A 71,513-nucleotide genomic window follows, 5' to 3' on the forward strand; every position below is an offset into this window, starting at 1 on the left:
TGTTGATGTTTTTAAAAAGAGGTTCAAGACTCATCTTTTTAATCAGGCTTTTAACTGATCTCTTTATTTATCTATTTTAAATTCCTCTTATAACCGATTTATCCATCTATTATCTATTTTTTTATTTATTTTTTATATTCTTACCCTTCCTCTTTTTACGTTCTTATCTCTTTTGTTATTTTAGTTAGCCTATAGGTTTTAGTTTTGATGCATTTTATGTCTCTGTTTTAGATCATTCTTACCTAGCTACTAACTCAATTTTGTGAGCTAAATAGCTTTTTGTTGGGTGGGAGGGTTGGGTTTTCTCTTTTCTTTTTGTTTTCTGTTTGGATCTTTGTTGTTTTTAACCTCTGTGACGCACTTTGTGTTACTGTTGTATGAAAAGTGCCATATAAATAAAGTTGATTTGATTTGATTTAATAATAATAATAATAATAATGATAAACTTAATTTGTATAGGAAGTGTTTTATGAGACAAATAAAACAGTATACACTATCAAGATAAAAACAGCAATTAAAACATTGAACATAAGCTAAGACCAGATAAATCAGAGTCTGTGATTAAAATAAATAAAGTAAAAGTATGTTTTGAGGAGTGTTTTAAATGAAGACACTGAGTTTGCACAGGCAAGGAGCTCCACAGCTGTGGGGCTGTGACAGAAAATGGCCGCTTTATTTATGTAATGAGGCAGGCTGTAGGAACAGTTAGGAGGGTCCCACCTGAGGAGAGCAGGCAGCTGCTACAATACATGTTGGAGCAATACCATGTAGAGTTTTAAGAGTAAAAATAATAATAAAAGTTTAAAATAATTCCCATACTTAACAGGTAGCCAGTGTAGCATTGCAAGGGTGGGATTTATATGGTCTTGTCTCTTGGGATTAGTTAAAAGTCTGGCAGCTGAGTCATAGCTGTTTTCTGCTATAACAATGCTCTGAATATTGTATACTGCTCCTTTAGGATTCCACACACAAAACATACTGGATTGTGAGTTAAGCTTCTCAATAAAGTAGGTAAACCTGGTTTTACCTACAACATTACAAGGCTGATTATATCAAACATTATTATAATAAGCCAGTAATAAAGTATATAATGATGTTACACTCAGGAAGGGACCATTCTACATAAAGAGTACTTTTATTTTTTTAAACTTAAAGTAGGCTAGATGTTGCTGGTAATAGTTTCTGTATTTTTCTGAGTTACAATCTGTCATGCATGACCTTTATTTAACCCTTTATATTTAAGCAAATTGGCTTGGTTTGTTTCAAACACATGTGAAGAAGGCAATGAGTAACAAAAGAAGAAATGACTCAAAAAAATAGCAAGAAATTGGTAAAAAGAGAAAATTAAAACAGGAAAATTGTTGTTTTTGTTTTTGTTTTTTTTTTTAAAAGAAAACCTGGACCTGGAAAACAATCTTAAAAACTATAAAATATATAATAGGCTAATGCTAATTATAACTATAGCTTTTCTCTAGCTTTTTAAAAATACTTTTACCAATTCAATTTTTTTTTTTTTGCAATTTATGGAACATTTCTTACCTCATTGCATTTTCCCCATGTTTTAGAAGAAGGTGCACAAGCAGTATTTTACACTTGTATTTTTACTACTTGTACCTTTTTCCCTCTGTTTTGTTTTTTTTCCTCTCTCAGAATACTAATGACCGCTTTTCACAGGCGACCCTGAACTTTCCAGTCAGCCTGACACACTTTTTTCTGTCCATTACGGTAAAAATGGCAGCATGGCTTGTGCTCTCTGCTCTGGAAATACACAGAAATGGGGGTGTAACGGGGAACTGCAGAAACTCTAAGCAACCGTGGGGCTGGCTTATCATTTTCAAAACCAAAAAGTGGCGACTACGGAAGTGATTTCGGGGCTTGCAAAGCCATAAACCCGCATTACACGCACACAGAGTGCGGGGATAATACGAGACTCTGATGTTAAGCACCTTTTTTACAGCAGTGGTGAAATCCACGGAATGTTCCACACGGGAACAGCTGACCGTAGGATGCCGCACTTAGCCTAACGAGATGTGAACATAACAAGGGAAATATCACTGATCAGATGTTTGCATATTAACAATCAGGTAACTACACTGCTCCTCTTGTTGTCGCTTTGTCTCGGTTGAATTTTGGGGATTATCGGCGCGTGTTTACGGGAGATGGTTAGACGGGTTATTAGGGCTGTCATCCTGCTCAACCTCCAGCCCCTCCTTGTTTTGCTGCTACCGAGTGCGATGTTGTAATGTTTACATTTAGTCTATGTTGCATACCGCTGCTACTCTCCTCACCCAGCTCTTTATTAGGTGCACACTTCTGAATGCATTCAGAAGATCATACAGGCTCAAATGCTTTGCAGTGGAGCATTCAGAACAGACGGAGACATTATTTATTAACTCTTATTGGACAAAGTGGGCCTGATAGGTAGCTTATAAGGCCTAATAAAGCTTGGTAACCCTCAAGTGCATCATCTTTTGCAGCTCCATTCGCTGACCTACAAAACTGTAGCTGGGAAATTTGGTACAGAGCTGATGAAGGGTGTTTCTCACTCGATCATGGAAGTGCAATATTACATAACCGCCTGGGTAGTGTACAGTAGGACACCGTGGCCTCCAGTGAGTCAAAACAGACTGTGGGCCACAGTAGAGTTTGAGACCTAAAGGCACTGTATTCTACAAAGGAAACACTTGCTATCAGTGGGCTACAGCTAGTAAATTAAAATGAGATTTTCCTTATGATCAAAACTGACACACCGATCTGTTATGTTTAGTACTTGAAGTGTCACAAGAGTCCTCATTTGAAACAGTTCTACCTGTGGAAACCTTTTCTGATTATTCTGTAGGCCTACATAAAGTGACTGTCAGTGGTGGAACAAGTATTAGATCATTAAATAGCTTACTACATTATAAAAAAAAACACATTATAATACACAAGTCAGTGTCCTGCTTTCAGAGTTTTATTCAAGCCTTCATTCATGACTTTGGTGGGAGCTAAAGTCACCTATTAGAATATGACTTGAGTAAAAATATTTACTGTTCAAAAGTAGTTTTATGATATGAAATGAAGTATTGAAAGTAACTGTACAAGTAAATGCTGATAATTGAAAAAGCAAGTGGTCAGAATTCTGATGATTTTGACGTGTATGTCTTCATAACATGTCTTAAAAATGAAACGTAGGTTACACTTGAAAAAAAAAAAAACAAGATCTTCTTCACACCAGGGGAATGTATTAGAGTAAAAGTATACATTTTATTTAGGAAATTTAGTGGAGCAAAAGTAAAAAATGCCAGAAATATATAAACTCAAATAAAGTGCAGATACTCCCAAAAAATACTTAAGTACAGCAACTAAATATTATGACTTCTTTAGTTTACAACACTGATTAAAAGTACTCATTATGCAGAGTGAATGTCACTACTAATGCATTCATATGTAAGCAGTACTTTAATGTATATAGGTCGAGCTGGAGCCACAGTATTAATTGCTTTAAATACTGCAGGATAGTTTAATCTATAACATGCATCAAATGGAAATAAAGTACAAGTGAGTCAAGTACAATGCTTGAGTCATCGGTGACAATAATTCCAGAAAGCAGTGTGTAGCAGTGGCTGTGCTTTAGGTGGAAAGATGCAGTAAGGAAGGAGAAAAGAAAGGAGGTCACAGTATTTATCCGGTCAGTCATTAGGCTCAATGTTAGGGTCAGGGATATGTGTTAAATAATCTTTAGGTGACCCTGCAGCCTCTCATGGTGCTTTGTGTTTGTTTGCATCCAGCAACAACAGGAACTGCTTGTTTTGATACATTGTAGCAAAGACTGTCTGGATGTCTGCTGTCTGTATTTGCTGCGCGCTGATTGGTCACTCCGAACAGGAGGCGTGGTTTCGTCATAACAATGCATTTCAAGGAACGTACACGCGCCAAGGAATGTTTCCTGTCGCTGGGCAGCTAACGTTGTCTTTTCGAACGTTTAACGGTTTTATTCCCTGCTTCGGTAAACGTTGCCGTTAACGGACAGGCCGGTGTTCACGGTTTCTGGAGTAAACGGGTTCCCTATGCAGCAGTTGGAAGCGTGTGTTAGCCGACAAGCGTTAGCAAGCTAACAGCAGCTCCGTCCGACATTGTCAAAAAAATCTGTCGGAGGAAACAACAGTCGATTGATAGTCAGGTAACGTTAGTTTATGTCGGGTGGTAGTTGTCGGTTAGAGGCGGTTACACGCAAGGAGAACTTGATGGGACACAACATTTCGGAGGCTGAGACACCTGCCATCTCCCCTTCTCACCGAGCAAGCAAACTAGCTAAGAAAGTAAGATGTGGTCTGTGTTGTTGGCCAACTCGCATAGCTAATGCCTGTCCATACAATGCTGGGCTCAGTCTGGGGTGTCACATGTAACACGAGTGGAATAAGCAGTAATAATTTAACAGATGTGCTTAACATGCATGAGTGTGCTAGCTAAAAAAGCTTGCAAACGGCGGTTATGTGCAACTGCTGAGCTCTGCTAGGCTGGGACAAAGCGTTAGCCTAGCTTTGCTAAAGTTAGCTGCTCTCCTTCAACAGGGGACGTCGAATTTGCCCTGACAATGAGGAACCAACGGCTGCCACAGTGATAATGTTAGTCATTTTAGCTGTGGTGTGTGCTGGGCTCTGCATAATACTCGTGAGAAACGGTGTAACGGTGCACTGGCCTCCGAAATTGTACGGTAGCGAGCGGTCCCGCTTGCCTTCCACATCTTTTGTTGTTGCTTTGTCTTTTGAGCACATGGCTTTCCATGTTTTTGTTCAGGCAGGCTATAGCGACCCCTATTTATTATGCCCCCGAATATACCGCGTTAATTACACTGCCACTTTAACACTAATTTATTAAGTATATTTAAGCATTTTGCTCAAACCCAACACATACAAAATCTTTGTAAAATCCTTAGATTAAAAACGAAACTATGGACTGTGTATAACTGAAGTGGCTTCCTTTCTTTATTAGGAATAACATGAATGTGGTTACAAATGACCTAGATCTTGATCAGTCTAATTAGGCACCTGTAGAGGACATTATACTGGTATTTGTCATATAATTTTGAATACCTCTGTCTATGTGCCTTAAACATGTATTAGATTTTTCAGGTGTATTGTTCATTATTAAAATAGCATTTGAAAGTGATACTTGGATATTGAAGCAAGTGAATATGAATTTTAGTATTAAAAAGTGTCAGTTCCCTAACATGCCCGTTTGCGTCACATCATGTGCTTGGGTAAAATAGAAAGTCACAAACATTTCCTGAAATCATTCCTACTTATTACCCAATTAATTTTGGGGATACAGTGTAGTTAACTTTGAATAGGTTTGTTTGAGATTTAGCTTGTTGTAACCAACATCTGGTCTGGGCACTGTGAGTGGTCCTCAGTAGGGATGCACCGAAATGAAAATTTGTGGCCGAAGCCGAATAATATTAAGCGCTTGGCCAAATACTGAATATTGTTGTTTAGTTTTTCATTAGTTTTTGCAGATGAACCCCCTCCAGATTAGTGTTGTCACAGTACCAAAATTGGGACCCACTGTACGATACCAGTGAAAATATCATGGTTCTGAGTAGTATCACGATACCACAGTGAAAATGAAGCAGATGTGCCTTTTGTCATTTATAAAAAGATAAATCACTTTTCTATAATACATCACTGATATTTCAATGGAATAAATTACTTATTGACTTGTTCATACTTCAAAAACAGCATCAATAAGTGATTAACATAGGGGGGATCAAAATTTAAAAATTAATAAAATAAGAATCAACCAGCCACCCTCCTCCCATGACAAGTCCCTTCATAAGTAAAGAACAGTCCTTAAAGTGCGGTGAGGTTTGTGGACCGTGAACGGCTCGTTTCTCCTCTGACACATTACGTACGGTCTGTGTTCGGCTGGCTCGGCTGTTCAGGTACTTCTGGGCAGTCCACACGCCAAGAAGAGGAAATTATTGGAGCCGACTTCTCCGTCGCCGGTAAGCCGACGGCTGCTGTAATTGACAGGAATACATTACTGTCTGTGTCTGTGACCCCCGTTCAACCCGCAACCGGTGGGATTCGCCTTTCGTTTCTGCTGGTGGTTGAAATCTGTAGGCTGCTCGCACAGCTTGCTGAATGATTTAAGCCTATTTTGCTCGCTCAAAACTATTTTTAGTCGCAAGTGCGGTGACGGACGGATCGCCACAGTTCCAACATTTTACTCCACCCGTCACGGCACGCTGTTTGTTTGCGTTATCAAAACACGCCGCTATTATTTGGCCTTGCTTTTAACTTATTCCACCGAATACCGAATGTGTGTTTTTTTTGCAATATTCGGCCGAATGTATTCGGTTACCGAATATTCGGTGCATCCCTAGTCCTCAGAGATATTATTTGAACCCCTATTTTTATTACCATATAGTCATATAATTCCATTTTACAGCGTAATATCTAATCCCACAGGGGTGTGTGGGTTAACAGATGATATAGGGTGTTACTTGTTACATTTTACTTGATAGCCGGTATATACCTGTTAAAGCGACTGAAACTAGCTCTCATTATTATGTTTTTTATCTAATGGCTTTCTGTAATGGCCGGAGTGTGTGCTCAGTTGATAGATTAAGGATATGAATTTGAAGCAGGGTTGTGATTTTGTCATTTGGTGTGTTTTTGCAGGGTTAAGACAATCAGAGGCAACATACAAGTGCCTCCACTGTACAGTTTCCTTTCCCAGAGCGTGACTCGTCTGCACGACGTCACCAATGCGACCATGGGAAATAGCAGTAAATAGGCTGCCACCAACAGCCCCCTTAAACCCGAGGAGGTTCCTTGGAGAGCCCTGCAACGCCCCAGTGCATCTCAGGAGAAGGTACAAAACTGCCTTATCTTTCCTCAAGACATATTTCTTATAAAGACACGTTTATTTTGTTGTATCTAATATCAAAGTATTCAAAATTAGAGTGGGATTGTTTCAACATCAACCAAATGTCAGCTTTGTGTGTGACTCATGTTGCCGCACCCTCAGGCAAATAAAAAAACAAACTTAATTGCACCTTTTTCTTTTTCTTGAATGTAAATAAACAGTAAATAAACAATATATTGTTACATGCAACATGTTTTCCACCCTCTATCCAGTGAAACCACTCACAGACTCATTAAAGTAAAAGTGATTTTCAAGCACCGTAAGCCCACATACGTACATTAAACAAAATTTTGAAAGCATGGCGTACTTGTTTTACCGCAAGATATTTAAGATTTCAAAGGACAAACAAAACTGCTACATTGTGAGAAAAAAAGTGTGTTAGTATTTGATGACGTGTACCAATTACTATTATGCCAAAATTATAAGAAACATGCCACCTTTTTTTTTATTAGATCATACATACATGTAATATAAATATCTATAATTAGCACATCTTGTAGGAGGATTTTTATTATGGCCGGGAAATATATCGATACCGTGAAATGAGACTAGGTATTGTCTCAAATTTTGGATATTGTAATGCTGTGAGCGTTGTCTTTTCCTGGTTTTAAACGCTGCATTATAACAAGGTGATGTAATTTTCCAAATTTACCAGACTGTTTAAGGTATTTATATTATTTACCTTTACCCACTCAGTTAATAGGGCTGCAACAAATGATTATTTTCATTGTCGATTAATCTGTTGATTGTTTTCTCAATGGATGAATTGTTTGGTCTATAAAAAGACAATAAATGGTGAAAAATGTCGAAGTGTTTCCCAAATCCAAGGATGATGTCCTCAAATGTCTTGTTTTGTCCATATTCAGTTTACTGTCATAGAGGAGTAAAGAAAATATTCAGATTTAAGAAGCTGGAATCAGAGTTTTTTTCCTCCTAAAATATTACTCAGACTGATTAATCAAGTATCAATATAGAAGGCAATTATTTTAATGGTTGACAGTATATAGATTTATTATTTCACCTCTATATCATCATCATATCCAGATTACAGATGGTTCTTTATCAAAATAATGTTGTAGTATTTGATTTTCATCATATCACTCAGCCCTAATTTTTATTGATACATTTTAATAACACCTAGCAGTTGTGCACATAGACAAATGCAACTGAGAGCTAATTTTAAGGAAATAGCATGTGATCCAACTACCCGACAGAGTTATGTTTATTTGGATAGTGTATTTAACTATCTGTGACAATCATTTTTCTGTGTGATGTTACAGCCCACCAGTGAGACGACAGTGGGGGAGACGAGACAGACCTGTACTGCACACTTCTCTGGTCCAGGATGAGAACTTCCATCACCTGCTTTTCTCCCAACATCACCAACAGGTTCCTTTAGATGAGTCCAGACAATACAGCCACACCAGCACACCACCACGCATGCTTCACCCTGCTGCTCACCTGCCCCAGCAGAGCCCCATCATGGTGGATCTACATGACCAGGTAACCGAACAACAATGACCTGAAGGGTAAATAAGTTACATTTATTCTATGTGACTCGCTGTCTCGTCTCACCAAACATATTCCTCAGTAGTGTGCAGCTTTAATATGAAACATGCAGGGTGTTTTGTATTGGTGTAATGAGAAGTCACTCCATGTCTCTTCTCTACAAGATGCACCAGGGATCCGTTCCAATATCATACACTGTTACGACGGTGACGACCCATGGATTTCCCATCCACACCGGGCAGCCCCTTCCAGGGTGCAACACTCAGCAGCTCCCAGCATGCTCGGTAATGTTCAGCGGACAGCTCTCTCTGCTCTGCTGCCTTCCTCCTCCTGTGAGTTTGAAAAGGAAGAGCCCAAATGTCAGTGGCATCCATGTAGCACACCACACCAGCCATGCAATCTGTCACTGTTCATGACTAACAAATGAGCTGCTGCTGTTACTGTGCAGGATTTGTGGCTTCGTCTTAATGTTAGGGCAATTATTAGAAACAGTTAAGCCACATGAAATATGATTCTGTTGTTAATTTGGTTTATTTGTAGAACCAAACCGACCTCAGTGTGATAAATAGCGTGGTGCCAGTACTGTCATTGCTGTGGTTTTATGTAACACATCGCTTCTGTTCACTACACGCTTACAACATGCTTTCATTGTAACTGCCTCACTGTCATTATAAGAAGCACATTTACTTTGGTTAGGCAGAGGCTGCTTCACAGTGTTGAGTTTGATTGTTGAAATGATTACATGGAAAAAAAGATAAGTAACATATAAATTAATGTCCACTCTTATGTGTATTATTTCCTCTCTGCAGCTCATACAGGCATGTACCATGCAGCATATGCCAGTGTCTTATCAAGCCTTTCCACCGCTGATCTCCAGCGAACATTTTGTATTGCACCCAACCCCATCTGTACCCCCCCACCAGCCGCCGCACCTTACTCCCTTGAGCCAGTTTGTCCCTTTACAGCCGCAGCATCCACGCATGGTGAGTAGTCCTCAGCATACACATGTTCTCATAGTAGAATGTAATCATTGGTTTGTTGATTGAAATAAATATGTCTGACTGCAACCCTTGTCTGTACATCTCTCTCTTCTCAGCCTCTACAGAGGGTAGACAATGAAGTTGACCTAAGAGGGGACCAGCACCCATTAGGGACCTTCTCCTACCCTCCCTCTCATCACCCACCAGCGCTGCCTCCTTCTCTGCCCCTACAGTATCTTCCTCAAGAGCCTCTGCATCAGGAGCTTCCCTTTGGAGTGGTAAGAAAGTCTCAGAGACATGTTCAGACCCTTATTTTCCAGGGAGATTGACAGTGCACTTATGACTTATTTTTAGCATGACCTGCTTCTTACCTTTTCAGACTGACACATTCACAGCGGGAGGTTGTCCAGCACATAGGGCATCTGCAGGTCTTTGAAAATCTTCAATAGCACTGAACTTTATTTCCTTAAAAATGGTATTAAAGGGTTTAAAATTTGGTTGCTAAAAGTCTAATTATTTTTTCTTTCCTCCCTTAAATGGTAATGTTAGTTAAAAATGTTTTTGAGTCTGTTTGCGGGAGATATTTACAAAGTGAAAATGGGATTGTTTGGACAGTGGATTCTGCATGCGCTTTACAAGAGACTGTTTAGTTTTTGTCAGCATCATCACACCTGTAGCGAAGCTCATCGTCTCATAATGGGCAAGTGTTGTTTTAACAAAGACCAACTTCGTCAGTTTGAATCTGTTAATCTGTTCTTCTATTTTATGCTACTTATCCCGGTCTAAGTCACATTAATTTAACTGAGCATATCATAAGGAATCATTATAAGAAACTGCCGGAAAGTACTGAAAGACAAGTGATGTAATAATAATTCTAGCTTTCCGGTATTCCATCATTGAATCCTGTCATCGTTGAGACGACAGAGGAGCTCCACTGCAGCAGTCTGCCCCTGTCTATCTAGCTCAAAGACACAAAGATGATAGCTGGGGGACAAGAGTGTTATTTTAACCCATAGGGTGCTTATAAGCAGAGGGTAATAGTATGAGTAACACTAAACTTAATAGACCATTTTCACAGGTCTAATAACATTAATTCCTGTATTATATTACATTAATTGTTTAACTGATCATGGTGTAGTTCCTCCTGCCATGTTAGGTTGAAATGTCTCTTTAAAAGGTGTATGAAGTTAATTTTGAACAGTAAAGAAACAGGTACTGTTACATATGTAAGAGTTAGAGTATAGTGTGGTAGAGTATCAAATGGACAAACCTTTTACGGTGAAGAAAAGAAAAGCTGGTGATACTCACAAATGCATCAGTTCAGTCCAAAATATGAAGAAGCTTATCTTGCCTTCAAGTTCACTTAAAGAATTGCATAGCATAGTAATAACAATAAAATGGGTCTTGTGTTTAGACAGTCTGATACTTTCGGCAAAGTCTAATGTTTACATCAGTAAAAAGTCAACATAGCTATTTTTTGTTTCTGGCTAATAAAAACTTCTGTCAAATGTGAGGAAAAAAAAGTTTGGGATCTACTGTCTTAACTAGCCAAGGCATGTTACACGCTTTTGTTATTTCTTTTTGAAGAAGTAATCATAAAATTACTTTACTTAATAGTATTAGTAATTACTGTCAGAGGTGCCTTCCGACAGCTCTAAAGCCACCACATGTTGCATGTTCTGTATTCCAAAAGAAGTGTGTCACATTACTGTAAAACTTTTGTTGCTGTTTATAGGTGTATAGGTGTTGTATTTATTATTTTTATTTATTTCTTACTTGCTTTGCTCAACAAGAATTTTCAGTTTGTCCTCGTGGCCCTCACAATGTCCCTCCAATGCAGTTAGACTTTTCTTTAACTAGCTGTCATTATAAAGTAATTATCATTATATATAATTATAATGAATTATATTAATATTATTGTTATTGTTATTATTATTAAGCTCACTCTACACTCACTGTTACGTAATTCTCTAAATCTCTGTATTTCTCCCCAGCCATATCCCCACATGCTGCCCCGGCGAGTGAGTGGACAGAGATACCGGTTGCAGCAACCTCTCCCACCTCCTCCTCCCCCTCCATCTTACTACCCAGGCTTCCTCCCTTACTTCCTGTGAGTACCTGCAGCACAGTTACCCTGTTTATGAAGTATAGCAGTCATGATCATATATTTATTTACTTAAATGTAAAATTTTAATTGATTTAGTTAATAATCCACTGTATTCTGGCTTTTGTATCAGTGTTTCTCAAAAAAAAATTAATGGAATGAAGAAGCAGGCCAGAAAGGATGACTAGCTGTAGTTAGGACTTAGTGCTGGTGTTTGCAGAGCAGGTGCTGCTCACAATCAAAGTTAAGTTGCAGGGACTATGTTAATGTTTGCTCAAAAAGTTCTGTTCTCTCCCTACTCAGGTCAATGCTTCCTGTGCCTCCAACAGCAGTGGGCCCAGCCATCAGCCTAGACCTGGATGTGGATGATGTGGAGATGGAGAACTATGAGGTTAGTGTGGTGGTTCATGGAAGAACAAATTTGTCCACTTGCAGTCTCTTTTCACACATTGAATAGACAATATACACTAATGGGATTGAGCTCTTATTGTTTCCATTGGTTTCAACGTAAGTGTTCAGTCCATTGTAAGTCACTGTAAATGATAATATATTTCACATAAAGCATTGTCCTCCCCATCTCTCTGTCTGTGTAGGCATTACTGAATCTGGCGGAGAGGTTGGGTGAAGCGAAACCACGTGGACTCACTAAAGCAGATATAGAGCAACTTCCGTCCTACAGATTCAACTCAGAGAATCATCTATCTGAACAAACGCTGTAAGCCTTTTCCTTACCTTTTCTTTTATAGAAGAAACCACTTATATATATGGATCTATATTTATCTATATTCCTTTCCTCCCCTCAGGTGTGTTGTGTGCTTTAGTGACTTTGAGTGTAGGCAGCTACTTCGGGTATTACCTTGTAACCATGAATTCCACGCGAAGTGTGTGGATAAATGGTTAAAGGTAAGTTGATGCCAGTTTCAAGAATTAAACCATTTCACAGTATCCTCATAGTTTAATTGGAGTATGTTGCTATGCTGTGCTTAACAACGTAATGATTCATTTTCCCGCTTAATTTTCAGACCAATCGCACTTGTCCTATCTGCCGAGCTGATGCCTCGGACGTACACCGGGAGGTGGAGTGAGAACTGTCTCTGAGTGCTGAACTGGAAAGCTGCACACACCAGAGTCTGTCCCAAAACTGGGGACACCTGCCACCTAACCTGCGTCCTCCAGTAAATATAGCTTACCAACCCACCACTCCTGCCCCTCCCTAAATAATAAGCAATCCAGGATTTGTTTCTGGAGCCTGTTGTACCTCTGCTGTGCTTCACTGTCCAAGTCTCATGAAACCCACTGCCTATCGCAGCCTATAGCCAGAGTTCTGGGATCGCCAGCCAGTTCTTTCTCTGCCCCCTCGTTGCAGATTCCAAAGATTTCCCCTACAATGCATTATTTGCTGCTTTTGTTTACAGGGTTTCATTTTTATTTAGTGGATTTGGTTGTGGTGTTCATGAATAGTGGGAGTCCTGCATTGGAAGAGGTGAGTCTGGAGCCTGGAGGATGATGGGCTGGACACCTTGTGCAATTAGCAGAGAAATAATAGGAATGCTTCAACATGGGTATCTGTGTTTGGAGGCGACGCCTGACCATCATAGATGCATGTTTGTGTAGGTGTTGGGCAAAGTGACTTGTTAATAATGTATGTTCTGCAATAACGTATTGATCATTTCAACAGTTTTACCCCTTATTTGTTTTTAGATTTGCCAATACTATCGTGACAGTGTGACTTGCTGTGGTTAAATGCAGATTCTGTTAAGCCTGAGGTTGTGGACTGCAAGTGACGGGACATGCAACCGTGGGGTTTCTTCTACCCCAGATAATCCACTCTGGAACACAGATCTGTACAAAAGCAGTCATGGATTAATGGACTGCATCTTTTTGAGGTCATCTGGCATAACTGCACAAGTGCTACATCCACCCTCCACGTCAGCATTGTTCCTCTGGCAAGTGTGTATGCGTGTGTGCATATTGTGTGTGTATGTTTGTCCTGTTCACAGAGCCAATGCATTGTGTAACCACTGGATACAGGGCAGCATGCTAGGATTTGCATGAACTGTTGATTCAGACTAGCAATATTTTATTCAAGCATTGCCACCAAAATTATCGAATTTTAAGAAAAAGAAGAGACAAAGAAGCATACTAAAAGAACTGCTTGCTTATTCAGAGAGCGCCATGAGGGAAGACTAGCATGTGGTTCCACCCTGACTGCGTTTAAGGATGGGAGTCCTCGTCTGAAGGCTATGTTGATGATGCCATAGAGCTCTGGAGGCCTGTGCAGAAAGCAATATGTGCAGTGAGTGGCGAGTTTTAAATGAACTTTCTTCCCCTTTTTAGGAAGACTGGGCTTTTTATTTCTTTCTTTGTGAGCCAAATCCAATATACAGATATAGCCTACTGTTCAAGATTTCAGATCTGCCTTCTTATGACCTTGACAAGCACAAACCTATTACTAATCCTGAAAATACTTTGTCATTTTCCACTTGTTTTAAAAGTATGCCATTTTTTTTTTTTTAAAAAAAAGGTTTATTTATTGGTTTTATCTTCTAGAGAAAATACATTGAAGGAAACAGTTGGAGCACTAACATGTTTGTGTAACGTATGTGTTATAATCTGGTTACTTGGTCAGGTCATTGTCTTAGGCTACAGTAATGGTGTTGTAAAAGAGCAACTGTATGTATAGCTTCAGTGTGAATGCTTTTAGATAAACGTTTGAAGACAGAAGAATGTTGAAAACCCTTGTAGAAGTCACTGGTGACACTCCACGTTAACGCCAACTGTGTATCACAGTGATCAGGACGGGGTTCAGATGACACAGAGCTGGAGTGTTTAGTAGTGTAGGAACACTGTTAGACTTCTAGTTCCCTGCTTGTGTTCACACTAAAAAAAAAACAACAACAGGATATATTTGGGGTGGGAGGGAAAAGAGCAACAAATGGACTTTTGCTTTGGATTCACTCTTGTCTCTTAACTGCCCCAGTAAGCACTAACAGGCAGTTTTAACCTTTGCTTTGACGTGTAAAGGGATCTTGCCTTTTTCTTTACTTTTGTTTCTTAAGTGAATGTGAGTCTTTGATGTGTGTGCCACCTTCAAGAGAAAAAAAAGAAGCCATTTAATGAGTTAAACCCACAGCTTTGAGAATTAACCTATGTGTACATATCTATTCGCTGGCATATATTGTAAGTAAAAAAAAAAAAAAATCACTCAGGGCCTCTCAGTATATAAAAATAAAGGAGAACAGTCCATTTCAAATGGAAAGGATGCCATGAAAAGGGTATATCTGAATTTAGTGTGGTCGTTTTCCTCAGACCACAAATAATTTAATGTAATCAATTATAATATTCTGTTTTGTCGGAAATAGTAGATATTACATCATTTAAAGACAGGCATGCAAGAAAAAAAGATCAGTAAATATGTCATTAATATTCACTGAAAAGAGGCAATGTACACTGCAACTCATTACAAGTGTATTATTCAAACCTTTTTGACTTTTGTTCTTTTACTCAAACCATATGTTCAACATAGCGGTTGTGATCCCATTTCTAAATGTGCCGTGGCGCACACTATCCTACCTAATTCACTCCCAAATCTTCTTCAGAGGTGTTTTGCATGACTTAAAAAAAAGTAAAACAAGTGTGTTATAGTGGAGGATATCTCAAAATCTGGTGGGGACCTATTTAATGGTGCACAATATGCATGCTTGTCAACCAGATCCCAACTGATTTTTAGCTCTAGTTGGCTTTGGGTTCTGGGGGTTTGGATCTTAACGCTCAGCTGATAACTGCCATGCATTGTACTGCACACATTTGTAATAGAACTGAATGACTACAAGATTTTATTGCGCTAACTTCATTTTATAGAGAAAAAAAACTGGTCTTGAATCCAGCAATTCTTACATACATTGTGTTACTGTTATTGCCCTAACGACTGATAATGACATGCTCTGAAACTACTGTAGTTTATCAAAAGCCATAGTGAAAAGGTGCTAGATGTTCTGCTTTGTAGGTATGAAAACTCACTTGCGTGAATGCAATAGTTTGTCATGGATCCCATGTATTCTTAAAGCATGTTATACTAATACCCCTAAACAATGTCAGTGAAAATCAATATAGTTTAAGGGATTTAAAAAAAGAATAAAGTGTTGTCATACTTATTTCAGTGTAGTACTGTACCTGCCTATCAGGCTCTTGCTCTCAGTGTATCAATATCTTAAAATGTATTGTTCACATATAGATACCTTAATTCATGTTAATGTTAGCACTCTTATTTTTGGAGTAAATATTTAATTGACAATATCCAGCTACCCTATGAAATAAAAAGAGAACCTCCCATTAAGGCCTAGGTAATGAGGTAACTTTTAATGACAACTGAGAATAGAGTCTTGTAGTCTTTCTGTTAAGAGTTATTGAATAATCTCACAGCTTGTGTGGTGCAAAAATGTGTTCCAATAAGCAGCTAAAATTTATTTAGGATTTGTGATTGATTGCTCCGTAGATGCCATTTATTGTTTACCAATGACTTTTGCTGTGGTGGGATAGTGGTTTACTGTTCTTACTCTCCCTGGCCTCTAGGGGTCCTTGCCTGAACACCAGACTACCCACCCGCCAACAGAGCCAGGGGCATGTGTTCTGTGTTAGGCAGATATTTTGCTTTGGTACTTGCACATTTACAGTTACCTCATTTTTTCCATGTTTGTATTGGGGAGGGTGGGGGGAGAAAACAACTAATATATATTATATATAGGAAATGGTTCTTATTAATGTTATAATTTTTCATTCCATTGGAATCATATTGTTTGTAGCATTTAACATAACTAGTTAGTGTATTATATATACATCTGTATACTGTTTGAAATTTTTAAGATTTGTACTTTTTTTAAATGAAAGTTGCTAGTTATGCTTTACCAAGTAGTGCAATCATATTTTTTTTTTTAATTGTTGTGGCTGATTTGAAAGGGTTGTTCACTAATAAATGTATGATGTATACCAATATAACATGTCTTATCTGACTTGAGATTGAAAGTTTAAAATGCAGTTTTAAAAATGATTACGACCCTGATCCCTCAGTGCTGGGGTGTAATCACAGTATTATTTGGAGGCAAGTAGGAGCAAAGTGACTGAGCTGAGCAGGCTCTACGCCAGACTGGTAAACAGCTGGTGTGAGATTCCAGCTGTCTGTCAAATTCTGTGAGAAATTCACAGTCTCTATAAAAGTAGTATAACCACGACCCTCAAGGTTTGGACTTTGGCCATTTGACCTCATAACAATGACTTTGACAAGGAACAGTTACATAATCATAACATCTTCAATCATCAATGCCATGAAAAATACAAGAAAGTCACAGTAGCCTATAGTTTATCACAAGAAATACCATTAAAAACTGTTGTAGTATTGTATGCCATAAAAGTGTCATGATGTCGCAGCCTGTCATGAATTTTAAAAAATCCTGAAGGATTGCAGGAGTGGTTCTATGTCATATAAATGTGATAGAATGGTGTTATTAAAAAATGTTATAGTACAGTTTGAAATTAAAAATTAAAAGTATATTATGCCATATTATAGTTTGACATTAGAAATTCATAGTATACTATGCCGTAAAACAATATAACATAGTACAGTATATCATAAAATGTGTATTAAAAAATGGTAGTATACTCTGCCATACCAGTGGTAGTATTTGATCCCACTCAGCTATCAGATTGTCACATTATGTCATAAATAATCTCATAAAAAGGTCAGTATAGTATTCCATAAAGATGTCTTAAAAAGTGAAAAAAAAATCAATATTATGTTATAAAAATGTCATAATATAGCATTTTATAAAAATAAATAAAAATCATATATAATAAAAATGTAACACTAAAGTATGTATAGAAAAGTCATATAGTATGCCATAAAAACATGATAAAGTATGTGATTAGAAAGTTCTATTAAAGTGTGCTATTAAAATGTAAAAAAAGGCCATATAGTAGTATGCCATAAAATGTCATAGTATAGTGTCATAAAAAATACCATAGATGTCCGCTAAAATATGCTATACAAAAAAAATCAAAATGAAGGATGTCATTGAAAAGTAATTTAATACTGTAGTATGCTAGTAGTAATCAATGAAAGTTCAGTATTGAGGGAGGCGGATGCAACCGGGAGCCGCGAAACGAGCTAAAACGGTAACGGGGGCAAATGCGTCCCGTATAAGTTTGCGCATTAAAAGTGCTTTTTTTCGCCACTGACTGGTTCAGATCGCCAGTGTTATCTCTGTAAATAGCATACCAAGCGTTTCCCTTACCTCTGGGCTGTGACATCATCTCACAAGAGCTTTGCTTGTTGCCGGAGCTTTGCTTGTTGCCGGAAGAAAACAGAGGAGCCATGCTGAGCGCCGCTCATGGCATGGCTCTGGTTGTCCCGGAGTACAGTTGAGAGTTTTACTGCATCTATTGAAAACGATGGTTCGTGTTTGTGCTTATCCGAATTGCAAGAACAGGATGTCGCGCAACACCCCTCTGTTGGATGGCGAGATGCTGAAGTTGTGGCTAGTTGTGCTACAAATGGATGCTAACACTCCTGTCCAGACACTGCACCTTGCAGACCATCGGGTCTGCAGTGCTGACTTCTCCCAAGATGACTACTGCCAGCTGAAGAAGAGAAGACATCCAACCCCGAAACACCGAAGAAAACGTCTGTCCCACGAGTAGGGAGAGCTACAGACACAGGGAGCAAAGCTCTCGCGAGATGACGTCACACAGCCCAGAGGTAAGGGAAACACTTAGTATGCTATTTACAGAGATAGCACTGGTGATCTGAACCAGTCAGTGGCGAAAAAAAGCACTGTTAATGCGCAAACTTATACGGGACGCATTTGCCCCTGTTACCGTTTTAGCTCGTTTTGCGGCTCCCGGCTGCATCCGCCTCCCTCAATACTGAACCAATTTTAGAACGAGTTGTACCTATGAATCATATGCACACGTACACATGGGGAAATAGGGCCCAGGTTGAAAAATATTTAAGTTATCCTTTAAGTATGTCATAAAAAAGGCTAATAGAGTATACCATAGAAAATGTCATACGATAGTATGTCATAAAATTGTCAGAAAGTCATAGTGTATTATGCTTTAGAAATGTCATACTATAGTATGTTATGAATAAAATGCCAAAGGAAATATGTCATCCAAAAGTATGTCATAAAATGTCATGAAGTCATAGTATATTATGCCATAGAAAAAATGCCATCAAAATATAGTACTGAAGTATCATGGAGAAATCATGTTAAAAATCATGATTAAGTATGTCATTAAAAAGTCATAGTAAGTAATAAAAAATGTCATAAAAACATCATTGTAGAGTATGCCATGAAAAACCATGATAAACACATAATAGTATCATATATCATAATATATCATAAAATAGTTTGCTATTAAATTGTTGTTTCAATAAGGTCATACTACAGTATGTGATAAAACTCATAAAGTCATAATACAGTATGACAAAGAAAATTATATAGAAAATAAAATTTTCATGAAAATTTTAGTCATAGTATAATATGCTATAAAAACGCCATACTGTCATAGTATATAAGCCATATAAATGTTATACTAAAGTATGTAATAAAATACCATGAAGTCATATTACAGTATGCCAAAAAAAGTCATATTATAATGTTATGAGACACTGCCAAAGAAAATGTCATACCACAGTATGTCATTAAAAAAGCCCCAAATATGTCATACCAAAGTATGTCATAAAAAAGTCATAGTATAGTATGTCATTAAAATGTCATACCATAGTATTTTATTATAGAAGGCCAAAAATTGTCATACTAGTCATTGTACAGAAAAAATGTCATATTATAGTATGCTATAAGAGAATACCAAAAAAATGTCATACTAAAGTATGTCATTAAAAAATGCCAATGAAGATCTCATACAGTACTAAAGTATGTCATAAAAAAGTCATAGTATAGTATGTCATTAAAATGTCATACCATAGTATTTTATTATAGAAGGCCAAAAATTGTCATACTAGTCATTGTACAGAAAAAATGTCATATTATAGTATGCTATAAGAGAATACCAAAAAAATGTCATACTAAAGTATGTCATTAAAAAATGCCAACGAAGATCTCATACAGTACCAAAGTATGTCATAAAAAAGTCATAGTATAGTATGTCATTAAAATGTCATACCATAGTATTTTATTATAGAAGGCCAAAAATTGTCATACTAGTCATTGTACAGAAAAAATGTCATATTATAGTATGCTATAAGAGAATACCAAAAAAATGTCATACTAAAGTATGTCATTAAAAAATGCCAACGAAGATCTCATACAGTACCAAAGTATGTCATAAAAAAGTCATAGTATGCCACTGAAAATGACACATTATACAGTAGGTCATAGATGTCATAATATAGTATGTAATTATAGAAAGCCCCAAAAAGTGTCATAATATAGTATGTAATTATAGAAAGCCCCAAAAAGTGTCATAATATAGTATGTAATTATAGAAAGCCCCAGAAATGTCATACTATAGTATGTCATTTTAAAAAGCCCCAAAAAGTGTCATACCAAAGTATGTCATAAAAAAAGTCATAGCATATTATGTCATTATAAAATGCCAACGAAAATCGCGTACTAAAGTATGTCATAAAAAAGTCATAGTATGCCATTGAAAATGACACATTATACAGTAGGTCATAGATGTCATACTATAGTATGTAATTATAAAAGCCCGAAAAAGTGTCATACCAAAGTATGTCATAAAAAAGTCATAGTATGTCATTATAAAAAGCCGAACAAATGTCATACTAAAGTATGTCATAAAAAAGTCATAAAAAAGTCATAGTATAGTATGTCATAAAAATGCTATAATATAGTATGTTATAAAAATGTCACAGTTTGCCATAGAAAATGACATATTGTATACTGGTATAATCATAAACTAGTCCATACCCATTGGTAGCTTTGTCACCTTCTACCTATGCCACTCCTCAATGCCTATGTGAAGTTTCACATAGATTGACCACGTCAGCGAATAGAAAAACGTGGGACAGACAGAATGACTGACTGACAGAATGACACACCGACAGTTTCCATGATTATGTACAGCATACCATACCATGACTTAGTCATACCAAAAATTAGAAAAAAAACCCCCAAACTTTCGGCCACAGGGGGAGCCACAGCGATCGGTCGCATTTTAGCCATTTTTAAGCATTTTTCTGTTGTTATAGCGCCACCCAGTTGCCAATTAGAGTTAAATTTCTCCAGTCACTTTGAGGCGTCCTGTTCTACATATCTACCAAGTTTAGTAAAAATCGATATAGCAGTTAGGCCTAGATAAGAAATTAGCTCTCTAGCTCCCCCATTTTGTTTGATGGGGTCAATAATGGAGGGGTCCCCTCAGATTATGTGTGGTCATATGCCTACAAAGTTGCGTTGTGATGGGTGAAACCCTTGAGATGTTATACACCTTTATGTGATGAGCCACGCCCTCCGCAATATTCATCGCCTTATAGAAGCTCAGTGTTAGTAAGTTTTCCAACTTTTGCCAAGAGGGAACTTTAGATATTGGTCTCCAGATTACATTCACTGAGTTTCATGTACAGTAGATCGCTCAAACTTCCTAGGAAGAGATCGATTTCAAGTGTTTTTCAAAAAATTCAAAATGGCGGAAAATCTGTATAATCACAAGTTATGGTTTCTGAGGCAAATTTGTTCCTCATGAGGAGAGGCATCTCTGTGCAAAGTTTCATGTCTCTGAGACATAGGGGCATGAGATATGCCCATTCAAAGTTTGCAATTTCAGTCGGTTGCTTTAGCGCCCCCCTTTGGCCAATTGATGTAATATTGCTTCACACTTCCACTGTGTGGAAGTGGATTGACCAAGTCAGTGAGGAGAAAAACGTGGAACAGACACAGCATCAAAAAAGGAAAAAATGATCCGCACACCGATAGAGCTCCCATTAATCCATGATTTATTTTCTGTCAAGTACAGACACAGCATGTCATAAAAAACTCATAGTATAATATGTCATAAAAAAGTCATAGTATAGTATGTCATAAACAAAAGTCATAGTATAGTATATCATAAAAAAGTCAAAATAATATGTCATAAAAATAAAAAAATGATGACATACTATAGAATGACATTTTTTATGACATACTATAGTATGTCATAAAAATGTCATACTATACTATGTTATTATAAAAAGCACAAAAGTGTCATACTTAGTATGTCATAAAAAGCTCAGTATAGTATGTCATAAAAAAGTCATAGTATATTATGTCATAAAAAAGTCATACTATAATATGTCATAAAAAGCTCAGTATAGTATGTCATAAAAAACTCATAGTATAATATGTCATAAAAAAACTCAGTATATTATGTTATAAAAAAGTTATAGTATAGTATGTCATAAAAAAGTCATACTAGAGTATATCATAAAAAACTCATAGTATATTCATTCATTCATTCATCTTCTAACCACTTCATCCTCTTGAGGGTCGCGGGGGGGCTGGAGCCTATCCCAGCTGACATCGGGCGAGAGGCAGGGTACACCCTGGACAGGTCACCAGACTATCGCAGGGCTGACACATAGAGACAGACAACCATTCACGCTCACATTCACACCTACGGACAATTTAGAGTTATCAATTAACCTAGTCCCCAATCTGCATGTCTTTGGACTGTGGGAGGAAGCCGGAGTGCCCGGAGAGAACCCACGCTGACAGGGGGAGAACATGCAAACTCCACACAGAAGGGCTCCCACGCCCGTGATTGAACCGGCAACCCTCTTGCTGTGAGGTGAGAGTGCTAACCACCACACCACCGTGCCGCCCTCATAGTATAGTATGTCATTGAGAAAGTCATACTATAGTAGGTCATAAAAAAGTTATACTATGTCATAAAAAAGTCATAGTATAGTATGTCATAAAAAGGCTATAGTATATAGTATAGTATAGTATATATAGTATGTCATAAAAAAACTCAGTATAGTATGTCATAAAGAGGCTATAGTATAGTATGTCATAAAAAAGTCATACTAGAGTATATCATAAAAAAACTCATAGTATAGTATGTCATAAAAACTCATAGTGTAGTATGTCAGAGAAAGTCATACTATAGTAGGTCATAAAAATGCCATACTATAGTATGTCATAAAAAAGTTATACTATGTCATAAAAAAGTCATACTATAGTATGTCATAAAAATGCCATACTATAGTATGTCATAAAAAAGTCATAGTATAATATGTCATAAAAAAGTCATAATATAGTATGTCATAAAAAAGTCATAGTATAGTATGTCATAAAAGTCATAGTATAGTTTGTCATAAAAAAGTCAGTGTAGTATCATAAAAAAGTCATACCACAGCATGTCATACCATAGTACATCATAAAAAAGTCATAGTATGTCATGAAAAAGTCATAGTATATTATGTCATAAAAGTCATACTAGAGTATGTCATAACAAAGTCATACTAGAGTATGTCATAACAAACTCATAGTATAGTATGTCATAAAAGTCATACTATGTCATAAAAAGTCATAGTTTAGTATGTCATAAAAAAGCCATACTATGTCAAAAAAAAACAACTCATAGTATAGTATGTCATAAACTCATAGTATAGTATGTCATAAAAAAGTCATACCGTCATAAAAACTCATAAAGACATAGTATAGTATGTCATAAAAAGTCATACTGTCATAAAAAAGACAGTATAATGTCATAAAAATGTCATTCTGTAGTAGATCATAAAAAAGTCATAGTATGTCATAAAAATATCATCGTATGTCAAAAATGCCACAGTATAGTATATCATAACAAACTCATAGTATAGTATGTCATAAAAAAGTCAGTTTAGTGTTATAAAAGTCATAGTATAGTATGTCATAAAAAGTCATACTATGTTATAAAAAACTCATAAAAAAAGATATACTATAGTATGTCATAAAAAGGCATAGTATACTATGTCATAAAAATGTCATAGTTTGCCATAGAAAATGACATATTGTATAGTTAATCATTAAAAAAGCCATAAAAAGTCATAGTATACTATCCTTTTAAAAATAATGTACAAGGATGATTATGCATTTAAAAAAGTCATAGTATGTTTATAAAAGTATATAAAAATGATGTATAAAAAGAAGTGATAGTAAGGTATGGCATAAGAAAAAAAGTCTTCCCAGACCCCCTCAGAGGGTTGGGTCAGGGAGGGTGTATGAGTCAGTGTATTCCTAGTGGAAATAATAGTCATTTTAAAAACTATGTGAAATATCCCACTCATCAAAGTGAGCTTCTCACTCAGTCACCAGCTGCTTATATGATGCATCGTTACCACAATCGTCCAACATTCTCAATAAACCCACATTTTTAAAATGTTTTTAATTTATAGTTGGAAAATTACATCTTTACATGAGCCCATTTAGATGTTACAGGCAAAACAGGCATCTATGAGTAACCACAGGCACACTATGGGCAGACTTGTACTATACTAGATAAAGCCACATGGAAAAGCTGTGGCCTCTGTTAAATATTGTATTTTTAAACTTCATCATTTTGAGGCAGTCTGCTTCACATAGTAACCAACCTGCATTTGGTCATTTTATGACACAGATGAGTCAAAGAAAAAAAAAAAGTATGGTAAATTTTGGGATTTTAGATATCCAACTTATGTACAGGTCATGGCTCATTTAAAACAGGGTTCCCATTTTTCCTTTATGTCCAAATCCACCAACCATTTGCTCTCTACACCCCACTGATTAACATCTGAAGCAGTGTCGACCCCAATTTCAACCAGTGCCATGCTTGACCATCACTGCGGAGCAAACTTCAGAGCAAACGGCATGTTGAATTCGGACATGTGGATACAACATCAAGTCTCTGACATAAAAATAGCCAAGGCATTCACACCATCACACAAACCCATACTTCTCCATGCTGCATCCTGTGTGTGTGTCAGTAGGGATTAATACAACCTGCCTTCCTCAGTTGCCCAGACATTAATTTGGGATATGGTTCTGGTTCTGCACAAAGCTATGCTACTGTTTCAGTACATTTCAGTAGATGATTAATCCTTTGCTGCAACACTTACTGGTGAAGAAGGACAAGAATTAACTGGTAGCTAGTACAGACAATGGAAAACCAACTTCTTTGTCCACACGGATACAAAGATGAGTTCAAGGAAGGACTTCAAGAAATATTTATTTGATAAAATTCAAGACTTTCCAGGCTATTGGGAACCCCGTAAACACAACCAAACAAGGACTGGATGCAGGATGGTTAGATTTTTCCAGGTTAGGATTTGATCTCAATGATCCCTTGTGCATGATGGCCATTTAACAAAAGAAAAAAAGAAAAAAGGGGGATTGGTGGGCATTGGAGGAAAATGTGTTTCCATGTACAGGAGGTACGTCATCTATTAATCGTCCGTAAGGTCCTGAACAAAAAGGACCTCGGAGCGGCTGAGTCCCGCCTCTTTCAATGTTGGAGGGTTGGGCTGCTCTTCAGTCGGAAGGCAGGGCAAGACTCGGCGAGGGAAGTTTGTAATTATCTGGAACTTCTCTGGGCTTTCTTTCAAAGAGAAGAGGAAGTCGTATATTACCTGTTAAAGAAAAAAAAATACCCAAGTGAATTGAGGGCAGTTGGATGAGCCTCCAGATACTTCGCTGTACACAGCACATCCTTTGACACTCGCAGCTTCTTATTTATTTGAACAAACTAGCCATTGTCAAATCTGAAAACAACTGGATAAATCAATCTGGGTCAATAAGGTGTGTACACAGGGTTTTGAACACAGTGATGCTCACCGTCAGAGACTGCCCAAAGAGGAATCGTCGCTCTACTCGAGTATCATTGGGCAGCTTAAACACTATTTTGACACTTTCTGGATCATCTGCAGGTGGCTCTGGGGGAAGACATTCTGACTTCCTCTCCTTCTCCTCTTCGAGTGTCTGGAATCAAAACAAAAATTGACAACATAAACCCAAAAAGAATTTTATGTTTTAATTATTTTTTAGAGATGACTGTCTCTACTAATTTAATTCATTGGTTGTGGTCTCCATGTATAGATCGGTATGTACAACATCAACTTAACAGAAAGTAGGACTCACTCGTCGTCTCCGCTCCTCGGCAAGAGCACTCTGTCTGACCTTCTCTTCCTCTTGCCTCAGCTGCTCCTCCTCCTCCCTTTTCTTTCGATCCTTCTCCTGGTCAGCACGGAGGGAGGCCAGATAGGCCTCGTCCTGCTGCTGCCTTAGCACTTGGGTCTGGTTCCTCTCCTCCCTGAAACAAAAAATAAAATCTGTACTTGTAAACTCTGAAATGTTTCTGGTCTACTAGCAGAGTGTGGCATTAAACAGAGAAAGATTTGAAAACATTAGTGCTTTGACTGAGTTCATTTACATGCACTATGGTATGCTTGGGTTTTGGAGGTTCCCTTTGATGTAATCAATGCATCACAGGGAGGTATGATTCATAACAGCGATTTGTCTGCTTACAGATGTATTGTTTCGACACCAAATCTGAAAGTAATTTTTTGCTAAAAATCAGATAACCGATCCCCACTGAGATTTGTGAAGCTAGATTTTAATCCTAACTGCAATGTTTATAATGAACCAAGTATCAAAGTGAAATATATAAACAGGTCTGTCTTTTAAATTAAACATTAGCAATATGTCTTTACATGCTTTGGACTGTAACTGTCAAACTGAAATAAACTGAATTGCTTGATCGCAGACACCAGGCTGTCACATTTTGAGCCTCAATCCTTATCTCAAAACCAACAGATATAACTTCCAGTCTTCTCCAATATAGATAAAGATGAGATGTCTCATATCGAGCACTTTAGCGTGAATTTATTGACATTCAGTACCTTTCAAGGCGCTCTGACATCAGATGTGTTTGGTTGGCATCCATGATGAAGGTGAGCTGATTGATGAGGTCCTCTGGCTGAATGAGACCCTCGAGCCTGCCCACCACTGTCATCTTGCGGTCCTTCAGCATTATCATGGCCAAGAATGGGTAGGTGTTCTCTCGCAATGCCTGGGACACTGAAACACACCCAAATATTACACTGTCAAATCTCACCATTTCAAGAATGCTGCAACTATATTTTTATTAATCTAATTTAGATTGTCAACTCTCTCTCTCACACACACACACACACACACACACAACAAACCATCCCACTTAGTCCTTGTGAGGGGTGTAACGGTTATGAAACCAAGACCAAACTGCGCCACAAACATCCCGCCCCGATTGTCGCATATCTTTTTAATACAGGACATGCACATAATGAAGTGTGATATTTCATATATTTGTCATGATCACTGCAACCCATGTTACATAGTCACTGACAGCGCAGATATGAAGTGGTGGGTTAAATAATACATTTGCATACCTCTGTAGCCCTCAGGCTTGCTGGTTGAGCATGCCCAAAAGAGCATTCGTGTGTTGAGGAAGGTTACGACCTCTTCTGTACATAACGTGGAGCTAGGAAGTGACAGATCAGCAGCACAGAACAAACCATTTACAAAGGGAACACCCTCTTCTGTGCACATGGATATACCAACACAGGTTATACATTAATAAACTAATATCAAACTAGAGCTAATGTGCCTTTATAACATATGGCAAACACCAACCAGACTGTATCTTCAGTAAAATAAATTCAAGCAACTGTATGACACAGCAACATGACAAAGCAACAACAGGTGCTGTGTAACAGCTGACACTAAGGTGAGTAAGGTAATAAGTACCATACCGGCAAAACTCGTCAGTGTCTTGATGATCCTCCCCATGAAGGTACACTAATAAGTAACGGAGCTCCCGTTTGGCATCATTCAGTGCCTACATGTTTCAGAGTGAACAAAAGCAACGCAAAACATTGTAATTTCATCTTGTCCAGAACTGTGAGCAGAACTGTATTTGAAATTGGGCATCTGTTCTCTGGTCTCACCTGGCTGTATGTTCCCTGGTAAAATACAGGATGCGACCGACCATACTTCTCCTCAAAACTATGAATGAAGGACACAACATCTCCAACAGGGTCTGTCACCCGACCACGAGGATCTGGCCTGATGAACCGCAGGGCAAACCTTGAAGAAAACAGAACATTGTGGTGATCAGTTACCTTCTTCTGTCCAGAAGCTCCAAGTTTAAATTAATGCGCTTGAATTACCTGAATATGTCCAGAAGTGTGTAATATGTAAATCTGAAAGGTAGCATTATCAAGTAGTAACTCCATCCTAGTAATCCCTGAAAAGAAGAACCATAGCACTACATTACATTTAAACAGTGGAAAATAGGTAGTAAACAAAATTCCACTTCCGTTTTGTGACATTAAGATGCAATGAAAAATTACGGAATCACATAGAACAAAAGAAACCACTTAGATTAAACCCTACTTAAGGACTGGCTTAAAGGTATACTATGCAGGATTGTGGGTTACAGTTTGTAAACATGCTTGCCAGCGAAAGCTTAAGTAAAAGCAAACCCCAGATTCTCTTTTAACTTCACTATATTTGCATTTTGCCTTTTGTATGCCTGCTGCTTATAGTCTGGCACCTGGTTGCTACCTTTTTATGAAGCCCCAACCTTACCTGAGCGCTGTGGGGGTAAACGCCCATAAATGTCCCAACCAAAAATACACCACCACACACTTCTAGTGGATTGTAAGAGATGAGTGGGAGAGATTTCTTCTGAGTCTATGCTTTGATTTTTAAGGAAAATCCTGCATAGTATACCTTTAAAGTCACACTAGAATTTGGCTGTGTGTCAGGCATTTGCAATAGTTTTACAGTATACTGTAAGAGAAATCTTGTATCTTGTTTTGTGCCGTAAATATAAATGACACCTATGCAGAAATCTGATCCCAAAACAAACATTAAGAGACATATGCAGACCTACCCTGGGTTGTGGCCTTGAGACGATGTAACTATATACTCTATGGTCTGCTGTATTGACCTGTAATGGTCTGGATGGTGGAGGGTTAAACACACTGGGCACTCCTTCCTGCTCATTAAGTCTGTCTTGTACTGCAGCCTAAAACACATAGATTTCAGCCCATCATATTAGAGTCATAAAAAAAAAAGACGGTTTAATCAAAGCAAGCCAACACAGTTCACAGCAATTGTATAAGAATTAAAATATAAACAGAGCCATGACAATGGAATTGTAAATCATGTGAGACTTTTAAATTGTGTTTTCCCCCATGTGACTAACCTCTATGTTCCAATTATGTTGCTCTAATGTTCGACGACATTGGTCCATTGACTCCAAACCAGTTAGATCCTGTTAAGACATAAAAAGAAAGTCAGTCTGAAGGCCTCATGTTGCTCAGGACAGCAGGTATGTACAGTCGGGACTTACTTCAGGGGCTTACAGGCTACCGGTTAGCTGTGGCAACTTCTTCATGTAAAAGTTGGCAAGAATCAACCAAAACTAAACTGGCACGGTTGTCAAAGACTTGAAATGAATTGATTAATGTAACTTAATACCTACTTTTCAGCTGGGCAGCTAACTAAACTCAAAATTAACGTCAACATGCACAGAGAAAAATCGTTTACCCCAAGCAGGCTGACGTTTATGGTTAACGTTAGCTAGCTCTCCACCACATCAACTAACGGAGAGCGTACCAATTATAGTCTAAATCAGCTAGCTTTAGAACAGGCTACTTATTGAACGAAGAGAAAATATGCATCACCCGTGTTTTCATAAAAACAATGATTTATCTTAACGTAGCTAAAAACTGTTGTGTTGTGTTGTGTCGCTGAGAAACTTCAGTGACAGCTCGATCTTGCCTGCTGTGCTAATGTTAACTCAGCAACTGTTTAGTAGGGAGCGTCAGTGCACATCTTCCGTTAGCCAAGTTAACGTAAAGTCACAGAAATCACATTAAAAACGCTGCACGAGTGATGCTGGTTGACAAAGATGAATTTAGTGTATGTCTTTGAGTAAAACAAAACAAACGTTAGGCTGTTTCTGTCCACCCATGGCCCTTGAAGTCTACTAACTTGTTAGCTAGCTTAGCTAACGTTAGCTAGCTTTGCTAACGTTAGCTATGACTCAAGTTGACGGGTAACGTTCGAGGGCTGGGGGGTAAGTTGACTGTGCAAAAAGCGTTAAAACACGCCCGGTTCCGCCTAAATACAGCGAGCCGGTGTCAACGATAGCGTATTAACATGTGAGGTTTCAAATGGAGACGTGTTAGTGTGGAATTTAGGCTGTCTACCTGAAACTGAAGGAGTTTTTCAGTCTGCGCCTGAGATAATTCTGGCTCCTCTGGCGCCGCCATCTTACCTCGCCAATCATCTAGCAAGGCGTAACAACGTCAACTGTCTTTTCCTGATGCTGGCTGTGCTCTACTGACCTCTGCGGGCTGCTGCCGCCTAGCGGCCTGGAGGTGACCAGGAGCATCTCCACAGCGGTCTACTGTAACTATGGTCCACTGTGTGTTAATGTGTTAACTGCAAGTAAAAAAACACTCCACAAAAAACGAAAATAAGTAAACTTACAGAAATATAAAAAATTCGCCAATACACAAATAAATTAAAAAACAAACAAAATGTTGAATGATATCTTAACCCATCAGTATCATAGCTTTTATGTATTCATTTAGTTACTTATTTTATTTCCTTAGATTGGGATGCACTGGATGTTTTAGGGTGTGTGTGTGTGTGTGTGTGTGTGTGTGTGGGGGGGGGGGGTTATATTTTTATGTGTTCTGTGAAAAATCAAAAAATATTATCTTTTTGTATAACTGTCTACATATGCCTTACTCTCAATAAAAACATTGTTCAAAAAAACAAACAAACAAACAAACAAACAAAAACAGGCTGAGGTGTGACTTCTTTTTTTTCTTTCTTTTTTCCCCCCTCCCCAAAGCTACAAATATTTTTCCTTGACCCCCCCCCCCCCCACCATAAAATATACACACACAAGTAATGAACAGTCCCTAATTTACCAATAAATGAAAAGCATTCGTGAATATCTTCCTAATATTTACAAAAATTAAATTTGTGTATCAACAAGGCAGTTATGGATCTCAATTCTACGCTAACTGATTTGCATTTTACAAAAAATAGAGTTTTAAGACAAACTTTCTGAACAAAATCTCTCAGTACCACTTGGCCATTTTCGAGAGCACGTTAACACCTCTGGACAGTGTCATTTACACATTTCAACAAACCCACAGTCTATCAATGAAACTTTTAATTTATTTGTAAAATAATGTATTTAGAGATATTTAATGAGTGGATTTCTTTCTGTGTATTTGCAGACATATATCAAATGTTTTCGTGAGTTTACAAATGTATTTACAGATATATACAAATAATTTTGAGACAAATCTATATCCATGCACCATTGCTTCAGATTGGTGAAATCTGTATCAGGGGATATTTATAGTCTGTCAAAAATGAAAGTGACACACCCATCTTCTCTTTGACCTCGATGTTCATGAGTCATACATGTCAAATTCCAAAGAATGTTGCTGTTAGCTATAGAAATGTTGTACATTATGAAAATATATAAAACAGTGCAAACTAGCAATTTGAGGACATGACCTTTGACTTTAATAAAAGGCATACCTTTCTATTTTATGACAAGCCTAACATTTTTGGATAAACCATAAGCGATAATGAAAATAATCATGTTTGCAGCAGCTCCTCAGTAACAAATTATTTTGTAATGATTGTTACTTTCTTTGGTAAATGGTATTTGTTGTCAGATGTTTTTCATATTATTGTTGTTTTGTGTTTGGGAGTAAGTAGCTCCATGTGATTAAATAACACAATCAATGTGACTGAAATCAGTTACAATTACTGAGCATAAAATGTGCAATTAAATCACACTACTGGTAAAAATGTTGGTGATTACAAAGGGGTTACATCCAAATTAGGCCGTGCAGGAATGCCTTCTTTTGACATAGTCTTATTTTTGGCAATTTTTCAGCTTTATTGCCCAATTTAAAACATTTGTTAGAAAAGAACAAGAGTAACAAAATGTAATAAGGTACATTACTGTGATGAAGTAACTGACTGTTGCTTATTACATTTTTTACCTGCAGTGTGTAGCCTGTTACATTTCACAAGTAACCTACTCAACACTGCCCGCAATAAAGACTTAACGTTATTTTTGATATTTCCACCTGCGGAAATATGAGTTTTATTTTTGGAAATGAATAAAAACTGCACATCAGTGAAAGGGCAACACCTCCCTTTCTGAAACAATTAGAACAGAGTTTTTGGGAGTGAGGCCGACACTTCTTCTATCACATCTCTCTCTGTCACTCTGTAATGCATACACAAACAAAGCTCACACGTTTTGAACTACTTGAGTGAAAATGTATTTATTTGGCCATTTGTGGTTTGACTTCCACAAACTTTATTAAACTGAAAAAGAAAATCCAGTGAATTGTTTGAATGTAAAAGTTAAGTTTGTAAGAATATTCCCACAGGCTGAATGGTCAGTAAGGTAGTGTACATTCGGCAAAGACAAAGCTGACACACGAGGGTCATTTAATTTTCTTACTCTTAAACATTCTGTAAAATAAAAAGCAAACATCGATTAGAAAATAATCAGATTTTCAACATAGCACACTGCAGAATTTGTACGCCCATCGTCACTTCTTCCCCTCTACCATAATGATGTGGTACCCAAACTTGGTCTTGACAGGGGGGTCTGTGTAGACCGGTTTATCCATGGAGCTGACAGGTAGGGCAAATGCTGCATCCTGGAAAGGTCCAACCATGGATCCTCGTGTCATCCATCCCAGATCACCCTGACATGACACAAGAAGACACATTGTATGCACCTGATAGGGATCCAAAGCCAGGACAAAGGTGGGTGTATATGAGCAACAAAGACAAAAAGTTCATTGTACTGAAAATAGAAACTGTGAAGCTTTGAAGGCAGCGAGCAATACAAGAACCTGGAGTATTTATTTTTATAGCTTCAGTTATCAGACATAATTAGGTCACAGATAAGGATGTGAGATCAGTGCTTTGTTGCAAGTAATGACTCCAGCGAGTCAAATATTTACACGGTGTCCCTGAGTAACAGCCTCATCCCCACTGACACCTCCCAGTATCTGAGAGTACACCAGTGTAGGTGTGGTGCTGGCATGCAGTTATGAATAAGCAGGGGATGTACATAGTTGGTGAAATATAGCACATATGCTCAGCCAACTTTCTGAAATGAGTAAAAGGGAAGTAAAACACTATTTTTCATCAGGCTGGAATTCATTAACCATTAAGACTCATTATGAGTTTTAGGCCTGTTCATTATATTGTTTATTGTACATCATCTAATCTATTTGTCACCATGAGTTAGGATATATACAGTGGGGGTGGGGGAAGTAAATCGATACAGCATAGTGTCGCACTATTTTTGTGTTGCAATATCACATCGATACATGGACTCCAAGTATAGATGTTTTTATCATGGAAATTATTGATATTAAAAATACAAATTAAACTTTTGTTAGCCTGCTAGAATAATAATTAAACCTTCTTTCTGCACACTAGATACAATTTGCTGCTATAAAAATTACTAAAGTGAGATAAGCAGACTGAAAACTTTATCTTATCAGAAAAAAATCGACATTGATAAAGTTTTCTTTTGGGGACAATGTGAACAGTTGCAATACTCAGTATATCGAAGCACATTTAAAACGCAATAATATTGTATCGTGACTTAAGTAAGTTTGTGATAAAATGTTATTGCAAGGCCTTTATTGATTCCCACCGCCAATTTTCTGTCTTGAAAAGTATCCTTCAAAAAAGTCAGTGCTTTAATTTTAATGCAGCTTTTCCCTATCCAGAATGAAGACATAATTACAGGATTTGCTGCCATAAAGAGACCCTATTTATATGACCGTATATGTACAAATATTATTGTGTTCTTTGGATTTTTCCAGTTAAACTGACTTTGCAACAATGACATTATCCACACCGCATACCATGGGATATGACAAATACTGACTTAGTAACGTAGTTGTGACAAATGTTTAATTTCTACATGAGTCATGATAAACAAGAGCCAAAAAAAAAAGCTGCACAACAGATTTGAGTGCGTGTTCTTACTCCTTGTCTCGCTTTGTCTTCACTGTATTGTGACGCTACTTCACTGAAACGGACTCCAGCCTTCAGTTTCTCCATTGCCTCCATGCATTTTCCATGTTTTTCACAGAGGATGTGTCGAACCTGGGGGAGAGCACAGATCATAAAAGGCACTGTTAGACTTAAAGGAATAAATTGTGATTAAAATTCAACCTTGAACAACTTAAAATCACTGTAGACACTGTGCTTAGTAAACATAAACAGAGCATCCCAGTGGTAGATTGTGTATACAGCTTATGATGTATGTCACAAAGTTCCTAAACTTCTCCAAAGCTCATGTTTATGCAGCCAAATCGTATTTTCCCAGCAATAGCCTTGAGATAAAACAAGACGCTTGAGGTATTTTCTGAGAATTAACTGCAGCTCTGAAAGTTACAAAGTGCTTTACGTCAATAATCAAAATAGACTAGATATGAAAAAGACAACTTTTAAAAGAACTGATAAAAACAATTTAGTGTATAAAAACAGAGGAAATAAAAGACAGTCTAAATGAACTTAAACTCAAGTATAATTAGGAAAGGCTCTCTGATAAAAGTATGTTTTAAAAAGGGATTTGGAAGAGATCACTGACTCGGCCAACCTAATTTCCTCGGGCAGACTGTTCCAGAGCCTCAGGGCCCTGACAGCAAACGCTCTGTCATATTTCCTTTTCAGCCGAGCCTCTGGAACAGAGAAACGACCGAACATCTGCCTGAGGACCGCAAAGTACGGCACTGAGAGGTCAGAGATACAGCTGGTAGATAGACCATGAAGAGCTTTAAAAGTAGTCAGTAAAACCTTACTAAAACATACTGTAAGGCAGTGTTAAGAGGCTAAAGCTGGAGTGATGTGATCATGTCTTTTGGTTCTGGGTAAAAGCCTGGCAGCTGAATTCTATACAGTCTGGAGTCGATTCATAAATTTTTGATTCAGGCAAGCCAAGACACTGTTGCACTGTTGTATTTTGAAGACTATAAACATATGATTGCACAAGCTTTGTGACATGGTGATTAAAACTGAAATTACTGTCAAACCCGACTCCAAGAAAGAAAGTGACTGTGAAAATATCTGCTGACAAAGATGGAAAATATCTAATATTAAATAATTTCAAAGGTGCAACAGATTGTCTCTTGACTTTTTTAGATTACAGAAATTAGTACATGGTTCTTTGATTTACCTCCTATTCTACTTTTTAATCAGGCATGCCCAAGTGCAAAATCTGGTCCCCACTCGAAAGAAAAAACTTAACATTTGAGGTATCGTTTCCTCCCAGCCAGCTCATCCAAAAATGGCTTTGAGGTGGGAGGAAAAAAAAATCCCTTGTTGTGTCACATTTGACTTTTGCAGTGCAGCTAAGTGTAATAAATGTTACCTTCACAGCAGTGCCTCCCTTTGGTGCTTTCTCTTTCTTGTCAGCGTCTGTACTTCCTGAGGCTGCTCCTACACAGTTGCGAGATTAAACACCAATGAAAGACCGTCACATACAACAACACTGTCGCAAACGATATGACAGTGTTAAATCTTGTGAACCACATAACATGGATAGCTAGTGTACTTTAGTTCTTTGCCACCAGCTAGCTAGTTTATGTGGCTGACTTTAAGCTAACAGTTCATATCACGTCGTTAACAACAGATAGCTGATGGACCACTGACCTTTACCACCCTTACCACCTTTCCCTTTAGGTGGCATTTTAGATTAATGTTTGCTAAAATTTAAGAAATTACGAAAAAACACAGCCTGTAATAGCACGCGCTCATGCTATGTTGTGATAGACCTGCGCAGAAACCTGCGCCGGCTGACAGCGCAAGTGTTTCTTCTTCTTCGGCTACTTTTTGGTAGACTGCAGCCTCTCAATGGACACACCGCCACCCAGTGTCATATATCAGAGCGTGCAGTCTCAGATAATACAGCCATACTGCAATTCATACAGTGATAGAGCTGCAGGGTTCAACGCTAAGGTTTTTTTTCACTTGCCCGGTCGGGCAAGTTGGTCAGAGATCTACTTGCCCGAAGTCAGTTTTTACTTGCCCTATAAAAATTGTTTAATTTAAGCGGCTATCAATTAACAAAGACTGCAGTTATTTTTATGTTATGTAATCTTTATTCACACTGTATTTATTAATTAAAACAACATATGTTATGTATTGTAGCTTAATTCCTACACAAATATGACAGTGTCAGGGCTTAAAGTGAAAAATTTGTCAGTCGTTCTCTGTCTCTGTCCAGTTCTGCTGTATTAACACCGGGTTTAATATATTTTGCTTCCATCTCTCTGCCCTGCTCTACTGTACTTCAATGCTACTTAGCTCTCTCTCTACTCTACCAGTAGACTACCACATCCACCTGTTGCACAAAACGCACACAGCAGTGTTTCCCCTAGGATGGAGCTGTAGCAGCGGAGGTGAAGCACACGCATGAAAAATAATTTTCACATGCGTGAAACTTTTTTGTATGCTTGCAAAGCACAGCCTGCTGGGATGTTTCTATGTATCTACTGGCACCAGAAGGGCTCTTTAGGACTAAGTACATACAGTACATTTGTGCACAGTAATGAGCAGGTGAAATGTCTGTCTAGCTTACATATGAGGTGTCTCAAGATTTAGGAACATACAATTTTATTGAATATAATAAAGTAAAAAGTCACTTGACATGCTGTTTTGTGCTATGACCTATTTAAGTGTTGGAAGTTGTTATTTACGTGACAACGCCTGAACGCAACACAAGCTCAGCATGAGTGCCGCGCTACTGTGCGAGCAGCGTGTTTGTCTGTGCGTAACAGCAGTCTGTTGGTTATTTACACACTGTCCATTTCAATAACTTTGTCAGCTGACAAACTGCACCGGGCTCGGGGTCAGGTTTGGTCAGGAAAATGCGTCTCGAGCCGCTCTAGCGTGATCACCTGTGTGTGTGTGTGTGTGTGTGTGTGTGTGTGTGTGTGTGTGTTTGTGTGTGTGGCGGAACTCCGCCGTGCGCGATATAGAGAGCAGAGGAGAATTGTTAACGCGTGACCATGTAGAGACAGAAATGACATGATGACATAACACCATAAATAGTATATTGTTATGTTATTATATGAAGCGTCCGTCGCGCAAAATAATATCAGTGGGGGCTGTGGGCAGGACATTGTTACACAGCTGTGCCTGTGACTTCAGGCAGAGAGACCGCTGCATCAGAGCAGAACAACACGTTTTAAAATACATTTATTTTATCAATTAATTATTAACTTTTACTATTTTTAGCAACTTGCCTGATTGGGCAAGTGAGTTGTTAGTTTACATGCCCGACCGTGAGTTTTACTTGCCCCGGGCAATCGGGCAATCCTTATTGTTGAGCCCTGAGCTGCAAAGATAAATCGATAAGATATCATTGCCGACTATTTCATTAATTACTAACTAATTTTTCATACTCGGTTCACCGGTTTAAGCCAAAATTGTCTGATTTCAGCTTTTTAAATGCGAACGTTTTCTGGTTTCCTGTGACAGCAAACTGATTTTTCTGGAGGTTGTGGCCAAAACGAGACATTTGAGGGCGTTATTTTGGTCTTTGAGAGACAATGTCGACATTTTTTCACTATTATGTTGCATTTTAAAGACTAAACAATCAATTGATTAATAACGAAAATAAAGCACAAATTAATCAGCAACCAAAATGATCGTTTGTTGCAGCCCTTACTTTTCCCTTATCTTCCTTTTACGGGCATTTTTAAGTTTAATCCCAGGGCTATAACAGGCCTGTACAAGGTCATATTTTTCATGCCATTAGAATTTATTATTTATTGACTTATTTAACTCGCACGTTATTTATTTAACAGCAACACACACAGTAACAATTACTAACTAATTAATTAGGTGTTATAATAATCCTGAAAAAGAAAGTCATATTAAAATCGTTACTGAAAAAAACAAAAACAAAAAACAATTCATTATTATTATTCCTCCTATCCGATTTCAGGGCGTCACAGCAGCGAGGTGGTTACTATGGCAACGAAACTGAACACAGACGCTTGGTGAGGTATGTTGACATTGACAGCGGTGCTGCTCGCCTCGTCACTGTTTTTACTGTTTTTATTAACCTTTCCTGATATGAGTCAGCACTGTGAACTCTGTATACAGTCATCTTGAGCATCTTGACTGGAGTGGGTGGATTCAAAGGTCAGGACCCAGGCATTAAAAAAATCTCCAGACAAACATGGAGGAGTACGAGAAGGTGTTGTGTTTGGGCAGGGGAGGATCGGCGGAAGTGTTCCTGATGAGGCACGTGGAGCAGAAGAGCCTGCACGCGGTGAAGAGGATAAAAGTAGAGGATACAAGGAGAGCAAAAACACAAAGGGCAATTCTCCAAGAGGCTGAGATCATTAGGAGGCTGGAGCACCCTCACATAGTTAAATGCTGCGATGCCTTTGTGAACTCTGATGGATTCATTTACATTGTGATGAACTACTGCGATGGTGGGACATTAGATGACAAAGTGAAAGAGAGGAAACCAGAGGAGTTTTTCACAGAGGATACAGTGCTGGGGTGGTTTGCACAGGTCACTATGGCTTTACATTATATACACACAGCCAAGGTACTACACAGGGACATCAAAACATCCAATGTACTGCTGACAAAGCAAGGCATGGTGAAGTTAGGTGACTTTGGGATATCCAGAGTGATGACCAACACAGCTGACATGGCCTCCACATGTGTTGGGACACCCAGCTACCTCAGTCCAGAGCTGTGCCAGGACGTCCCATACAGCTCCAAGTCTGATATCTGGGCTCTTGGCTGTCTGCTGTATGAGGTATGTGCCCTCAGACCTCCGTTTGCAGCCACAAACCTCCTGAGTCTGTTCTACAAGATCACCAAAGGAGAGTATGATCCCGTGCCCAACATCTACTCTGACAACATCTCCTCTTTGATCCAGAGCATGCTCTGCCTCAACCCAGAAAACAGGCCAACAGCTGCCTGCGTACTCAACAGTGCTAATGTGCAACATCACCTGGAGTCTATCAAGCACACAGAGACCGGCTGGGTTAATGTGTCTGTATCTGAAGGGAAGAGCTGTGACAATAATGTAGAAGGGCAAAACACAGACACCACACTACAGCCAGATGTTCTCAGTCAGTCCCACCTCTGGGAGGAAAAAGAGCACAACACAGAGGCCAGTTCCAGTGATTTGGAGGACGAACATCATGTGAGTGATAGAGGACAAAGCCACTGTGACTGCCTCTATCCTGAGGACTTTGATGAAGATGAAAGTTTGTCCTCTCTTGAGGAGTGCAGTGAACACTTGGCGTCGCCCACAAGGAGTGATTCTGCTGAAGCTATTTGTAATGCAGAAGGTAAAGTGAAACATCTTGTTATCAGTGATAGAAGAAACAGTCAGATCCTTTGTAAAAGTACTATTAACAGTGTTAAAATATTCAAACCTGTCATTCAAAATCCTCAATAGAGCAGCAAAAGGCCCCATTGAGCCTGCATGCTCTCCTTGTGTCAGCATGGGCCCTCTCCGGGTACTCCAGCTTACCCCCACAGTCCAAAGACATGCAGGTTAGGTTAACTGGTGACTCTAAAAAAGGCCGTAGGTGTGAATGTGAGCGTGAATGGTTGTCTCTATAGCCTCATTTCCACTGAGCAGTTGGCAACAGCAGAGCTGTTGGGTAAGTGACGGTGGCCTCGTAGGACAAAAAGCCTTACGCAGACAGCAGAGTTTTTCGAGTTTTTCAGGAGTATCTAGCGACGAGGTGAATATTTATTTAGGAATCTAAACCATGTTACGATATGTTATAGCTTACCAGTGAGATATAGGTTATCTGTGAGATATATGTTAGGAGTGTTTTATTTCTAATTGTTTTGGTAAAAGGAGCATTAGCACAGTAATGCTAAAATAACACGTTTTATGTGATAGTCACGGCACAGTGTGGCAAATATAGGTTGGTACGATTATAATATATGCGTTTCCGGAGTGTTCTTCCACAGGACACAGGGAGACGAGGAAGAGGGAGAGGAAGAGGAGGAAGACCAGGGAGAGGAAGGGGGCGTAGGGGTAGAAGCGGTGCAGTAACGGCCAGGCGAAGAGGTGTGTCTTGGCTACCCAGAGGGAAGAGGAGGAGGAGAGGGTGGCAGCCTTCACAGCAGCGCGAGATGAATCAACAGATTAGGCTGTAGGCTAGGCTAACCATTTAGCTGTAGCTCTGGGATAACAGTAGCCGAGGCTAGGATAACGTTAGCACGTAAATGTAACGTTAGCCGTCACTCGAACTTAGACGAGAGGGAAAAGTAGTTGCAAGCATGAAGACAAAATGACTTTAAAATATCAGATTGAATTACCTGTCTAGCAGAAAGCAGGCAACCTCCACGTCCCTTGTGAAATCCTTCTCCTTCAGGAGTTCTTTCCACCTGGAATAAGCAACGCCGATATTCATAACATATGCAAAACATATGTGTGGTCCTCCATTTAAAGTGTGACAGAATCATAAAAGTACAAAGCAGGTTCACGCAGAAACACCCCGGATTGATCTTCATCTTCTCTGTCTCCAGTGACAGCAAGTTCTAGGTAAACGCGAAAGGCGAAGCGCGTATATCCCTTTCGGCCACTGTATTCAAATATGGTGATGCAAGAGGGCAGCCTCCAGCAGACCGTGCCCTGCCTGTGTATATATAGAGAAATCATTCTAAGCCTGTGAGAAAGCTTCTATTTGTATGTGAATTGCATTACACTTTAGTAAATATATATTAGGATTGGAAGTTCGGTACACTTTTTTTCCATTTCCACTGTGAAAAGTTGTGGATGGCACCAATGGAACCGTTCTGTACGGCAGCAGCTGGAGTCTGAGAAAAAAAATAACTTAATTCACTGGGCCGACTGCCGGCAACTTTTAAGGTGTCACATTAACTTGTAATATTACTCAATGTATGAGTTGATAACGTTTGTCAATCAGCACACCTTAAATGTCACTGTGATACCTTTGACTTGTACTTAAGTTTCTATATGACATATACTTTAAGTAATGACTGGATCTTCAAGCGTTTATATATAGTCATTTCAACCAGGTTATGTGAACTGTATATATTCTAAACCTCAGAGAAAAAAATTGTTGTGCAGCGTCGTTCCTGTTGGCTCTAGCAACACTAAACCCTAAACTTGCCTGAGAAGGACTAAATGCACAAACCTGCTATTTTCAAATATCCCATTAAGAGACTCTCCCTGCAGACTATTTTATTTTGTTCAGAAAATGTTGGCGTGCAGCCTTGTTCTGTGGACAATAAATGAGATACAGACTTTCCTCTGTGTCAGCGGTAATGAGGAAATACAGTGAGTGCTGGACGGAGCAGTGAGTGACGACAATCCCGCCCACATGAAAAAGAACTGTTTGCGGTGGAAACGCTAGGGTCTATGTACCATGTCTGAAGGGTTACTTGTGGTTCCAAAGTTACCATACCGAAAGTGTTTGGTGGAAAGGGGGCTTTACCCTCTACATGGATCCTAACTGATCCTCGTGTGGACTCCAGTTCCAGTAGACCCAGTTGCTTTTTCTCCTTAGTAAAAGCTGGGATTTTAAGCTCAGCATTGTACAGACCAACTGAATCTGCTACATCATTTTTGAGTATGTCTGTGCTCCTGCTCTTAGGTCTTTCAGCTTTTCAATAAAAATCTCAAAGCAATCAATAATACAGGCACATTTACGAAAGAGCTGTCTAAATGTCATGGGCATTGACAGTTTAACTTAATCTGGCCAAAACACAAGTGCTTAAAGAAGTTTTGCATTCAACAATTCAATGGTGCTTCTAAATATTCCGCTGGCAGCTGGAATTGATATCTTAAAGATACAACCAATGAAAAGGGAAGGTTCATTTTCAGCTTTTCACAATAGTTAATAGCAGTTGTTGGAAGGAAGAGAGGTTTGTACCAGTCTGCAGACATGAAATCACTAACGTTAAAGCTACCTGTAACTTGGAATATGTGGGGATTCCAGTCATTGCCTCCACTTTTTTATCATCTTCTTTAAAAGCCAGTTTATCAAATGTTCCCGAATTAATAATGTCCTTCAGCCTATGGTCCTCCTCTCTGAGGTCATTACCCTTTGTAATCTTTTCCTTGCATGATTTATTGTCACACCGGTTCAGCGTCTGACAATGATGACAGTTCTAAGAGGACATTCACAGCATCTTGTTTTGCAAGACAGATGGTACCCAGTCAAGGGATGACGAGTTATCAGATTTGGTACCTCTAACCATAAAAAAAAGTGATTATGTCCAACATTTTTCAAGTTATAAGTTATGTGTTAAGTTAGTCAGGTGTATGCCATCATTCCTGGAGACAGGTAACACCCCCTTCCTTCCAAAAACTGCTGTTAGCTGTTAAGACTTAAAATGAACATTCCTCTTAACCAGATAACTTATCTAGCTAGCGTAACGTTAACTCGTCAAGACCACTGGAGTTGTTACGTCGGTACATGAAAACAAACCATATCAGAACGATTACATAAAGTGCTAAAACTACAATAATTAAATTGCTCAGTGTTTACTTGAGCTCACCTTTGACGAAATGTTCGCTGCAAAGATGTGTGTGCTTTGATGGTTGCCATTCTTGTCCCTCCCTGGGGACAGAGGCATGTCTAATAGCACGAATCCCCAATCTCCGCTCTGGGTTTTCTTTTTCAGACAGAACTCTGTATAAGCAAAACAACCTTGCCTGTTTACTGCATCCGACTGAATGGCAACTGCCCGGCATTTTTCACAAAACAAACCACAAACCTGCTAAAAACTTACTGGACGTGACGTCTCATGAAAACTATGAGTAGAACAAAGTAGTAGTGAGTGTTATTAAGCCCCATCCCCCCTTTTAAAAATGAATTTCAGGCACTGTTAATGTCAGATAGACCTAGTTCCTGATCACCAGCTCGTAGAAGTTGAAGTGAAAGTTAAACTTAGATTGTAAAATACTGATAAGCAGCTCCAGCTAGCTTCTCTGACACCCTACGCTTCAAGTACATGACGTATGAAACCCTGGCTGTCTGAATTTGTGTTTTTGTCATTGGTTCACTCAGTTTTAAAGTGGGAATGCTCAGCCACAGTGTTGACTACTTACTTCACTCATGATGCGTCTTATGGTGTTTAAAAAAAAACTCAATATGAACATATTACAAAGGTTGAAACTTGATTTTCATTGGAGGGGCTCTTTAAATGTTCTATCAAGAAAGTCATTTGTGCTTTTTTTTTTTTACCAGACATCAAGAGAATAGTTAAATATTATTCTCACTGTCTGAGACTGATAAGCACCTATAAGTGCCAAAGCTATACATCTATACAGCTACAAATCAAGGTTTTAATAGGTAGTTATGCATATAAACAGGAATGATCAAAACAAAAGCCTTCAACAACTCTTTCTCTCTTACAGTATTTCTGGAGGCTCCTGATGTCTCAGACCAAGAGTATCCAGATGACTTTGAGGAAGTTGAGGTGGAAGAAGAATATGAGGATGAAGTGGCCTCGGTCCACACTGCTGCTCTTCGGCAGCCCCATTACGATGCGGTGGAAGAGGAGTTTCAGCTCTGTGATGCTGGAGGATTGACCATCACACTGAAAGCACTGAAGGAAAAGGGTTAAAAAAATGATCATAAACTCTTATAGTTTCATAGACCACAATGTGAAATAAAGGGACCTTAACAGCTGGAACAATGACTTATCTGACAAAGGCCTTATTTATTAAGTGTTTTCTGCACCAGGACACCAGGCCTTCAGTGTCTGAGGAACATTATAGGGCTGAAATAAGACGTTTACTGCTAGATGAAGTTGAAAACACTTGGTGGGGCTAGAGAGAATGAATGAAGTCCTGTTCAGTGTGTGCTGTTACAAATGGCTGTTAAGTGACGTGAATGTCCCTGAGTGCAGTTTCTGATTAGCGTCATGCTGGTAAAGATGAATACATGAGTAAGCGGATTATTTTATAAAATAGGAATAGGAAATTTGGTATTCAAGCACTTACAGTATCTGAAATCATTTTATTTTTATTCTTCAGTAAAAAAGCAATTAACTTGTAAACTACATATATATATATCACAGTATGACTAAAAAATATAAAAGCACCAGCAGGAGGTTCAAATCTTTAATTTTGATTCATAACTTTCTTCATACCTATTACATATCCTAATGCTTCACACTGTATTTTATTCTCTCAGCTTTCTCTTTCAGTGTTCTTTGTTATGTCATCACATAACATTTGAAATAAAACAGCCTTTCAGTGCTTATCTTTGCCTCAAAATGAGATAAAAGCACAGTTTTGCATGCAGCTAGGCCTTCAAAGGAAGTATGTGGTGTATGCAGCTTGCCGCAAAGATGTTATGATAACATCTTAAATACATCTAAAATTAAAAAAAGGAACCAAGAAGAAGAAGCATATGTATGAAGAGAAATACATAGAGAAGCTGTATGTGCGCCTTCCTATAGAAAACACAGGTTGGCGGCAGTGCAGTCTGCCATCTACAGACCCAGATTTAGCTTTGTGATTGTACTCATCCACAGCAAGAATCAATCATACCTAATATGAAAACACCCTTATTCTGTCGTAGCATTCTCGGTTCTGAAGCAGAGAATGCACACATATACAGGACATTCCCCTGGGTGCTTTCCCAGTTCATTGTCTGTGGAGCAGCACCAGACTTTATCTTTGATGACATCACAAATTTGAGAATTAGCGCTCTAGTTTTCGATTCGGGGAGAGTTGTTAATGTTTACCAGGAATGAGCGAGTACATCATTATTTGTTTCTGTATATGTGTCTGTTTGATCAACTAAATTATCTGTATCCGTATCTCTACTCGCAATGGACGGGGGTTCAAACTCAAAGTGGGTGGGACTTAAACCAGAAAAAGTAGGAACTAACCAGAAGTTATTTTAAGCCTGCAATTGACCCTTTGCTAAGTCCCCCCCCGGACATAGACTGGCCAATCATAATGTAGCATCGAGTCGGCTCAGACCAGGGTCCAACAACATCACAACTGTGCTCCATTGACCCTAGTGCAATCAGTTCAGATTTTGTCAGGCTGGTTTTGTGGATTTGGAGCTAAATGTTGTGCCTGGGGCACATTGTGTATTAATGATACTCGTTACCTGGAGAGGTTGGAGGTATCTTCCCTGTTCCAAAACCAAAATCAAACCCTGAAAAGTGTAGGGTTAGCTAGCTAGCTACTGAAGATATAGCCTACTGAATGTATACACATGTTGCTGTTGCTTTTTAATGATTATAATACTGAAAAAAAGACCGACCCTGCTGTACAGGAACCAGTGAAGGGAGGCAGGGAAACTTTGCTGATATTCAACCAGCTGTGTGGCATCGCATTGTGTGCATAAGAACAGTGACTTCCACTGGAGCTCCTGGCGGTGGCACCGGGGCGAAGCCAACCACCGTTCATCTGCACACACTGCGATGCCACACAGCTGGTTCAAAATCAGCAAAGTTTCCCTTTATATTCATTGTCTGTGGTGGTTCACTTTTACACTGTGATCTGTAGCCTATAGTTCGGCTTTACCTTCTAACTATCTTTGTCTTTTTAACCTGTTGTTGCTGCTGAGTCAGTTTGACGTCCTGGATATATCCTTCAAACACAGACTGTAGACCCCTCTGTCTGCTTCTCTCTGGAATCACTATTTCATTTTTCCAAAACTACGATAATATTTCTTCAAGGAGTGCAGTTAGTTACAGTGTGGGCTCCATGCTTACTCCGACAACTTGTCGGACCATTAAGGGCAATTGATATGGGTTGATCAGAGGTTGCTATACTTAGTATTCATTAGAAAACAATTTACAGAACGGCCTCAGAATTGAGCTTTGAGGATTCACAAAATCTTCCCATTCATGAATCAGTGACCGCTTGTGCTCAATATAGAAGCATTGGCATTTGTTTTGTTTTTTTCTCTATTCATTTGTTCAGGTCTAATTTTCAACTTTATATTTTTAATGGAGCCACTTGTTGACTCAAAGAAAGACTTCGAAAGTGTAGTAAGTTATAGAGATCTCACTAACTAACTAATTTTGTGTCTTGTATCTTCTGTGTATTGTAAGTCCCTTTTCTACTCGCATTAGTGATTAGATAATAAAAATTCAGCAGAGGAAACACAACGCGGCTTGCGGCCTTCCTTTGTCATCATTGTACGTTATCTCTACACACTGATTTGCCTTTCCCTTCATCCGTTGAAGTTCTTATCCTTAAAATGACCTTGTAGTTACATTATCGGGAATAAAATTGTTGGGCTTTAAAGCTTATTTGTTTCAGAAAAGTACTCTCCGACCCTGTACACATTCTCACCACACACACACACACACACGGACACACAGGTTATCGCTCTCATTGTCAGCTAGTAAGCATTTACTTGCATGCACTTTGTGAGACAGCAGACTGGTAAGGTGTGAAGCAGACTTCACAAAAATTATGCTTTGCCAGGTCCTACGCATTCAGGCACATTTCTTTACTGTACTGAGGTGAAGCTTTGAATGTGCCAAGCTCAAGGTTGAATGTCGTCTCAACGGAAATACAGAATTCAGATTTTATCAACACACGATCTCTCAAGAGTTGACCAAAGTTTTTCCGCGCACGCATTCAGCAGTCTCAGGTTCACCCACTTGCATGACACCTACTAGCAACGTGCAGGTCCCATTTTGAGAGATCAGACACATAGACGCACCTTCATCTTTCCATTAGCGTAGACTGCACACATCACAGCAGGAGTAACTAACTTTTCCTTTTCAAAACCAAGTGAAATGTTTCCCGCATGAGCAGAAAATCCAACTGCGCACATCCTTAGTAATCGGTTTGTGATGGTGAGGTCACTGGTTCGTGTTAACGAACGAAGCAGCTGGCTCCGAGCTCTACCAGGTCTCTGAATGGACTAACAACCGTCTAACCAACACGTGTTAACTCAACATCACCATTAAAGCAAACAGCATGTACATGTTGGGTTGTGTTGATATGCAGAGGCCTAGACCGTGGATATCTTTGGAGACAATCTCCATGTATTCCTGACAACTAACAGCAAGAGGTTAAATCAAAATCCTCCGTCAATTACTACCATATAACTCGAGCCCCTTTCCCACAGAGCACAACAGCAAAAGGGGCGGCCATGTTACATTCAGTTCAGTACAATAAAACACAGAAACATACCTGACAGCAAGAGGTAAAAACAAAATCCTCCGTTAATTACGACTCTATAACTCGAGCCCCTACAAAAATGAAGTGACACAGGAATATGTTAGCATTAAATGTACTTAAAAATGTAGCTTACCAGCGCTAAAACACGGAAATTACTACAAGAGCAAAGTCACTTATCTCTTCCAATGGAGTACAACAGCAAAAGGGGAGAGGTAAGGCAGGAGACACCCCTTTAATAGGTGGGGTACCCCCAAAGGTGATCATAGGGGTACAGAAACTGAGTATCAGACATTCCACATATTGACTATGGAGGCCTAAGCATGTCAAGTAATAACAACTGAAACAAATTCTGTGGAATTATAATACTTAATATGTACATTTGACTTTGTAACACATATATTTGTAACACTGCTGTATATTTGACCCTATGACATGTACACATTTGAGTTGAGAACAGGTGGTGGACATTGGTCTGAGAATTGTGACTGCAGACAAACAGTTGTATTTCTTTACTGTCATTTTTCAGTCACTTTCCCTGACTGCAAAGATTCCCCTAAAGTTGCCGGAAGAACACTGATGATCACCCTGAATTCCTACAAATTCACACCAGCACACTGATGGTGTTAGTGACAAATACACCACAATCACTTCCATGACAGCTGCAAAACGTTGCAGCTTAATCCCCCACATCACACACAGTATGAGTCACAAAGATCTCACAGATGCATTTAGAAGAAATAATACATTCGATTATGTCTTATCAAGCTTTATCTTATCTCTCTTCAACATTTCACTTCAGTGTGAGATTTTTCACTGATAAAGGCTTGTTTGATTCTTGAAAAGGCTACTTTTCAGTCAATTCAAAGCACTTTGAATGTTTGGTAATTCAATAAAATGACACAGCACTTTCGGTATGACTGAGTGTGACTCCTACAGTTACACAAGACAGTGTACTCATTTACCCACTTTAACTGGGAGCCTTTGGCTTTTTTAATCAGACAGGTCTTTGTAACTCTTTGGTATCCTCATCTACTAAACAAATACACATTTAAACAGTCACTCTTCTTAGGAAATCATGGAATTTTTCTAAGGGTCTGGGCCCAAATTTGTCAAACATTGTGATTTGGGAATTGATTATAAACTAAAACAGTGCAACCTCCGTGAGCTATTTGACATTGCCACCAGCTGTTTGGAGTAACGATAACTAGCTCTCCTCCTGCTGATTTCAAGACAGATTTGTTGTCGTTTTGTTTACCTTTCCTTTCTCTCCACATAAACCCCTCTCAGTAGTTTAGTGGTAGTTGAGTGAGCACCACAGAGCTTTGTTTCCAGCATGTTTCAGGGTTCACGTGACATCAGATAACTCGCCCATCTCCCCCAGAGAGCAGGTAAAGTGTGACAAGCTGGGGAGGGGGGCGCAGAAATAAAGGCCTCTCTGTGATTTAGTAGGCTTTGCTATGTAGTGATGTTGTTGTGGCCTTATTCAGTATTTAATAAAATAATAATTATAGTATTAGTGAAAAATAGTAAAAGATAAACGTTTTGATGTTTTTTTTTCTTCCCCCATTTGATGACGGCGCTCTTAGCATTCGCCTATACTGCCTATGCCACGGGCAGCTCTATTTGTTAGAGCACCGGCTCCTCAGGAATACCATCTTCCTCTAGCTCCTCTACCTACAGCCCAGAATTGTGTCAGTGTTTGCAGTGTCTCTTGGTTTGTTTGTGTCTTCCTCCGACACTAGTGGTCCTCTTTCCTGTGATGACATGACCTCTAGCAGGCTGTTAAAGTGGCGAGCTTACAGCTGTAATACCATCTGTGGAATGTAACATTATTCCGAGCAACAGGGGAGTACTAATACAAAATAATGTTTCATTGTGTCTAGTCAAGCATCTAACTTCTGATAAGTTATCTTTATTATTATTCTTCTTTCTTCTTCCAAGGAAATCATACTTGCCATGGGTGAAAACTCACCAAACTTTGCACAAAGGTCCAGTCTCATGCCAGATATCCTCAGCTGTAAACTCAAGCCAATAGTCCTGATGGTGGCGCTACAGCAAGCGTCTAAAGTTCAAAATTCATAACAAATCAACCATACGTGCTACAACTTCACAACTTTCATCAAACTGTAGCCCCAATACTGAAGAAACTTTTGTACATTTAAACCTATTAAAAATTATGACGTTCATCACTCTGTTTTTTTTTTCAAAAACTGTAAAACTTCTAAAACCTATCTCCTCCCACAATTTTTGCTCAATTGACACCAAACTTGCTACAGAGCATCTTCAGACTGTCCTACACAAACTACGTTTCTCAGATTTTTAATTTATCAAAAATTGAGCCTACAGTGCATCAAAATATTTGACTGTAAACAGTACTGTAAACATATACATGCAAATTCTTCTTAAATAAATCTTCAATGTTCATGAAAAAAATGACAAAATTCGAGAGTCATGGCAGATGATGTGTGGCACATTTCAGACTTTTATCTCAAAAACTGAATTTTTGACAGCATTTTGAATTTTGCTCTAATGTGAACAATTGGAGTCAATGTAAAAATGGCAATTTTAAACATCAGTTTTTCACTTATGGAGCAAATCAATCATTGTTACAAACAAATTACCAACATCTCCATGCTGTCTAGATGGAATATGTTTATTTTCAGATTTTTGTCTTAATAACTGAATTTTTTACAGTGGTTTCAAATCTACCTTTCCATGCACGGATGACTGCTTTCCTACACAACAGTGAATGGCTTACTCAATTTGTGAAGCCACTGTTGAGTCCAGAAGTTGCTCAGAATTGCCTAAAAATGCCCGGACCCGACCCATCGCTGCGCAGCACCTATAATGTTATATAATGTTTGTTAATGTTAATGTTTTATAAGGTTTACTCGGTCTCCTTCAGTCAGTGTAGCTGTGTGGGTACGTCACACATGTGCAAGTCATAAGCAAGTCTCAAGTCATGACCTTCAGGCCTCAAGCAAGTCTCAAGTCACTGTGGTGAAAATTAAGCAAGTCAAGTCGAAACTTATAAAAATAATATATCATAAACTGCACCCAGTGGTGGAATGTAATTAAATACATTTACTCAGGTACTGTAAGTACAAATCTGAGTCTTTTCTTCTCATTCCACTGTCTACCTCTACTCTACTTCATTCATTCATTCATCTTCTAACCACTTCATCCTCTTGAGGGTTGCGGGGGGCTGGAGCCTATCCCAGCTGACATCGGGCGAGAGGCAGGTTATACCCTGGACAGGTCGCCAGACACATAGAGACAAACAACCATTCACCTACGCACAATTTTAGAGTTATCAATTAACCTGCATGTCTTTGCCCGGAGAGAACCCACACTGACACGGGGAGAACATGCAAACTCCGCACAGAAGGGCTCCCACACCCGGGATCGAACCGGCAACCCTCTTGCTGTGAGTGCTAACCACCACACTACCATGCCGCCCTCTACTCTAGTTAGTTTACAAATTTTTTGCACAACATATAAAAATGTACAGTTGAATCGATTATTGAACTGAGAGAAAATAAACTTGCCACCATTTTGATAATCGTAAGTCATTTTTAATGCAAAACCATTTCATGGTTCCAGCTTCACAAATGTGAGCATATTTTTTTCTTTCTTTTTGAGTTTGATGTTGAGGTTTGATCTGTTGGTTGGACAAAACAAACGTTATAAAGGTGTCGCTTTGGGCACTGTAAGTGTGACACTATCTTATCTCTCACTATTTCCAGAGCTTTTACAAACCAAACAATCAATAACGAAGAAAATAATCAGCAGATTAACACATCATGTAAATAATCAATAGTTCAAAATGAGCTCCACCTCAACCAGCTACAACAGTAAAATCCTGCTTTTACATTAATGCATGAGTCACAATCATCTAATGAGATCATACACAGTTGTACAGTACTGAACAGTACTTTTACTTGTAATACTTTTAGTACATTTTCCTGATTGCACTTACGTACTTTTACTGAAGTAGTATTTTAAATGCAGGGCTTTTACTTGTAACAGAGTATTTTTACAGGTGGTATTAGTTACTTTACTAGAGTAAAGGATTTAAATACTTCCTCTCCTGCTTCGAGCCCTCTGGTCAGGGTGAAAGACTCTACTCACATGAGATACTGTAGCTGCTGCTGTGAGAGAGCAGCTGACATAATAACGCATGGTTACAATTCCCAAATGTGAGCTGAGCAAGAACAGGGGACCATCAAAAAACCTCGCTGACAGTGTGTCGCTGGTGGCCAAGCACTTTCACCACTAATGAGTTAAAAACCTAACTCATGTGTATCATGCAGATAGAACTGAATAAACACACACAGTGAAACTCATGATGCCGCTGTACATACTGCCATTCCTCTGAGGAGAGCTGCGGGCAGGAGGTAGTGGTAGCGTGGGGACGAATATCAGCTGATGGGTCCTCCTCCATTGTGATATATCTGTCATCGTATTTTAAAAAGAAAATATAATTCTCAATATCTAGAAAAATACAAATATTGAATAATGTGCTCTGCGAGTCGTACCCTACAGTAACTGTGAGTAGGAGGAGGTTGTCATGAGAACTTGGACGTTCGATGGGCTGACCTGGTACATATCGGACAGTTAAAAGAGTCGTTCAAAAAGATTTGTTCATTCATTTCAGACCATCATAACAATATCTTAGGTTAGCAAAGTACAGCGGAGGTTGATGGGAATGCCATTAGCTTTGCAAGTATTTAGCATGGATGCATAAAGAAAACTGGATACAGTGTTGGAGGCAGGGTCCAATTCAATCCAATCAAATTTGCCCAGTTCAGCTTCGTCATCCTGAACTTTGAATTACCCGGATCTTCTGCATCAAAGCAAATCACATAAGAGACTCCCACCGGCTGAGTGGCTTACTTCCGGTTTGGCACTTCAATGACTTCAGTGGGGATAAAATTATTAGTTGTGCGGCTCTTCTAGACTTTCAAAATGTATCCACTGATTTACAGATGTCTCCTTCACATTATAAGTCTACAGCAACAAAAGTATTTTTTGGCCCAATAGCATCACGTGAGGGACCTGGAAATTGTAATTACATGGTTTGGCTGCTGTGTCAAATTTGGCTTCAAAGCCTTGTTTGCTCCTGGAGGCCTGGCATTTAGTTGTAAACTATATAAAAAAATTGACCTGACGATGGCAGTAGATGGAACGCAATCACCAAAGTTGTTACAGTTTGGGAAAACACGCCACCAGCATGGATAGAGAATACATATAATCATAGAAAGGCTGATAGTACACTGCTTAATCAGATCTTGATGATGAAATTATTCAAGTTGAAAACCTTTACTAATGTGCATTGTGTAATTTGTTGAGAACAAAATGATGTAACAATGGTCATGGGATCCAAAATCATCGAACCACTGAGGGGTGGATTCGAACTCACACCAATAATCAAAGTAAAAAGTTAAAATCTCAGGCTGATCGAACTGAATTTTGTCATGACAACTCATGATATAACTCATCAGTGTGCACGGCTCCCACGTGCTTGTATGCGCTCATGACAATAGCCAGGCATGCCCCGGATGAGTCGGCGGATGGTGTCCTGGGGGATCTCCTCCTAGACCTGGGTAAGGGCATTGGTGAGCTCCTGGACAGTCTATGGTGGTACTTGGCAGCATCGGATGCACTGATACATAATGTCCCATAGCTGCTCAATTGGATTTAGGTCAGGGGAACAAGAGGGCCAGTCAGTGGCATCAATGCCTTCCTCATCCAGGAGCTATCTACACATTCTGGCCACATGAGGCCGGGCATTGTCCTGCACCAGGAGGAACCCAGGGCTCACTGCATCCTGGTACCTAACAGCAGTCAGGGTACCATTGGCTATGACATGGAGATCGGTTTGACCCTCCAAGGACATGCCTCCCCAGACCATCACTGACCCACCACCGGTCATGCTGGATGACGTTACAGGCAGCATAACATTCACCACGGTGTCCTCAGACTCTTTCATGCCTGTCACATGTGCTCAGTATGAATCTGCTCTCATCTGTGAAGAGAACAGGGCGCCAATGGCAGACCTGCCAATTCTGGTGTTCTCTGGTGAACGTCAATCGAGCTGCACGGTGGGGGCTGTGAGCACAGGTCCCACTAGAGGACGCCGGGCCCTCATGCCACCCTCATGGAGTCTGTTTCTGACAGTCTGGTCAGAAACATGCACACCAGTAGCCTGCTGGAGGTCATTTTGTAGAGCTCTGGCAGTACCTGTTCTTCCTCGCACAAAGGAGCAGATGGATCAAACTCCCTAATGACATCAAGACAGCATAAACTCTACACATCCTCCATCGCAGACTGAAAACTCTTTTGTTCAGACTCAACCTTGGCCAATAAATACAAACTTATAAACAAAAAAACCCTTATTGTCTGTAAATGTAGCACTTGAAGTAGATTAGCATATTTGATTAAGCTGATGTACCGTTTTTTGTGTTGTTCCCATGTGGTTGACTTTTGGTAAAAGCTTCAGCTGAAAAAAATGTAATGTAATATTTTGCTGTGACCAGAGAGTGCACAGTTGGCAGTGCAAAAGGATGCCTCCCACCACATAACTCAAGTAAATGTACGTTGTATATGGTATGGCCTGAGAGTATTTGGTATAGTCTCATGGTTAAGTGTCGATTAATTTTGCTTGACATAACAAAAAATTTGCAGTACTGGTACTATGACAGTACATATACTGCACATGTATTACATATTACAGTTCCATTATGTTATTTTCACTGCTACTTTTATCTTGATTCAGTTCAGTTTTATTTATAAAACCCAATATCACAAATCACAATTTGCCTCAGAGGGCTTTTCAGCATATGACATCCCACTGTCCTTGGACAGGTAACGAGGAGTGGACGGCCACCATCAGACAGGAAAACTTTTGCAAGCTACTTGGATGAGTGTTATGTGAAGATGGATACTGAGCTAAGAAAACATTTGAGAGCTTAACATACGTGGCAGTGTCCTGCCAACGCTGGAGATTTTAATGTCAAAGACGCTGGCACTGCAAAATGGGCTCTCCTGGACGACAGCAGGTAGGTCTGTTTTATAATTTTAAATCTTAAAGCCAAATACATTGTTTTATTTTTTAAATGTATTTTGATCTATTATTATTTTTTTGTAGTGAATCCGCAGATATGTTACAGTCCCTCATTAATTCACATGATGCTCCCTGCTGAGCTATGCAGCGCAAATTACACTGTACATAGCCAAGCTTATCAAATCGTTCTATATTGCCTTCACAGGTCATCAAGACATGATTTGGGTCAGCGCTGGACAGCAAAGATGCTCTCCTTGCAGCTGTCACACTGCCAAAGTTTAAGGTGCGGTGGCTGAAAGAAGAGGAGAGGAGAGATGCTTTAAGCACACTGCTGACCACTGAATGCCGTGCTTCCCCCCACAGTGAGCAGGATGTACATATGCCACAGATCCCCACCTCTAGCAGTCGTTGAGTATTTTAAGTCGGGGTCAGAGATGGAGATTCTGAACCGTTTCCCCATAATAAAGACTATGGCCCCTTTTCCACTGCAAGAACTTTTATCAATTACCCGTAATTTTAAAAAAAAACCTCTGCGTGTTAATGCACTTTCCCTCAACCCAAAATTTACCCTGGAAAAAGTACCTAGTAGAGGGGTAGGACTTTTCAGATTACCTGGAATTCTTGAGGGACAGGGCTGTTTGCTGAAGAACGCTGATTGGTGGACTCACACTTGCAACGTTCCACACTTCCTGGCACATGCAGCTGCTGAAAACTTTATTTCATTTCTACAAGCTTCCCTTTGTTTGTGTTTTAATGAAGGATGGGTAACTCGAGTTGACAGCAGCTACACTCGTTACTGTTAGTGACTTTAACCCTTAGCGAGTAAGAAGCCAATACTTTATCAATACATGTGTTCAGTAAGCAACATGTAAACATGTAGACAGTGATATTCAATACGCTTCATCCACAGTCTCTCATCCACCGTTACTAACGTCATGTGTAGTAAAGATCCTCATTCTCTTATTTTTTCTCATTCCTTTTCTCACTCACATCACTTCCTATACCTCACTTCTATACCTCACTTCCTCTTCCTCTCCTTTCCTCATTTCTGATTGGCTTTTGTTTTCACCTTTTGTCACTCCTTGTTTAGCTGATTGAGTTCACCTGGTCACTCCTTATTAAAAGCCTGCACTCCCTCTCACCACTCTTTTCTTCCTCACCTTTGCATGGGGTGGCAGTGCTGCTAAGAGTTTAAGTTATCTGTTCTTTAGTTTTGTCCTATCTCCATGTTAGTTTACTAATAACCTTATTTCTTTAAGATGGACATGTAACCTTATTTCACTTATTATAATATAACTTTCTAAGTTTTAATCTTATTTTTGCTTTCATCCAGATTCACCACCTATGTGTGTTTTTGTACCCTTTATTGAATTCATCATTTAAATTCAGTTAAACACTCTAAAAAATAAACCTAAGTTTGAAGATTCACTTCCTGGAGTTCCTGGCTCATTGCATTCTGACCGATGGCAATAGTAAATACATCATTTGAACCCCCTTTGTAACATTATGTCTTACACAAGGACAGCACGCTACTTCGGCTGATAGTGAATTGTTACTAATAAGCTGGAAATGTTGGTGGAAAAGGGGCTCTTATGTATGAAATTCAACACAGCCCTAGTTTGGTGAGTGAGCTACAGTGAGTTGAGTGTGTTTGGCCTGTTAAATGCACAGTTCAAATTACATTTCATATGCAATGTTGTTTTCCTTAAAAGTCTCATCATCATCTGATATGATGATGAAGGCCAGTATATTATTTTATTTATTGATATTATTTTGAACAAATTCATGTTTGCATTAGATGGTTGGAAGGACAACCTCTTTTATGTTGTTGTATTGTAAAGAAATTCAGTTTGACAATGCTTATCTCATGGCCTCAAAATAGAAATAGACATTTAATGATGATAACAGTTTTAATCATAATTTATTTTGAGACATTTTGCATACTGCTGGTACTGTAGCCTTGTTCTTGACACATTTTTCTGTGAAGGGCTGTTTGGGCTGATATTCACAACTTTGCTGTTGGCTTTGTTGTATCAAAGAGCATAAAAGAGAGATCTTGTGTATGTCCTCCATATTAGAATTAGGATTTGTGCTGATCTGGGCATATATAAGGTTTAACTTTATATTGTTAATTGGCAATTAAGTAATGGTGCATCTCAGGTGATGTGACAGAGTAATCCAAAAGTAATGTAACTATATCATGATATCTTAATAACAAGCAAAATGGTACCACTTTAATTTAAGTCAAAGAATTTATTCATTATACTGTCATAATGGTGTCATGACAGCCAGTTTTGTGTGAGCTTTTTTTTCTTCCTTTACAATGTAAATTGCAGAATCTGTCTTGAGAGATTATAGCCTGCCAGACATCTATCTGACCGAGTGTTAGAATCAGTCTGTAACCTTGGACATCTAAAATCTAAAATAATCATTATGTCACCTTGTCATAAACACAAAAAGAGGTGCATTTTTTTGTTAATGTCAAGTTGTTATGACAAAGACATCTTCTGGTAATGTCACTTTAATTAATGTCATGTTGTCATAATCAGTACAGCCAAAACAATGTCAACTTGTCATTACAAAAACCGAATGACACTTAATGACAGCAGTCATAAATGTTATGACATGTATAATGTTTATGACAAGTTCATGACAGTGTCATGTCACCCTTATGTAGATACCTTCAAGTAAAGTGATAAAATATATGCATTACTCACATTAACGTCAATAGTAATCTCATTAAATATATTCACTTGAATAACACTGATCAGACACTGAACATTGAAGTGACATCCGCAGGCGTTTCCTGGCGAAACTGTGCCAACCTTTACAGCACTGTATGTGCCGTCAGTGGCCACAATGTGTGTCAGGGATGTCCCCACCCCCTCTTTAACAAATATGTTGTAAAGATAAACAAAAAGCATCACAGGCATGCTGGTGAGTCATCAGAATTGCTCATGCACTGGACGTAGGAAAAGCTCACAATGACTCTGTAGTCTGACAAGTAACAGACAAAAAATTTCTGACCACAGAAACTGAAGTGTGAGGACATTTGGGCAGTGAGGAAGACAAAAAAAGCAGAAGCTTAGTTTCTTTGCACCCCTCAAGAACACACTTCCTTTTACTTGAAGAAACTGCTATATTTTGCTCTCGATGGTGCTTTCTCAGTTTATCTGATGTCATTACTACAGTTGTAGTAGTAGGAGCATTGATATCTGCTGTCAGACCTCAAAGTATTGCACTAATGAATGTGATAGGATGTTTCAAATTTAGCAGATTCTTGAGAAGGATGAACAGTCTATATGGACACCAATGAGGTCACTGTGCATTTTTTGGTATGATGTCAGCAGAGAGGGCGCCCTCTCTCTTACCACAATTTAATTTTCAAAAAAATGACAGCAGGGTGATGTATTTAGGAAGCTTTGAACTGGGGCTGTCCAGTTGATGAAACATGAGTGCAACCTGTGAAATGTGCACAGGCTTTCCCACATAAATGGCATCACTTCTGAATCACTAGCAACAACTGCAGGGGCGTTGTGAAGAAGACGATCAGTTTATCAGTCTGAGAAGTGGACAAAATGAGAAATTATATTGTGTTTTATATATTCACAGGAAACTCACTGTACCATTCAATATAACACAGTAAGATACTGCTAAACTTTACCTCAGAATCAAATGTTAGAAGCTTTAAGATGGTACTATTTGTGGCTGTTGTAGTCAGTACATTTTCATTTACATGTCTGCATCTCACAACAGAATATTGGAGGCCTCTTCTTTCTGAAAGCACAGTTCCAAATATTGTGCTTTCTTTATGTCTAGACAAGACGTTTGCAAGGTAACAAAGTACTCACAGCAGTGGTCCTGCACATTTTAACCAAAGAGTTTTCAAAACTTTTCCATAATATTTTACCAAATTTCCTTTATTTAAGTAGTTTAAAGTGGATGGGGCCATATTTCGATACTGACATATATTATTATACATGCACTTCCCAGGCATTTTCGGATAAGCAAACTGCTAGCACTTACTAGCTTTATTTGCTCAGACGTTCCTGCCACCAACTAGCTGCATATGACAATAAATAGCTGGGTAGCTGGATAACTAGCTGGTCTTGTTGTTAAACATACTGTCAAACTATATTTACTGTTTGTCAGCCGCACACAATGTAATTGACTTTTAATCTTGCTAGCGTAAGTTTAGCTTTCTGGGTCATAGCTGAGCCAAAAAGGTTCTATGAGCTCAGCGGACTAGAAATATCCCTTGTTGCTAAGTTGCATCTAAGATTTACTGGAGTAGTCAATAATGTTTCCATTGCATAAGGCATGTGCTATCTGACAAACTCATCATTTCAATTGCAAAATACGTGAAAATGTAAATGAATATTCTTCTCAAGGTGTTCATAGTTAGAAGTCTTTGGCCTTCGCGGAGGCTGCTGTTCATCGGCCATTAATTCCTGATAATGGACACCTTGTCGGGCATCATCCCATACTTATGTGCCTCATATCTTAGTTTGAAAACTTCGGTTAACCTGCTACAAAATGACTTGTTGGCATTTTTTCCACATCTCTCCTGATGTGACAGCGTGATTCTTTGTGGTAGTCTGAACTGAAGTATACTGTAATTGAACTAGTGGTGAACTGCTTAGGAGGACAAAGGTCATCGTATTTCCCTTTCCTCTACGTCCATCACAGCGGCCTGGCCTTGGCAACGACACAGTGCTGATCTGGTCCATGTGTATCACATGATATTAATAACGTTTTAAACAACAGAAAAATCAAAAATCAAACAGCTCGCACACTGTCTGAGTCTGAGTTGTTTGATTTTTCTGTTGTTAGCATCGTTTTCGGCTCAGCACCTGCCCTTCTTCTGGTCTGGATGTGCGTGTGTTTTTCTTTCTTTCTTTATTAACCATAGACTGTATATAAAGATAGACGAAGTGTCTCCACTTACTATACTTACTTATACAAAAATTAAGCCAAAATATGCTGGATATGGCAGCTGCCATCTTGTGCTGGTGACGTCACTTGGAGTCTGCACAGTAGTGATTGCTGCATTGTTGAGTTCCTGGCGGCAAACACCTGTCAAATAACTATCATACCAAACTTATCAGAAAAACAAACACGTGAATATACATCAGTGTGATATGAACTACCTAGAATGACAGAAACCATCTTTGGGAAAAATTAATTTGACGTGTAGATTGAGTATTTGGTTAGGCCCATATCTCATCCACTAACATGGAGGGAGTAGGCTATATGACCTTCACTGCAGCCAGCCACCAGGAGGCGATCAAGATGTTTTAACTTCACTTTTGGGAAGTTGTTACATTGTCCATCTTTTTCCATACAGTCTGTGGTTTCAACAGAGACGAAATACAGCACTACATGTTAAATTAGTATAACAGGGAACAAATTTCACTAAACATTACATATGTTTTGCCATTTTTATGAACATATTTTAAATAGTAGCCAAAATAATGCACATTAAAAACTTTTCAAAACATTCTGTGTATTCCAAACCATTTTCAGGCCTAGAAATCAGTTTTTCTAATTTCATAACTTTTCTAGTAATTTCATGACCTTGGGAACCCTGTCATATCTAGAGTCCTGTTTTCTTAACAAGACTGTCTTTTTACAGAATGCAGTAAAACAAGATTGTTGCCGTTCACTCATAACAGAGATAATGAAACGTCAAAACGATAGTCTGCAGTGGTTTCTTAATCATATGCCACTTTTAAAAGATTTTAAAATTGTTCTAATTTCTGCTGACTTGAAAATGTGCAATGTGCACGTAACACTTCAGGAAAAAATTCACATGCATTTCCAGGTAGGTGTTTGAGATGACATGCTGATGACTTCCTTTTCCTCTCTGACCTCTGTGTGTATATAAGAATGAGCAGATACAGATGACATCAGTTCTCACACTTAAGACAAGAGAAGCTGGTTAAGGAAGACTGTGTGAGACAACGCTGCAGAAAGATGAAGTATGTGTTTGCCCTTGTTGCCCTGCTGCATTTATGCTACAGTTACAAGTTAAACAAAACCTTGAACGGGGAGATTACAGAAAGACTGGACACTCTCAACGGCCTCTACAAAAAGAAAGAAGTCAATATCACATCGGTGAGTATGATGCATTGATACTACCACATATGCAGCTTGTTGTGACTTTGCCCTTACTATATGTATCTCAATGACTGTTAATGTCATAAACTGGCACTTCAAATATCCCGTGCTTAATAAATCAATTAAATGAATTTTCTGTCTTTATAGCCAGACATGGTGCGCATACCAGGATCTGAAATGACCTCACACGCGGTAAGTGTTGAATCTGCTTCTTGAATGTTTTAGACCAGTGGTTGCCAACTGTTGTCCTTAAGGGACTCCTTGTCTGTCACTGAGTAAACGGACGACCTCTGACTATGTGACATAATTCAAAGATATTTCATAATATATTTAATGCATAACAATATGAACACAGTAACTACAGGAAGTTTGTGTGAAATTAGCAGTTTGGGTAAATTTTGAGCAGATTATTTACTGTGAATTTTTTGCATTAGAGATGAGTGTTCCTAATATTTTATTTTTTATTTCCAGCAATCACACACACTAAACAGGCTTCCTTTTTTGACAAATTCAGTGTTTTCTTCTCCCTGACCTTTGGCCATTATTCTATTAGCTCTTTGGTTGTCTTAACTGGGTACTTTTCTAATGCAAGACGAGGCTGTTTAGCAGAGAGTGAAGGCTCTATGAACAGAGTTTGTGTTCAGCTCTTCACCGTGCCCTTATCCAGTTATATCTTGAATTATAATCTAAACTTCTTCTACTTTACAAAAAAAGTGCTAAGATACAGGCCTGCACCTGCTGCATGTTAAAAAGAAAAACACCTTCAAATCAGGAAGGCCTGTGAAGCTTCGGTGACCCCTAGTGGGGATTGGGACCCCCAGGTTGGGAACCAGGATTCTAGACCAAGCTTTGTTGCTCTTCTTGTCACGTTGAACTCAGTTCACCATGTTCCACTGCTTTGACTTCATGGCCCGGTCATTTTTAAATTGCAGTCCTCCTGTGTGAGCGTCTACGTCAGGGAGCTAAAACACCTTCTTGGCAACGTGACGGTGCATAAAGAGAACGAGCACATTCTCCAGGAACTTGAGGCAAACCTGCAGGCTCTGGACCCACATCAGGAGGTAAGTCAACCAAAAAATGTCTGTATGACTTATTGAAACATACTGAGCTCAGCAGTGGTGTGAGATGTAATACCGAAATGTCTCTGGTTCTCTTCCAGGCTAACCCCATATGCCAAATGGTGCAGAGAAGGAGTTTGCAACCTTTTAAAGCCTACGCATTTTTCCTCAGGAAACTAAACCTATCACAGAGAAGATGAAAACTCTGGCCTGTTGTTTGCTTCATGCAGGGCTGCTTCAGTTGTCACTGATAGGTTGATATGACTGGTGAATGTATTAGATATACTTTTTAATGCAGTTTCTAAATCAGATTTTTTTTTAAAATAGCATCTATGTATTTATCATCACTATTTATGTCTATTTATTTCACAGCATATTTATTTATTTATATGAGACTGTTTGACAGACATTTTCTATGATGTATTTAGCCTGTTGGATGGTGCAAAGTAATATTCAAAATGTGAAAAAGGTTATTTCAGTCCAGAAATTTTAATTTGCTATCGTTAAATAAATCAACTACTTTCATAATTTGTTCTCACTGAGTATTTGTAAATCCTTCACTGCTATGTTTTATGAGCCGCTATTTGGGTGTCAACAGAGAAAAGGCACAGCAAGTAAGATTTAATTCAGTCTGTGTAAATTCTTACATAATAGAGAGCGCTAAAGTGATTCGCTGTCTCTCTTATCTATTCTACCCACCTGGAGAGCAGTAAGACATGACCCATTTGTATGCCAGCGCACAAAAACACACATGGACTCACTTCAACCTGCAGAGATATGCATGACTGATGAATATGCAGGGCCATGTACCCACATGTGCACGCACAAACATGTAGCCACAGCCGCAGTAGCAGCAGGGAGGGCTGAGGTTTTCTAATATTTTGGGTCCTAAAACAGCTCGTTTTGCTCTCAGCTGTCTTACTCATAGCTCTAGTGTGTTTTGCGGGTGGCTGGCTACCTGTCAGCCCACATCAGAATAAAAATACTCAGGAGTTTTGTCATGACTTGAATGGCTGCACAGGAGATGCTAAAGCTGTATCAGCAGAAGTCTCCATGAGCGCATGGTGTGATTGACAGACTGTGCGAAAATGCATCTGCAGTTGAGGTTTGCCTTATCTGCTCTCATCATCTTTGTCACATAAAACTGTCTGAAGCAAATGACTCAGTGACTCACTGTATTTGTTTGAGAAGGAAAGTTCAGATGAGTAGACAATCAGCATGTTTGATAAACCCTAACTCACAGTAGATGCAGCAGCAGCCTCCGTGTGGAGTGAGAGCCTGTGAACAGTGTGTGACACAAGTCAAGAGGAGCAGCAGCTGCACCCTTGAACACAGAAAAGTACCTCAGCTTGCTTGTCGGTCCCTGGTCTCACCTCTGACCTTTGAACTGTGGATCCTGTCTGGCTGCTGTGTCTTTGATGTCCTCAAAGCAGCACTCAGAAAAAGACCATGGAACAAGGGAAGAACATGAGGCCTTTTTACAAAAGAATGAAAACAATAAACACATGACTAATAAGCAGAAAGAGAAAAGGACACTGATATTTTACTCTTTACTCACAGGCTTTTAGGCCAATTTTAAATGATCTTGAAGGGAGGTGATAAGCAGAGTATTGATACTGAATATCACAATAACAATATTTCAATCAGGATAGACTTGTTTTTTTATAGTAAAAAATATTTATCAACATGTGCACATAAGAAAGAAAAATGTGGAAAGTCTTTGGCGATTAGACCCAATAGAGATTGTATGATTTGAGGAGGACCCACCCCCGGGGTCTAGACACTGGTGGTGGTAGAGGTGGTGAAGATGAGATGAGAGGACGATGGAGAAGTGCAGATCATCTGGATGAGTAGAGGAATGAGCCTTTGTTGAGCTTGTTCTGGACTCTGGATATGATAATTGGAGGTGAACGGGGTGGAAGAGGGAGCGACAATTGCTGCTTAAAATGACAGCTGACAACAGCAGGGGAGAGAGCAGATTAAAAATTTTGCAGCAGAATCCTGATTGGCTGGATACAGATCGTGGCAAAGTTTGACTGGATAATTAGAGGAGTGAACGACCGTATTCAGCTGATTAGGGGAAGCAGTGGGAGTAGGAGGGAGAGAATTGTGAATGGATGAGCACAAAGAAAGTCTTCCTGATTGAACTTATGCCGAGCTCCATTACTTAAAGTAAATAAACAGATATTAAAGTGTAATCAGTTCTGCCCATGAGACAACATCTGGGTCTGATAAATAAAGCCAACACGTGGCAAAAACCGCAGTTCTATGAATAGCCACTTGAGGCTAGCTCCACAAAGAAAGCACAGAGAAAGTCCTCCTTAGGAGCAAAATTAGCTCCTGGGGGACCCCAAGGTGTTCCCAGACCAGATGAGATAATCCCTCCTGCGTGTTCTGGGTCTGCCCCAGGCCGACTACCATTGGGACATGCCTGCAACACCTTCAGCGGGAGGCGCCTAGGAGGCATCCTGATCAGATGCCCGAACTACCTCAACTGACCCCTTTCGACGAGAAGGAGCAGCGGCTCTAGTCCGAGCTTGCTCCAGATGTCTGAGGTCCTCACCCTATCTCTAAGGTAGAGCCCAACCACCCCAGGGAGGAAACTCATTTTGGCCGGTTGAATCTGTGATCCCATTTTTTCAGTCACTACCCAGACCTCATGACCATAGGTGAGGGTTGGGACATAGACGGACCAGTAAATCGAAAGCTTTGCCCCTTACCCACAATGGTCCGGCACAGCGCCTGCATCACTACAGAAGCCACACCAACTGCCAATCCATGTCACGCTCCATCCTACCCACACTTGTGAACAAGACCCCGAGATACTTGACCTCCCCTGCTTGAGGCAGTAACTCTCCCCCAACCCAAAGAGGGGACAATCCACCAGCTTCCGGCAGAGAACCGTGGCCTCAGATTTGGATGTGCTGACTCTCATCCCGACCTCTTCACACTTGGCTTCAAACTGCCCCAGTGCATGCTGGAGGTCACAGTGTGATGAAGCTAACAGAACTTCATCATCTGCCACAAGCAGAGAAGCAATTCTGAGGTCCCCAAAACCACACCCCTTTCTCCTCTTGGCTGCACCTCGAGATCCTGTCCGTGAATGTCACAAATAGGGTCAGTGAGAAGGGACAACCCTGGCGGAGGCCAACACCCATCAAGAACGAGTTTGACTTTACGCCGATGCTATTTCTTTTTTACATAATTTATTTTTTTGTGTGTCATTTTATAAATGTAGTGTTTAATGTCAGAGTAGTTTATTGGTGCATAATTTGAATTAAGGCTAACAGACAGAGTGAGATATGGTAAGGGAAATGGCACAGGAAAATTAGGCCTATTTTGGGTGACATGCACTGTGTTTTTCTTATTTTATTATCACTCCTTCAGTGTCATGGCTTTGACCCATCTTTTAAATGTTGTATAGGGTGGATGCTTGTGAAGGAAAAGGGTAAAAGCTGTTTCTTTTCCTCCTGTCAGAACTACTTACATCACTGCAAGGTGACAGCTGGCATGTCACGATTGTTTCTGCATCCCATGATGCTCTGCATGCCAGATACCAGCTTGAACTAAATAAAACAACTACGGGCATGCTGTCAGACACTGCTAGGATTCTTCTTCCAAGCAGTGCACGATTTATCGGTCAGACCAGACAGAAATAATGACTGTTGCTGAAGGTGACATTGGTCTTTGCATGGAAAACTCTGCCACAGGTGGATGAAGAATGAGAGTTTCTGATCTAATCTTCTTTCTGGGCATAAACCTGTCTTTCATAAACATCTCTATTTAATTCATTATAATCCTGCACAGGAGTAAAAACCTTCACAGGGAGAGTTTAATGTCCCTGCAGCTTGATTTCCCTCCACAGGCGCAATAGTTCACTTTCTCCATTAGGTGGCCTCAGCGACACACTGGCCACGCACGTTTTGCCCCGTCCTCACTCAATTTTATAACCTGCATCTCAATTTAATTAAGATGTTACTTAAGATTTAATCAGGTCAGCTGAAGAGAAAGCATCGCTGCTAACAGGTAAATTTAATGATGTTGTAAACCTCTAAAGTCTGCACAAGAGGCCACTGATAAAAAGTCAAGTGTTAAGCACTGTGTCGTGCAATGCATTAAAGGCAGTATAGCGTGATTGGTCGCCAAAGGGCCAGAGTCACATGCTCTCATTCACTTTCTCTTGAATGAGACAACGTCAGAGCGCCGGTGTGAGGCCGAGCCGCGGGAGCGCACAGTCTCCGGGCTTTGGCCGCAGACGCAAGCAGAGGCTGCAGCAGGACGCAGCCGGAGCGGCGATGGCTGAGTGACATCTGAGTGTTTGTTGTGTGTGTTATTTATTTATTAACTGTCAGCGAAGTGGAGCCCGTCGAGGATTTAATGGGACTGTGCTGTGCTCTGGTTTGTGTTTGTGAGACTGTGTGCCCTTTTGGATTGACTTTAAGCTGTTAAGTTCCCATGAAAGTGACCGGACGTTTATTTTGAAATGTCAACATCAAGCTACAGCTAGCACTGTGAGTAAGAGGTGAGTGTGATGATGATTAATATCAGAATAGAAATTTTGGGGCATGCACGTAGGAAGGTGTGACTCTTATTGGTCATGCCTTAATAATAACATTGCGCTCACGGGAAATCCCTTTTTATTCTGTCTATTTATTCTGTTTGTAATCGGATCATTTGCACAGTAATGCACAATGCAATCAGCTGTGGCATAGGGGAGATCGGGACTGGTTGTCAAACGTTTTTACTTTAATTTGGATCCCTTAATAAAAGTATCTTTAATGGATTCTCTTCCAATGTGCAATGGAAGCCGAAAGTGTTAGGTATAGAAATAGAGGGACGTTTCTCTCCTTACCTTATTCTGCTCAAAAGATATGGACTGTCAAAAACATCTTGTCTGTGACAACATTCCTGATGGTGGCATTAGTAGTCACACACTATGGAGCTGGTTATCCTTGTTATTTTAATAGAAGAGAAATAAAACTGGAGATAATCTTAAAAATGAATATGAATTTGATTGAGATATAACAAGCATATAAGCATACAAAGAACAATAAATGTGACAACCCAACACATTCTCACTCTGATCACGGACCTTCCACGTCCAGATATGACATGAAAGGTACCCTTTTGGATGTTGATGTTCTGGGACGCTGTGTCAAGTTCTGCCTGTTACATGTGTTGTCTTCTTTCAAAATACACTTCCCTTTTCACAGGACATTTATTGTTTACACACTGTCTCTTTCAAAATAAATGCACTATATCGGTACAACAACGCGAATTGACTTTTTTCCCTTTGTCAAGTAACACACATGGGTGGGTTTCAGAAAATGGAACAGATTTTGGCTTTATAATCTTATAGGATGCGAACACCGCTCTCCCGAGTGAAAGTGGATGTTTGCTGCATTTACTTTCATTCTTGTCCTGCCGTGTTTTCCCCCGATGCCACCGAGCGCTGTTAAACTGTAACAGCAACTGGCTGCGTATCGGATACCTTTTTTGTCAGTTCTAAGTCACTGCCCAAGCTCCAGATTTTGACTTCGGAGTGAGACCGGGTTGGACAACCAACCTCGAAGAGAATGTGATAAGCATTCCCTACTGTTTTATATTTTATTTTATGTATATATTTTAGCAAACACCTAATCTAACAACAATTTTTCTATTCATTGTATTCATTACTAACAAGAATGAGAGCCAGTGGTAACTCAACAGATAAACAACTTAGTAGCTAACAAACAATAATAATAAGAATGGTATGTGCAATACAAACCCGGTCTCGCTCCGAAATCGTCCAAATCCAGCACTTGGGCAGTGTCTTGTGGCTTCAGACACTGACGAAAAAAGCTGTCCTTTAATGTTAGCATGATATGTGCCTGGTCGCTGTTATATTTTATCGGCGCTCTGTAGCGTCAGGGGGAAACACAGCAGGACAAGAACCAAAGTTAAGGTGGCAAAAGTTCAAGTAGGGCGAGTGGCAATGGTGGTGGATGGGTCCAACAAACACCAATTTTCACCTGGGAGGCCAGTGTTCGCATCCTGTAAGATTATAAAGCCAAACTCTCTTCCATTTTCCTAAACCTAACCACGTGCTGGAGAAAAAAAAAACATCAATTTGCAGTGTTGCACTGATGTGGTACATTAATTAATTTGAAAGAGACAGTATGTAAACCGTAAATTTCCTGTGAAAACGGAAGTGTATTTTGAAAGAAGACGATGCATGTAACAGGCAGAACTTCACATCCCAGAATGTCAATATCCAACGCACCCAGGGTACCTTTCACATCGTATCTGGATGTGGAAGGTCCATGACCAAACGTCAATATGTGACGAGGTCGGAGTGAGAATGTGTTGGCAATATAGCATGTGGTTTTGCCTTTTAATTGTCTCTTACTCCAGGGCTCTCTCCACACACGCAACTCCACCATTTCCCATTTCCATTTAATGAAAAAAAATTGCTACCTATAGGAAGACTCACCACTGTGACTAAGAAAAAAACTAAACTTATCTAACTAATCTAAACTGAAGTGCTCCCTTCATACTTCTTAATAGTAATAACTGTTATAATGTAAACCCACTGTGTAAAAGCCAGCAGAGAAACACAGATGAGCTGGATGTTAACATTTTGACATGAAAAACATTTGGAAGTCATCTCACCTCAGTGTTAAGTGTCTCACTCAAAAAATATGCTGGTCGGGGACCTCTGACCAAAATTCTGAAAAATTCAGAACCAACACTTTTTAACAGGGCCCTTCAGGAAGCAAAATATAATGAATGTGACAACCAACCCTGTTCTCCCCTACTCACGTTAAGAGCTTAAATAAACCTAAAACCAAAATAAAGTATTCTAACCAATGTTGCACTTTATGATATTATCTAAACTAATACAGATATATCAAATGCTGTATAATTAATTTGTTTAATCCACAGGGCTGCTGATGACCTCAGTAAGCAGACAGAGGATGCTTAACATCACAGCAGTTTGGGAACCATAAACTGGGCAGACAGAGTCATTCCACTGAGGAATTAAGGTACCACTACTTCTTCAGCTCTGCAGCTCAAATGATGTCAAATCTAATTTACAGAGTCAGGGGCCAAGTGTCCTGCCCAGACAGGGTTTGCCTCAAACATCTCATCCTTTGTCATTTGTCAGACGATACAATGGCAAAGATTGTTTGCAAGGCTGAAGCACAGGAGCCTCCTAGCCCTGTGGATATAATGTAGCACAACTCTTCAGCATGACTTAAATGAACTCCCCCCAACCCCAACACGTTCAGGGATGGATCCCATGAACCTTACAACTGTAATCGACAACGGGTTTTTGGACGAGGCTCCATCGAGCCGTGTCCTAACTGGCTGTTTCCTCTCGCTGCTCATCCTCACCACCTTGCTGGGAAACATGCTCGTTTGTGCTGCCGTCACCAAGTTTAGACATCTGCGCTCCAAAGTGACCAACTTTTTTGTGATCTCGCTGGCCGTGTCAGACCTCTTGGTTGCCATCCTGGTGATGCCGTGGAAAGCGGTGACAGAGATCGCCGGGTTCTGGCCGTTTGGCTCCTTCTGTGACACCTGGGTGGCTTTTGACATCATGTGCTCCACCGCGTCCATTTTGAACCTTTGTGTGATAAGCCTGGACCGCTACTGGGCCATCTCCAGCCCCTTTCGCTACGAGAGGAAGATGACACCCAGGGTTGCCTATGTGATGATCAGTGTGGCCTGGACACTGTCTGTGCTAATTTCCTTCATCCCGGTGCAGCTCAACTGGCACAAGGCCCAAACTAAATCCTACACCCCTCTGACTGGGTCCTCTAGCTCTTCAGGTTTCAATGCTACATCTTACCGCAGCCCAGAGAACTGTGACTCAAGCCTGAATAGGACCTACGCCATCTCCACCTCCCTTATAAGCTTTTACATCCCTGTGGCCATCATGGTGGCCACCTACACCCAAATATACCGCATTGCCCACAGACAAATCAGGAGGATTTCTGCCCTGGAGCGCGCAGCTGAAAGTGCCAAGAACAGACACGACAGCATGGGCGGAGGCTCCAGCATCGCAGATTCTGAGAGCTCTTTCAAAATGACGTTCAAGAGGGAAACCAAGGTGCTGAAGACACTGTCAGTAATCATGGGGGTGTTTGTGTGCTGCTGGCTTCCGTTCTTTATCCTCAACTGCATGGTGCCGTTCTGCGAGCAGTCAAGCAGAGGGGAGGCTTTCCCTTGTATCAGCCCCACCACGTTTGACGTGTTCGTGTGGTTCGGCTGGGCTAACTCCTCCCTCAACCCCATCATCTATGCCTTCAATGCAGATTTCCGCAAGGCCTTCTCCATCCTGCTGGGCTGCCACAGACTGTATCCAGGAGGCCACAACATAGAGACAGTCAGTCTAAACAAGAAATGACTCATGACTCTCTCACAGCACTGACTCATCCTTAATGCTAAGAGTCCTAGTTCCTGTAGAGGCCGGTCTGATCGACTTCAAACGAGGATGCTGCTCTCTGTGCTGACTCGTAGTGTGACTGAAGGATACAGTGACCCTACATGTACCCGTGTTCGCATTAGGCGAGTGGCCTGTCCGTGTGCAGACTGTCAGAGTGAGCTCGCTGTGCTCACCGCAATTGCTGCACCGTCTTCAAGTGGAAGATGCTCCTGAAAGAGGAGTGGGGATTTAGGGATTGAGATTAAGACTCTTCGCTATGGTGCCAGTAAGCTGGGAGCGCAGCGGTGCTGACACGCCCCTGGGATAGATAATCCCATGACTGGGCAGCACACACCCTAATGCTGTCAGACACCGCTCTCTTCAATACCATCACACACACGTACACAAACACAAACATTGTCAAAACATGCTCCTCCAAATTCAGTGTAAATGCAGCACCCAGCATGCACTTTATGACAAAGTACATGACAGCACACAGAAATACTGTTACTCATTACATTAACATCCTGTGCTCTGCGAGGAGTCCAGCGGTAAAGCGTCAAACCAAATCATGTTTAAGATGAGCATGTAGGTTAAGTACATCCACATGTGATTAAATATTAAAGCAAGAATGAACCCAGATTTGATTTTACATCTATTAATGTTGTGATTTTAGAAGAAAGTTCTGAGAAGTCGTCTCTTTTGGAGGTGAAAGTACACAGACGTGAAAAATGCAGCTTGTATCTCACGGCTGGTTCACAATTTATAGCTCATCCAAATGTCAGATCATTGTGACTTTAAACCAAATTTACTCAATAGACACCCCATAAAGTATTTGTTAGTCGCTTGAAAGTGTTTTATGGATGAGTCTCTCATATGTGTGTCCTGTATTTTTTGCAAACAACAGCTGATGACCTCTTTTAAGGAGAAGACACTGACCTAAACAAAGGTGGTGCTTGACCTGTGGTGTCTTTGACTATTGTGACCATGTAGGAGCTGAATGAACTGTCTGAATGTTATGTTTGGATTAATCAATTTTAATTAGCTCTTTAAAGAGAATTACTAAAGGATAATCTTGCTTTATAACAACATAGGTTTGGCTGTCAGTCCTATAGGTTATGATAACATTGCACTCACAAATTGCTGACATCTGGGAACACTGATATTCTCATGAGACAAGAGCAGACAGATGATCAAACTAGTTGAAAATCTGCCCACAGATCACTGAAGCCACTATATTTGGAGACGAAACCAAAAGTCTGCACGTAATTAGTTTGACTTATTTTGAAAGCAAATAATTTAATCTGAAACTGTGTTGTGGAACAAACACTCATCTGATACTTCTGCTGCCTCTCGTGAGCGACAAGCTAATATTACCGTAATGCAGTTGCGTTTTACAAAACTTACATTTATTGTAAGGTGGTGCACTTTAGTGGCAGTAGAAATTAATATCAGCACAGAGTAGGAAGTGTGGAGATGTGGTATAAAAAAAATTATAAAGCACTGTTGTATAGAGATCGAAGATAAACCCATGGGGGGATATCTCCGACTTCTTTTACTAACAATGTAGCGTAGTATGCTAGTATGCATTAGCCAAAAGAATAATAGCAGCGTTTGCCTTTTTTCATGTAAATTTGGCTAAGCTGAGGGTGTGTTTAAAACCTGTGGTCTGATTATCAGACCTAGAGTTGTCTGGCTTTGATCTGAATCAGGGACTAACTTTGTTGCAAAGTTGCATAATTGCCTAGAGTTGGTTCATGTTCTCACTGCAGCATTTACAAGCAGACCAGATCAAATGCCTTGCGTAAGAAAGCTGCTCTAGATTTCTCAGAATTTCCATGTGGTAAAAATCCAGGAAGTAAACAAAACATTGAAGGAGAGTACACTTGCAAGATAAATGTGACACTTTCTAATGTCACAATGGAGGGACAACTACGCAGGTTGATTTCAGTGCTGCTCATCGTGGACTATATTGCTGTCATTGTTCATTTTAGTCAAACCATACAGTTTGAAAATGAGGTGCGGCTCCAACTAGAAAACAATGTTTTGATACATTGGATGTGCTGAATGTGCATATTAAGGCAGTACAGGAGGAGGTGCACATTAACAATCCTCCAGGACTGTA

General features: G+C 39.5%; 5 protein-coding genes across 10 annotated transcripts in view; 3 read left to right on the forward strand and 2 right to left on the reverse strand.

The window, feature by feature from the left end:
• Positions 1–1,767: 1,767 nt before the first annotated feature.
• Positions 1,768–16,500, forward strand: rnf44 (ring finger protein 44). Of its 6 annotated transcripts, none has more exons than XR_007450082.1 (12): positions 3,878–4,301; positions 6,666–6,858; positions 8,193–8,415; positions 8,586–8,753; positions 9,231–9,404; positions 9,518–9,679; positions 11,396–11,511; positions 11,809–11,896; positions 12,099–12,220; positions 12,309–12,408; positions 12,528–13,455; positions 13,677–16,500. XR_007450082.1 is itself a non-coding variant. In XM_049586172.1 (11 exons), exons 2-11 carry the CDS (start codon positions 6,752–6,754, stop codon positions 12,588–12,590), a joined length of 1,323 nt encoding a protein of 440 aa, XP_049442129.1. In that variant the 5' UTR covers positions 1,768–2,084; positions 6,666–6,751; the 3' UTR covers positions 12,591–16,500. The 6 variants fall into 6 exon arrangements, 4 of the variants coding, with proteins under 4 accessions (XP_049442129.1, XP_049442128.1, XP_049442131.1 ...); XR_007450083.1 differs by having other exon boundaries at positions 12,528–12,680; positions 13,255–16,500; XM_049586172.1 differs by lacking the exon at positions 3,878–4,301 and adding an exon at positions 1,768–2,084 and having other exon boundaries at positions 12,528–16,500.
• A 7,374-nt stretch (positions 16,501–23,874) lies between these two features.
• faf2 (Fas associated factor family member 2) lies at positions 23,875–29,864 on the reverse strand. The gene is made up of 11 exons (XM_049586311.1): positions 29,738–29,864; positions 28,729–28,797; positions 28,414–28,548; positions 27,686–27,762; positions 27,464–27,602; positions 27,269–27,354; positions 26,906–26,997; positions 26,378–26,555; positions 25,617–25,788; positions 25,314–25,457; positions 23,875–25,108 (listed from the first exon to the last, which is right to left on the reverse strand). Exons 1-11 carry the CDS (start codon positions 29,798–29,800, stop codon positions 24,926–24,928), a joined length of 1,338 nt encoding a protein of 445 aa, XP_049442268.1. The 5' UTR covers positions 29,801–29,864; the 3' UTR covers positions 23,875–24,925.
• Positions 29,865–31,836: 1,972 nt separating this feature from the next.
• pin4 (protein (peptidylprolyl cis/trans isomerase) NIMA-interacting, 4 (parvulin)) lies at positions 31,837–35,418 on the reverse strand. The gene is made up of 4 exons (XM_049586636.1): positions 35,259–35,418; positions 34,978–35,045; positions 33,591–33,710; positions 31,837–32,287 (listed from the first exon to the last, which is right to left on the reverse strand). The coding sequence occupies exons 1-4, from the start codon at positions 35,293–35,295 to the stop codon at positions 32,129–32,131; spliced, it is 384 nt and encodes a 127-aa protein (XP_049442593.1). The 5' UTR covers positions 35,296–35,418; the 3' UTR covers positions 31,837–32,128.
• A 2,152-nt stretch (positions 35,419–37,570) lies between these two features.
• On the forward strand, positions 37,571–45,821 carry nek12 (NIMA-related kinase 12). Its single transcript, XM_049586491.1, has 2 exons — positions 37,571–38,929; positions 42,988–45,821. The coding sequence occupies exons 1-2, from the start codon at positions 37,795–37,797 to the stop codon at positions 43,194–43,196; spliced, it is 1,344 nt and encodes a 447-aa protein (XP_049442448.1). The 5' UTR covers positions 37,571–37,794; the 3' UTR covers positions 43,197–45,821.
• A 19,373-nt stretch (positions 45,822–65,194) lies between these two features.
• drd1a (dopamine receptor D1a) overlaps positions 65,195–71,513 on the forward strand; it is a 7,542-nt gene continuing 1,223 nt past the window's right edge. The window contains exons 1-2 of the mRNA XM_049586492.1: positions 65,195–65,500; positions 67,903–71,513. The exon at positions 67,903–71,513 is cut by the window's right edge and continues 1,223 nt beyond it. Of these exons, the coding sequence (XP_049442449.1) occupies positions 68,252–69,370 (1,119 nt within the window). The 5' untranslated portion in view covers positions 65,195–65,500; positions 67,903–68,251 and the 3' untranslated portion in view covers positions 69,371–71,513. The remainder of the gene's footprint in view (positions 65,501–67,902) is intronic.

The sequence above is a fragment of the Epinephelus fuscoguttatus genome, linkage group LG9 (assembly GCF_011397635.1).
Source record: "Epinephelus fuscoguttatus linkage group LG9, E.fuscoguttatus.final_Chr_v1".
Classification (NCBI taxonomy): Eukaryota; Metazoa; Chordata; class Actinopteri; order Perciformes; family Serranidae; genus Epinephelus; species Epinephelus fuscoguttatus.

Excerpts from the sequence above, each read along its gene's own strand:
- rnf44 (XM_049586172.1), top strand. The coding sequence starts at position 6,752 with ATGCGACCATGGGAAATAGCAGTAAATAGGCTGCCACCAACAGCCCCC. Across the intron at positions 11,512-11,808 it reads GGCTTCCTCCCTTACTTCCT|GTCAATGCTTCCTGTGCCTC; the intron begins GTGAGTACCTGC and ends CTCCCTACTCAG. Across the intron at positions 12,409-12,527 it reads GTGTGGATAAATGGTTAAAG|ACCAATCGCACTTGTCCTAT; the intron begins GTAAGTTGATGC and ends CTTAATTTTCAG.
- faf2 (XM_049586311.1), bottom strand. The coding sequence starts at position 29,800 with ATGGCGGCGCCAGAGGAGCCAGAATTATCTCAGGCGCAGACTGAAAAA. Across the intron at positions 28,798-29,737 it reads AAAAACTCCTTCAGTTTCAG|GATCTAACTGGTTTGGAGTC; the intron begins GTAGACAGCCTA and ends ATGTCTTAACAG. Across the intron at positions 27,763-28,413 it reads TCTCAAGGCCACAACCCAGG|GGATTACTAGGATGGAGTTA; the intron begins GTAGGTCTGCAT and ends TCTTCTTTTCAG.
- pin4 (XM_049586636.1), bottom strand. The coding sequence starts at position 35,295 with ATGCCACCTAAAGGGAAAGGTGGTAAGGGTGGTAAAG. Across the intron at positions 35,046-35,258 it reads AGGTGGTAAGGGTGGTAAAG|GAGCAGCCTCAGGAAGTACA; the intron begins GTCAGTGGTCCA and ends GCAACTGTGTAG. Across the intron at positions 33,711-34,977 it reads AGGGAGGCACTGCTGTGAAG|GTTCGACACATCCTCTGTGA; the intron begins GTAACATTTATT and ends GCTCTCCCCCAG.
- nek12 (XM_049586491.1), top strand. The coding sequence starts at position 37,795 with ATGGAGGAGTACGAGAAGGTGTTGTGTTTGGGCAGGGGAGGATCGGCG. Across the intron at positions 38,930-42,987 it reads AGCTATTTGTAATGCAGAAG|TATTTCTGGAGGCTCCTGAT; the intron begins GTAAAGTGAAAC and ends TCTCTCTTACAG.